This window comes from Ovis canadensis, chromosome Y, assembly GCF_042477335.2.
Source record: "Ovis canadensis isolate MfBH-ARS-UI-01 breed Bighorn chromosome Y, ARS-UI_OviCan_v2, whole genome shotgun sequence".
Lineage (NCBI taxonomy): Eukaryota > Metazoa > Chordata > Mammalia > Artiodactyla > Bovidae > Ovis > Ovis canadensis.
Window position 1 is genome coordinate 14,083,397 of NC_091271.1, and position 72,089 is coordinate 14,155,485.

The following is a 72,089-nucleotide window of genomic DNA, read 5'->3' on the forward strand; positions in this document are numbered from 1 at the left end:
CTGCCCTTGGCGGGTGGGAGATCTGAAGTAGGTGTCCGATCTCCACATGGGAGCAACTGTCTGAATCAAGAAAGAAACATTTAAGGCTGAGAGTATAACAGCTGATCTGTGGCATCCTAAATGGAAAGAGAATCAGACAGTCCTTTCCACAGACATACACACCCCAGAGAGGTCCCCATAGAAGGTTTAGGGTGCAGCAGCAAATGGTTCATAGAGATTGTGGAGAAATCCTTGGCTGTGGTCTGCTGTCTACTGGTTTGAGACAAATTGATGGAATGTGCAAATGAGGAAATTGTGTGAGATGCCTGTGTAGGTATGCCAGGCAGCCATGGAAGGAGGGTGACACTGCTGAGTCACATATAGGGGGTGGAGCCATCACCATAGCCTCTCTCTCTCCACACGCTTGCATCACAGCTGAACAATAGAGATGCTTGCCATTCAAGCAATTGAATCACTGAAATACAGGGTAAGACTCCACCCAAGGTGCTCCTTTCAGTGCCTGATACTCTGAACTGCAGAGTAGGACCTCAGCCTGGGAGGCCCCTCTATGTGTCTGACATGCTGAACAACAGTGAAGGACCCCAAATAAGGGAGACCTCGAAATGCCTGAATGCATGGAACTATGGAGAAAGACCAAAGAGGTCTTCAGATTGCCAGCTACAAAAGGATCAAAGAAAGATTCTGATAGGGCCATAACTTCTTCTGTGAAGGCAGTGCAAGAACATGCACACTTGGCACTGCCAGGGTTCTCACAAGCCAAGCAGCTGTGTCATCTTCATGCTTTACTCTCACTTGGACAGAAATGCCAAAGGTAAAAAGACTCTCATTTCTTTGTTCTCAGGGTCGCTGCGGTACTGTCAGACTCTTTTCTACCCTATAGACAGTGGCCTGCCAGGATTCTCTATCATGGAGGCTGTTCTCCATGCAAGAATACTGGATAATGATTGCTATACCCTTCTAGAGCACTATATTACCTGCTGCCCTAATCGTCAAATCCCTGAGTACCTGGTGCTGCCAGAACCCCTGTGAGCCAAGCAGCTGCACCACTTCCACAGCTGGCCCTCATAGGGGCAAACCCAAGGCCTCCAGGGCAACCTCCGATGCAAACCCCAGTGGACAAACTACATGCAGAGATGGAAATAAAACCACAATATAAACCCAGGGGCAGTGTAGCAAAGGAAGAAGACCCAGAACCTTCCTACCTGCTGTACAAGCTGCAGATTAAACCCATAATATCAACTAGGCACATTCTGTGTCTATGGAATATAGAAAAGGTCAATGAGAGCTCCCACAAACAAACAAAACCACACTAGTTCTGTTAGCTGTGGACATTGGAGGCTAGAAAGCATAGGAGTGGGACCAGATTAGAATGTGAGCTGCCCCCGCAGCAGGTCCAGAAATCGGCACAACCATGGAGGGTATCCTAGGGAGATGAAGTAGACTCTGATTCCAAGTGAGGGAAAGGACTCTTATAGCAGTGACTCAATATAAACATATATTGTTCTTCTGTTTTGACCTGCTCTGTAGATTCTTTTGGATTTTTCCTTTCTTTCTTCCCGCCTGCCACCATTCCCACCCACGTTGTAGTTGTCTATTTTATTGGCACTGTGAAAATAAATGAGGCTTTTGAGGTTTTTGTTTTGTTTTGTTGTTGTTGTTTTTAATTTCCTCAGTCACATATTCCTTTTATAAACCTCTACTTGTACATTGGCCTTTTGCAGATCTGTAGAATTTTCCTTTTGTTTTTATTTTTAATCTTTTTCTATTTTTAATATTTAAAGCCTTTATTTTTTTTCTACATTTATTCCTTTGTTTGCTTTTTCTACTGTTCTTTTTCCCCTTGTAGTTAATCTTAAATGTATAGAAATCATCTTTATCTACCTCTAAGTTTGCCTATCTATTCTTTCTTTCCTTTCTTTACCCTCAACATATTTGTTAGTTTTATTTTAATTGCTTTATTCCCCAACTAGAACCTTTCTCTAGTTTTGTTTTCCAGTTTGTACTTTAGTTAGTTTTGTTCTTGTAGAGTAACTTTTAGTTTCCTTTGTTCGCTGGGTCAGTTTAATGTATTTTATTTTTCTTGTACTGTTTAGATCTTCCTTATGGGTGTATATGTATATTTGTATATTCAGTCACACTCTTTATTTTTATCTGCCTCTATGTTGGTCTTTTGCTGCTCTGTGGAGTTTTGTTTTGTTTTGTTTTGTTTATTTTTCCTTTGTATTTTCTTCTTCCATTTCCAGCCCTTTTTATACCTTTTTTTTTTAAGCCTATTATATTTTGTCTACATTTATTCCTTTCTCTACCTTTCCTACTCTTCTTTTCCCCTTTTGATTAATCTTTAATGAATATACATCTTCATCTACCTCTTTTACTTTTGCATAGCTCGTCTTTGTTTTCTTTATTTCCTTTCCTATCAATGTTTTGTTAGGTTTACTTTCATTGCTTTATTCCTCAGTTGGCATCATGCTGTAGGGTTTGTTTGTTTGTTTGTTTTTCTTCCTGTTTGTGTTTTAGTCACTATTCTTATGGTAGATATACTTTTTGGCTTTCTGCGTTTGACCTAGTGTACCCTATTTTTATTGGACACTTTAGACATTCCTGGTGGGTGTATATGCATATGTGTGTATTCAGTCACACTTTTTATTGTTGCTATAAATCTCTGCCTCTACGCTGTGCAGTTCTGTGGATTTTTTTTCCCCACTTTTTATCTTTTTTATAATGTTAAAATTTTCAACCTATTATATATTTCTACATTTCTTCCTTTGATTGCCTTTCTTACTATTCTTTACCCCTAGGTGTTAATTTCTAACATGTAGACGTCTTCTTCAATTCCTCCTATTTAATTCCGCATATCTATACTTTCTTTATCTTCTTTCCTTTCCTATCAACCTATTTGTTAGTTTTGTTTACATTGTTTTAATCTCCATTTGAGACCATGCTTTGGTTTTGTTTTCCATAGTTTTGTTCTTAACAGGTAAATATAATTTTGGATTTGCTTTATTTGTCTGCTGGATTATTGTATGTTATTTTTGCTGGACTCCTTTCACTTTGCTCACGGATGTATATGTGTATCTATATATTCCATTATCTTCATTATTACTAGTCTGATTTTGTAACAGCAATTTGTCTGGAGTTCATCTTTGGTTTCTTGTTTTTTGAATATTTCTCATGATCTCACGTAATGCCACAACAAACCTCATGTGGAATTTTCATTCCTGACCAGAGATCAAGCCCTAAGCACTCAAGATCCAAGACTACCAGAGAACTAACTCTAGGGAGTATCAAATAGTGTGAAGACACACAAAGGGAACAACTTGAATAGAAGACCAAGCATCACCAAACCAGGAGTGGTACACTGTGCAGTACAACTGATTCAAAAAGCAAACAAAATGAAAATAAAACCCTAATCATCAACAGACAGGATTGCCACCATACTCAGCCTTGTCCATCAGAGGAAAAACAAACAAACAAAAACTCACCACAAATCTCAGCTATACGCACCACACAAAAAACACTGGACTGACCTTAGCAGGGCAGAAACAAAAGGAAGAAAGAATTAAACCTTGAAGCCTGGGTAAACGGGACATGAAACAAAATAAGTTTAAAAAGGAGTAAAATAAGTTAGAAAAAAAAAAAAAATCCCTCCCAAGATCAGAGTCTTTTCCAATGAGTCAATTCCCTGCCTGAGGTGGCCAAAGTATTGGACTTTCAGCTTCAGCATTATTCCCTCCAAAGAAATCCCAGGGCTGATCTTCAGAATGGACTGGTTGGGTCTCCTGGTTAAAAAAAGCCATACTGCTAGCTGCTGCTAAGTCGCTTCAGTCGTGTCTGACTCTGTGCGACCGCATAAACGGCAGCCCACCAGGCTACCCCATCCCTGGGATTCTCCAGGCAAGAATACTGGAGTGTGTTGTCATTTCCTTCTCCAATGCATGAAAATGAAAAGTGAAAGTGAAGTCGCTCAGTTGTATCCGACTCTTACCAACCCCATGGATTTCAGCCTACCAGGCTCCTCCATCCCCATGGGATTTTCCAGGCAAGAGTAATGGAATGGGGTGTCATTGCCTTTTCGAGAAAATTCATACAAATACATGCAAATACTACATAAATTCATACAAATACTACACAAATGAAGGAACAAGCTTGAAACAAAGGAGTCCAAAGAAATGAAAAGGAAATAGGCAAACTAACTGAAGAAGAATTCAGCAAAATGATAGTAAAGATGATCAACAACTTTGAAAACAAAACACAGAAAGGGCAAGACTCAACGAAGAAACCCCTGGATGAGTTGAAGAATAAACTTACAGACAAACAACACAATTACTGAAATCAAGAACACTGTAAAATGAATCAATAGCAGAATATCTGCAGTAGAAGAATGAGTCAGTGAGCTGGAATTTAAAATTGTGGAAAAAACTGCTAAAGAGCAGAATAAACTGAAAAAAATGAAAAGAACAGAAGATATTCTCAAAGAGATCTGGTAATATTTTAAATGCATCAATATTTGAATTATAGGGGTCCCAGAAGTAGGTGAGAGGAAGAAAGGTTATGGAAATTTTTTTTGAAGAGACCAGAGCTGAAATTTTCCCCAGTGAGAAAAGGAAATAGTAAAACAAGCCCAAGAGGCATAATGAGCCCCATACAAGATAAACCTAGAGAAATATGGCAGTTCAGTTCAGTTCATTCACTCGGTCATGTCCAACTCTTTGCAATCCCATGAATCGCAGCACATCAGGCCTCCCTGACCATCACCAACTCCCGGAGTTCACTCAGACTCACGTCCATAGAGTCACTGATGCTATCCAGCCATCTGATCCTCTGTCATCCCCTTCTCATCCTGCCTCCCAATCCCTCCCAGCATCACAGTCTTTATCAATGAGTCAACTCTTCACATCAGATGGCAAAAGTACTGGAGTTTCAGCTTCAGAATCATTCCTTCCAAAGAATTCCCAGGGCTGATCTCCTTCAGAATGGACTGCTTGGATCTCCTTGACATCCAAGGGACTCTCAAGAGTCTTCTCCAACACCACAATTCAAAAGCATCAATTCTTCGGCACTCAGCCTTCTTCACAGTCCAACTCTCACATCCATACATGACTACTGGCAAAAACATAGCCTTGACTAGATGGGCATTTTTTGACAAAGTATGCTATCTAAGTTGGTCATAACTTTTCTTCCAAGGAGTAAGCATCTTTTAATTTCATGGCTGCAGTCACCATCTGAAGTGATTTTGGAACCCCCAAAAATAAAGTCTGACACTGTTTCCACTGTTTCCCAATCTATTTTCCATGAAGTGAAATATGGCAAGACACACACTAATAAAAAAAGCAAATGTTAAACACAAAGAAAGAATACTAAAAGCAATAAGGGGGAAGCAACATGGCATATACAAGGGAAACTCCATACCCTTAAGAGCTGTTCTTTCAGTAGAAACTCTGAATAACAGAGGGAATGGCAAAATATATTTAAATGACTGAAAGTGAAAAATGTACCATTAAGGTTACTGTACCTAAGTGTCTCTTTCAAAATTGATGATGAAATCAGAAGCTGTTCAGACAGGCAAAAATTTAAGACAATTCAGTACCACAAAAGCAGCTTTAGAACAAATGTTAAAGGGACTTATATAGTCAAGAAATACAAAACAAGAAAAAAGACCTACACAACCAACAACAATCATATAATAAAATGACAAGTCAGTTCACTTTAGTCAGCTCGAGGATCACAGCTCAGTCACTCAGTCATGTCAGACTCTGTTCGACCACATGAACCACAGCACGAGAGGTCTCCCTGTCCATCACCAACTCCTGGAATTTACCCAAACTCATGTCCGTTGAGTCAGTAATGCCATCCAACCATATCATCCTCTATTGTTCCCTTCTCCTCCCGCCTTCAATCTTTCCCAGCTCTGGGGACTTTTCTGATGAGTATGCTCTTCACATCATGTGGCCAAACTATTAGACTTCCAGCTTCAACATCAATCCTTCCAATGAACAACCAGGACTCATCTACTTTAGGATGGACTGGTTGGATCTCTTTGCAGTCCAAGGGACTCACAAGAGTCTTTTTCAACACCACAGTTCAAAAGCATCAATGCTTCAGTGCTCAGCTTTCATTACACTTTAACTATCAGATGCATAAATGACTACTGGAAAAATCATAGCCTTGACCTTTGTTGCCAAAATAATGTTCTCTGCTTTTTAATATCCTGTCAAGTTTGGTCATAACTTTCCTTCCAAGGAGTAAACATCTTTTAATTTCATGGCTGCAGTCACCATCTGCAATTATTTTGGAACCCAAAAAATAAAGTCAGCTTCTGTTTCCACTGTTTCTTCACTTATTTGCCATGAACGGACTGGACCAGATGACATGATCTTAGTTTTCTGAATGTTGAGCTTTAAGCCAAATTTTTCACTCTCCTCTTTCACTCTCATTAAGAGGCTCTTTAGTTCTTCTTCACTTTCTGCCATAGCATAATGTCATGTACATATCTGAGGTTATTGATAGTTCTAGCAATCTTGATTCCAGCTTGTGCTTCATCCAGCCTACATTTCTTATGATGTTCACTACATACAAGTTAAATAACCAGGGTAAAAATATACGGTCCTATGCACTCCTTTTCCTATTTGGAACCAATCTGTTGTTCCATGTCCAGTTCTAACTGGCCTTCTGACCTGCATTCAGATTTCTCAAGAGGCAGGTTAGATAGCCTGGTATTTCCATCTCTTTCAGAATTTTTCAAAGCTTATGTGACCCACACTGTCAAAGACTCTGTGGGAGAGGGAGAGGGTAGGATGATTTGGGAGCATGGCTTTGAAACATGCATAGTATCATCTATAAAATGAGTCACCAGGCCAGGTTCAATGCATGATAATGGATGCTTGGGGCTGGTTTACTGGGATGACCCAGAGGGATACTATGGGGAGGGAGGAAGGAGGGGGGTTCAGGATGGGAACACTTGTATACCTGTGGTGGATACATGTTGATGTATGGTAAAATCAATACAATATTGTAATTAACCTCCAATTAAAATAAATTTATATTAAAAAAAAAAGGTTTTGACATAGTCAATAAAGCAGAAATAGATTTTTTTTTTCCTAGAACCCTCTTGCCTTTTTGATATTCCAGTGATGTTGGCAATTTGATCTCTGGTTCTTCTGACTTTTCTAAAACCAGCTTGAACATCTGGAAGTTCACAGTTTATGTACTATTGAAACCTGACTTGGAGAATTTTGAGCATTACTTTGCTAGCGTTTGAGATATATACAACTATGTGGTAGTTTAAGCTTTGTTTGGCATTGCCTTTCTCTGCAATTGGAACGAAAACTGACCTTTTCCATTCTTGCGGCCAAGGCTGTTTCTATAATTTTCTGGACTAATTAGTGCAGCATTTTCACAGCATCATCTTTTAGAATTTGAAATAGCTTAACTGGAATTCCATCACCTCCATTAGCTTTGTTCATAGTGATACTTCCTAAAGCTCACTTGACTTTACATTCCAGGATGTCTGTCTCTAGATGAGTGATCACACCATCATGACTATCTGGGTTGTGAAGATCTGTTTTGTGCAGTTCTTCTGTGTACTCTTGACACTTCTTCTTTATACCTTCTGTTTCTTTTAGGTCCATACGATGTGTGTCCTTTGTTGTGCCCATCTTTGCATGACATATTCCCTGGCATCACTAATTTTCTTGAAGAGATCTCTAGTCTTTCCCATTCTATTGTGTTCCTATTTCTTTTCATTGTTCGCTGAGGAAGGCTTTCTTATCTCTCCTTCCTAGTCTTTGAAACTCTGCATTCAAATGGGCATATCTTTCCTTTTCTCCTTTCCTGTTCACTTCTCTTCTTTTTAGAGCTATTTGTAAGGACTTCTCAGATAGCTATTTTGATTTTTTCTATTTATTTTTCTTTGAGATGGTCTTACTCCATGTCTCTTGTAAAATGTCATGAACCTCCGTCCATAGTTATCTGGCACTCTGTCTATCAGATCTAGTCCCTTAAATCTATTTCTCACTTCTACTGGATAATCATAAGGGGTTTTATTAGGTTATACCTGAATGGTCTAGTGGTTTTCTCATTTTCTTAACTTCCAGTCTGAATTTGGCAATAAGGAATTCATGATCTGAGCCACAGTCAGCTCCTGGTCTTGCTTTTCCTTACTGTATAGAGCATCTCCATCTTTGGCTGTAAAGGACATAATCAATCTGATTTTGGTGTTGGCCATCTGGTGATGTCCATGTGTAGAGTCTTCCCTTGTGTTGTTGGAAAAGGGTGTTTGCTATGACCAGTGTGTTCTCTTGGCAAAATTTTATTAGCCTTTGCCCTCCTTCATTCTCTATTCCTAGGCCAAATTTGCCTGATACTCCAGGTGTATCTTGACTTCCTACTTTTTCATTCCAGTTCCCTATAATGAAGAGGGTATCTTCCTTGGGTATTAGTTCTAGAAGTTCTTGTAGGTTTTCATAGAACCTTTCAATCAGCTTCTTCAGCATTTCTGGTTTAGGCACAGACTTGGGTTATCGTGATATTGAATGGCTTGCCTTGGTGTCCCCTGCACATCTTTTTCCTGGATTGTACCTTCCGCTCACCTGACAAGGGTGTTCAGAAAATGCCCCCTGAGCGTTGCACTCCAGACAGCATATCCTCAACAGGTTGCCCTGTGTTCTTCAGGGTGCTGTGCTGTCCCTGAGGATCAGGACTCTGCAAAGCTCTGTAGCCCTGGATATTCACCGTTCCTGGAGAGCAGACACGTACTTTGGGCTTTGTCTTCCACTGGGGATTCTGTGGGCTCTGGACTGAGAATTGAACAGTCCTGTCATGTTCCCTGTCAAGTCTTGCTTGGCCTCTGAATTGCTAGCACTGATCTCCTGATCCAAATGTTCTTCCCTTTGCATTTCAAAAAAAAAAAAAAGAAAAGAAAAAGAAAACTGCAGTATTTTATTTATGTATTTGATGCTTTTGAACTGTGTTATTGAAGAAGACTGTTAAGAATCCTTTGGACTATAAGGAGGTAAAACAAGTCCATCTTAAAGGGAATCAACCCTGAATGTTCATTGGAAGGACTGAAATTCCAATACTTTGGCTACGTGATGGGAAGAGCTGATTGATTGGAAAAGACCCCGATGCTGATAAAGATTGAAAGCAGAAGGAGAAGAGGGTGACAGGGGATGAGATTGTTGTATACCATCACCGAAGTAGTGGATATGAGTGTGAGCAAAGTCCAGGAGTTGGTGAAGGACAGGGAGCATGTTGTGCTGTAGTCCATGGGGCTGCAAAGAGTTGGACACGACTCAGTGACTGAAAAGCAATTAACATATTTGTTTTGGGTTGTGCTGGGTCTTCCTTGTTGGACAAGGGGTTTCTCTAGTCACAGAGAGTACAGGCTACCTAGCAGTTGTGATAGGCTTCCCTGGTAGCTCAAACAGTAAAGAATCTGCCTGCAACTTAGGAGACTCGATTCCATCCCTGAGTTGGGAAGATCCCCTAGAGGAGGTTATGGCAATCCATTCCAGTATTCTTGTCTGGAGAATCCCACGGTCAGAGGAGCTCGGCAAGCTATAATCCATGGGGTCACAAAGAGTCAGTCATGACTGAGTGACTAACACTGTTACTTTCCAGTTGTGGTGCACAGGGTTCTCATTGTTGTAGCTTTTGTTGTTGCAGAGCATGGGCTCCAGGGTATTAAGGCTTCCATACTTTCAGCGCATAGGCTCAGTGGTTGTGGCTCCCAGGCTCTAGGCCACAGGAGCAATAGTTGTGGCTCATGAGACCAATTACTCTGTAGCATGTGAGATCCTCCCAGATCAGGGCTTGAACCTGTCTCCCATGCATTGGCAAACAATTTCTATCCATTGGACTACCAGGGAAGACAACAAATTCTGTTTCTTAAAAGATCTCCTTAAACAGTTTCTTTCCTGTTTCTCTGTGGATTTCTGGTTGCTAACTGCAGCCTCTGGTACCTAAAGGTGTTTCAGACATCTCATTGCTCTGCTCTGTTCATCAGCCTGGCTCTGTTCCCTTGTCCAGGCCACTTCTGCCTTTCTTGGTCTTGGAACCACATATGATGTTGTCCTCACCTTGATGATGAGTAGAGGAGGGTGTTAGAGACTTCAGAGCACACCCTCATGTTCTTATGTGCAGGACTAAATACTTACTTGCGCATCTGAATCAGAAATGTATGAGGTGGATTTGGGGGTTTCTTCTTTGTTTTTTGTTTGTTTGTTTGTTTGTTTTTGCTTTTTTTTAACATGTGGAGGTGGTTACCACATTTCTTGTTTCTCAAGATACAATTTGTCAAGCACAAGGAAAGTACATTTCCTCTCTAGTTGAAGTTTTATTGGCTGCTTTGAGGATTTGTACACAGCTGAGTTTGTTCAACCTTCTTAATATATGTACTAAAGATCTAAAACAAAAACCACATAGTGATATTTCAGTGACTTTTACAGACTAAAATATGGAAACTACTTTTCCTTAAGGGGATACCAAATATTGATAGGCTGTGCCATCATAGGTCCCATTAACTCATTGTTTGCTATCATAAGTACTGCACGTTTGATTTTCACTTTTTCATGGAATGTTCAAGGCACATTATGGGAAAATGGAATGTCATGATGAGAGACAAAAAAGAGCCAAGATAAAAGAGTGCTTTTCTTTGGAAAGTGATTCTAATAAAAGACCAGGGAGTTGAGGAGATTTTAACTGTTCAAGACAAATGTCATGCACAGTTGTGACTCAAATTGCCATTGAGTATGTTTTGTATTGTTTGGTTAAAAAATGAAACCCCACTCCTCACCCCCCACCCCTGCTACAAAATGGTCAGCTGACACTCAGGACATGTGTGCTGTGCTAAAGTTGCTTCAGTCGTGTATGACTCTGTGTGAACCTCTGGACCATAGCCCACTAGGCTCTTCTGTCCATGGGATTGTCCAGTCAAAAATACTGAAATGGGGTACTGTGCCCTCCTCCAAGGCATCTTCCCAATTCAGGGATCAAACCCATGTCTCTATATCTCCTACACTGGCAGGCAGGTTCCTTACCACTAGTGTCCACCTGGGAAGCCCAGGTCAGCCATATCAAATTCATTACACTTTTCTTTCCTGGTTGTACTGAAAAATAATCAGTGAACAGTTCCATCTCTTTAAGAAAATAAAAAAAAAAAGAGTACACTTCAAAATTGGCATATCATGGGACTTCCTTCTTAAAAAATATTTCTAGAGCTACTGGTCCTTGAAAGAAAAGCTATGACAAACCTAGACAGTGTACTAAAAAGCAGAGATGTTACTTTGCCCACAAAGGTATATCTATAAAAGCTATGGTTTTTCCTGTAGTCATGTGGATGTGAGAGTTGGACCATGAAGAAGACTGAGCCCCTAAGAAGTCCGTAAGCTGAAACACTCTTGTCACGCCCAGGAATTTTTTTTTTTTTTTTTATTGCCTTGGAGCTGCACGTTTACTCCTTCTCTGAAAGAAACAGTGATGGGGGAGATCCCCCCGTAAAGTCTGAGGTATAGGTGAGAGCATAAAACAGACTCTGGTTTGGGGGTAGATGCTTGGGAACAGGGGGTTTCCTGAAGCTTGATCACACCTTTGCATATGCCAAGCCTCCTTCCTCATGACCGTTGCCATGGGCAGAGTTCCTCACGCTGGCCCCCGACACCAGTGCTGAAGCTGAAACTCAAATACTTTGGCCTCATGATGTGAATAACTGACTCACTGGAAAAGACCTGGATGTTGGAAAAGATTGAAGCCATGAAGAGAAAGGGTGACAGAGGATGACACTGTTGGATGGCATCACTGACTCAATAGGCATGAGTTTGAGCAATCTCCAGGAATTGGTGATGGACAGAGAGGCCTGGCGTGCTGCAAGTCCATGGGGTTGCAAAGAGTTGGACATAACTGACTGAGTGAACTGAGAACTCCTGGAAAGCTTGAATTCCACAGATCAGGGATAAGATACTCCCTGGGATTGTACAAGGAGACAGGCCAATGATGAGAGTACATGCAAGTCTGGACACATTTTGTGGAGGTTTTTTATTTTGATTTTTCAACAGGCTTTTCTGTTACCAGAGGTGTGCTATCTAACTGCTTTGCAATTGCATACTTTTCCTGGATGACTCACCTCTCTCTTCAGAGACAAGGGAACTCAGAAGTGCGACTGGGGAGGTGACATCAATGAACGTCCTGGCTTGCAGAAACCAGTGCTATCTTATGCTCTACTCTGGATGGCTTCCTAGTCATAGCTGACAAGTCATGAGTGTGACTCGTGGCCTTTGAAATCATATTCTGCACATAAATATTCCTCCTCCTTCTGTTCTGATCTCTGGTGGTTGCAATTTTCCACATCATTCAAAGCTCCACATCTGACCTCTACTGCACACCCGTTTCCTGTGGTGACCCTTTGATATCCACTGAGCATGTCCCTTGACCTGCATTCTCAGCTGACTGAGTCCTTGCTTATGTTCGTATTCCCTGCCTTGTGTTGGTTTGAGCCACTGCCGATCTGTGGTCTGTTCTGGGTGAGAGAGATGCTTTTTCCTGTCTATCTAAAGGATGTTCTCCTGGGTTCCCTTACCCTGCCACCCGGGTGCCCTTTCCCAATAAAATATCTTGCTTTACCAGCACATGTGTCTCCTCAGACAATTCATTTCTGAGTGTTAGACAAGAGCCAAGTTTCAGGCTCTGGAAGGGGTCCTCCTTCCTGCAACAAGTGGCGGCTCTCATAGGACTCTTCTTCACTGCAACTGACATCCTGACCACTCGGGGTACTCAGAGGCCAGCTTGCCTGTCAATGGACCAGACCCAGCAGCTGCAACTGGGACCCTTTTGTCCCTGGTCTCCTCCTGGCATGGACAACTGGCTAGAGTGCTCCCAACTGATAAGGAACAAGAGACTTTATTGACATCTATCCCCTTCTCTCCCTCTTTCCTCTCCTTAACCCTTCCTATCCTTGCCGGTTTTTCTAATCCCCCTGTCCTGGATGCAGCAATCTGGTCAAAGGGTCCTCAGCCTGAGATGAGGATTGGAGACTGATCTCTTCTTGGCAAAGAACTTGAATTCTGGTTCTGGTCTGATCTGATTTCTGGTCAGGCTAAGTTCCAGTCTTCCCTTCTCTGGATGCCCAGGGAAAAGTCCCATAAGGCCTGGGTATCTGTAGGTGGCAGGAGACGTCTGTACCGCCACCTGTTTCATCCCCCGTCTCCCGCTTCCTCCCCATTCTTATTTCAACGTGGCTTCCTTTCCTCCCTTGATATCTTTGATGTTAGTACTTGGATCTGAAGTTCTATGTCTCTATAGTAGGTTTTCTGAGACACTGTATTCTTGTATTTAAGGGCTTCCCTGGTGGTGCAGAGGTTAAAGCGTCTGCCTGCAATGTGGGAGACTTGGGTTTGATTCCTGGGTTGGAAAGATCCCTTGGAGAAGGGAATGGCAACCCACTCCAGTATTATTGCCTGGAGAATCCTGTGGACAGAGGAGCTTGGTGGGCTACAGTCCACGGGTAGCAAAGAGTCAGACACAACTGAGAGCCTTCACTTTCACTTTCTTAAAGGATGAAGTTGCTAGATGCATTTGCTCACATGATACAGGGTCATTCCTCTGTTTCCATTTCGGGCCTTCTGAGAGACACCCACCCCCCACCTCACCGCTGCCTCCAGGATATCCCTCAGGCTTCTGAAACTCAAGGTCAAATTCCTAATATTCCTCTTTCTGGACTTATCCGTAACAGCTCCCCTGCCAGGGCGCTGCACTCACCAAGACTGACATTCTTCAGACAGGGCCTGGGTCTGCAACCCCTCCCATTGAATGTCCACCCCTATTTCTGCTGGTCCTCTCAAGTTGCGGTCCAGGGAAGGTCTTTCATCTCCAGTCCCAAGCCTTTCCCCTCTCATACCCCCTGCCCTGACCCAGTCAATTCCCAAGTAGGGCTTGACTACCACGAGAATTGAGAGTCCCCGGGCCTTCGTGGATGAACATCTTTCATCATCTGTAACATCCATTGAATGAAATACAAAAGCTTGCTTCCAAAAAAGACTTCAAATTTCTGTCTTTTTTTTTTTTTTGCCTCTTCCCTCCCTGTTGCTGTTTCAAGAATAAATCTTTCCATAAGGACAGCAAGAGAGTCTGCTCATTTTTGGACCTCAATGAGGACCTCAAGAGGAGTTTTGCAAGCAGAATTCCAGTGAATAATCCAAACCAAAATATTCAACTTGGCAAGTGAGCTTGGGGCTTTCCTTCTGACTGGTGCTCATGGACAGGCATTGTGGGTGGGTGTGGATTCCTTTATCCTTTCCTTGTCTTTTTGTACAGAATTATTATTATTACTTTTTTTTTTTTTCTGAACTAGAGCAAGGGATGCTGAGAACTTTGCCTGGGGTATATAGGACAGGATTGATCCATTTGTGGCTCTTGAAGACAGTACCTTCTGCAACTGGCAATGCCCAGCACTCTGTTGACTGTTAAACAGAGGATGGCTATGAAAGCACTGTATGTGTCTGAAATGCATGCTGCATTCAAGGCACAACTCATCACATGTAAGATATGATACACTATACACAGCTGGCAGGCAGAGCCATATTCCTGTGTGCCTATGTCCAGCCTCAGGTCTGTGCTTTACCAGGTTCAAGCCTAATGAACGCTTCTCCATGGGAGAATTTTGATGGGGTCAAGAATACAGACCAGAGGTCTTCCAAGCTGCCTCATTTGCAACTCTCTTCACCATGAATGAGAAAAATTTTGGATAAATATTTTGTTTTGGTGAGGAAGCCGAGGAGATAAAAGATCCCCAGCTACTCTGTCTCTCAAACCTGGAACCATTTTTGCTGGGAGTGTAGGTGGAGTATGGTTAGGGTGAGGCACATGGGCTGCCTTGAAATGCAGTCTTTGTGGCTGAAGAAGGAGCTGGGAAGTCTTTGCAGATGAAGGGAAACAACACAAAATGCTCTGGGCTTCAGGGTGAAGCCAGACCTTTGTTCAAATGTTTTTAATTTATTTGGCCAAGCAAGATCTTCATTGAAGATCTTCTGTCTTCATTGTAGCATTTAGAATATTTAGTTATGGCACATGGGATCTAGTTCCCTGACCAGGGATTGAACCCCTCACCCTGCATTAGGGAGCACAGAGTCTTCGCCACTGGACCACCAGGCAAGTCCCTTAGCCAAATATTAATGACAGCACTTTAAGGGAGTCTTTCATGCAAGGGTTTGTGGGGATAAGAAAGAAAATTCCACCAGTTCATGGCCAAGTCATTATAGGTGATGGGTTGCTGTAGGAAGTGGCGCCTTCAGAATCTGTCCTAAAATCCTGCAGTTCCTCCATCATCATAGTTTCACCTAAAGGCTTTCTTGTGATGTTCAGATTCAAAAGCCCTGTGCCTGTCTGGTTGTTGTCTCTTTTGGGACACACTCCTTTCTCCTCCGTGATGTTGAAGCTGAAACTCCAATATTTTGGCCACCTGATATGGAGAGCTGATTAATTTGAAAAGACTCTGATGCTGGGAAAGATTGAGGGCAGGAGGAGAAGGGGATGACAGAGGATGAAATGGTTGGATGGCATCACCAATGCAATGGACATGGATTTGGTTGGACTCTGGGAATTGGAGGTAGACAGTGAGGAATGGAGTGCTGCAATTCATGGGGTTGCAAAGAGTCAGACACGACTGAGAGACTAAACTGAACCTGCTCCTTCATCCTGTTTATCCAGGCAGCCCAAGTGTTATGTCCTCTGCTGTTCATGGGTCTGTTTTCTGTGTGGGCAGCCTTCATCACTGCCTCTCCAGTCTTTAAGTTACTTCCCCGGTTGCTCACTCCATTTTCCCCTCCTCCGTGACTCCCACCTCCCACCCACCTCAGCTAACTGATCAACAACTTTCCGATAGGAAACAGCCCCTGGGTCTCCCAGTTGGGGCATGACAAAATCTTAGCTCTCCACAATTTATCAATCATCTTGTTTTTTTCTGGGTGAGTGTGTAATCTTGGCCAGATGGAAGCTTATTATGTTGAGATCTGTCATTATGTTGGGATGAAAATTGTCTAGAATTTGAAACTGGTTGTTAGCTAAATGAATTGCTTCATAGTTCTGTGAGGAGTAGTCATTTTGTTTGTGGTATCAACTCACAATAAATAATTAGCTCTGTTACCCTAAGGAGTTGTTCTCAGGTCCAGGTGGAGAAACAAGTCCAAGTACTGTGTGGTTTCATCCATGAGCCTGTCAGTGGCTTCATTTCCAGCTCTGTGACTCCCAGAGGAGGAATGTTTCCTTGCTTTAGTGCTGGTAAGGTTTGGAATTGATTTTCAGGTCAGCCCTGGTATATAGCGGGAGCAAAACAAACATCCAAAACTGTACATAAGCATTCATCTTCTTTTGCTATTTTTCCTAGCAGTTTGTAAAAAGAATGCCTTTTTGGTGTAGAACAGGGTTAGCAATTTTTATTTATGTTTTAATTTTTTAAAATTTTTTTTTAGTACCAAGCCAAGTAGTTAATATTTTTGGCTTTATGGGCCCCAAACTGTTCCATTCTCTCCAGTAGCACTGTATACATAAATGGGTGTACTTGTATTCCAGTAAAATTTTAAATACCGCCCCCCTCCAAAAAAAAAAAAAGACAGGTGACTGGATTTTTTGCAGGGGAGGGTAGGATACACCATCTAGCATGTGGGATTTTCCTGACCAGGGATGGGAACCAGGCCTCCTACATTGGGAATATGGAGTTGTGTTTTTGTTTGTTTGTTTGTTTTATTTTGTTTTATTTTTAATTCCATTGTCTTCACGTAAAAAAAAAAAAAAGTAAGTTTATTTACTTTAACTGGAGGCTAATTACTTTACAACTTTGTATTGGTTTTGCCATACATCCACATGAATCCACCACGGGTCACTGGACCACCAGGAAGTCCTAGCTGGCCGGATTTGATTCATAGGTCATAGGGCTTTTCTGATAGTTTAGCTGGTAAAGAATCCACCTGCACTTCAGGAGACCCTTCTTCGATTCCTGGGTTGGGAAGATCTGCTGGAGAAGGGATTGCCTACCCACTCCAGTATTCTTGGGGTTCCCTAGTGGATCAGAGTGTAAAGAAACTGCCTTCAATTCAGGGGGCCTGGGTTCAATCCCTGAGTTTGGAAGATCCCCTGGAGGGAGAAAATGGCTACCCACTCCAGTATTTTTGCCTGGAGATCTCCATGGATAGAGGAGCCTGGCAGACTGCAGTCCATGGGGTCACAAAGAGTCAGAGATGACTGAAAAACTAAGCACATCAAACAGTTTTCAGGGCACTGGTACTGAAAGTAGGTTGGTTAATTGATGCTTACTAAATGCTTAGTTGGATTATTACTATATAGGAAAAGTTGGGTTTAGGACTTACAGATTGAAAATTCTCAGCATAAAAGTTGTAAAATCCTTTCCAGAAGTCAGTCAATACACTTGTATACATACTGTGTATAACTCTTGAGTAGGGAGTGCTTTACATACATCAGTTCAATCCCCTGGTCATTGAGATAGATCCCAATTCCCAGAGCTAAGACTCTATGCCATGAAGAAGACTATAGATGGCACGTGCTGCAACTGATATCCAGCACAGTGAAATATATATATATATATACATTTTTTTCTTTAAGAAAAGCAGTCTAACAGGTCCTGAAAATGTTTACTCTAGTTACCATATGACCCTGCCTTTCTATTCGTAGTTTTACACCCAAGGGAAATGAGGACGTATATTCACACACAAGCATGTGTATAAAAGTATTCATGGGTCCTGATAAATGTATGGATGTGAGAGTTGGACTCTAAAGAAAGCTGAGTACTGAAGATTGATGCTTTTGACCTGCAAATATTTTGTGTTGGAGAAGGCTCTTAAGAGTCCTTTGAACTGCAAGGAGATCTAATCAGTCCATCCTAAAGGAACTCAGTCCTGAATATTCATTGGAAAGACTAATATTGAAACAGAAACTCCAATACTTTGACCACCTGATGCAAAGAACTGACTCACTGGAAAAGAACCTGATGCTAAAAAAAGACTGAAGTTGGGAGGAGAAGGGGATACCACAGGATAAAGTGATTGGAAGTCATCACTGACTCAATGGACATGAGTTTGTGTAAGCTCTGGGCATTGATGTTGGACAAGTAGGCCTGGCGTGCTGCAGTCCATGGTGTTGCAAAGAGTCAGACATGACTGAGTGACCGAACTGAACTGGCTCAATAGCCAAACAGTAGAAACAATGTAAATATATCCATCACTGATAAACAGATAAATCAAATGTGGTCGATTGGTATAATGGAATATCATTCAGCCATAAGAAGGAATGGAGTCCCCAAACAGAGGTCAATAGGGATGCACCAGGAAAACACATCTTGAGTGAAAGAAGCCAGACACAAAAGGCTATCTGTTGTATGACTCTGTGTATATCAAGTATCCACAGTGGTACATCCAAGACACACACATGGTTTCCAGGGCCTGGGAGAGCTGGAGAGTGACTGCTGACAGGAATGAGGTTTCTTCTAGGCTTAGGAAGCCTGTTCTCAGCTGGGTGGGTGGTGAAAGTTGGACTGCTCTGAGTACAACTAACGGTCCATTCATTCATTTATATGTACATGGAGGGGATTGATGTTTATTTGAGTTATAGCTAAATAAAGCTGTTACATATATATTTTTTTAAATAAAGAAAACATTAAAAGAAAGCTGTTACAGAAAAAGTCCTAGGTGCAGGACTTAAAATATATATATTTGGCTCTTGTGGGTCTTTGCTGGTGTGTGTAGGCTTTCTCCAAGTGTAGCCAACAAGGGCCCCTGTCCACTTGAAGCATGTGGGCTTCTCATTGTGATGGTTTCTCTCATTGTGGAACATGGGCTTTAGAGCACACAGGCTTCAGTAGTGCAGTACATGGGCTCAGTAGTTGCAGCACCCGGACTCTGGAGCCCAGGCTTAGTGGTTGTCATGCACAAGCTTTCTTGCACTGTGGCTTGTGGGCTCTTCCCTGACCAGGGATCTAACCCATGTCTACTGTGTTGGCAGGCAGATTTTTAACCATGGGACCCCCAGGAAAGCTCTAGGTGCAGGACTGATGGGTGAGAAATAACTAGTCAATAATTTTAAAACAGTCGTATTTTTTTTCTTGTTTCTTTCTTTTTCCTTTTTTTTTTTTTTTTGTGGGAAGGAGATCCAGAAAGTGAAGGGGTCTGTCTGGATCCCCTGTTCTGGTATATTTTTGAGTGTTCATGTATTCTGCTGTCCCTTCTGTAAGTGTTAGGCCTTGCAGATACAGACCAGATGAGAGCTACAGACCAGAAGAGGGGTGCATCCCTGGTCTCCTACAGGGAATCATGGCCCAAGATGGATACCTTCACTTCTGGGTTATCCTGAAGCCAGTCTGAGAACCGGGAGGTGGCACAGAGCTGTCACCGACACGTCCTCCTGTCTGCATCCTGGGGACTGGTTTGCTGTTTGGGGGTGAGGGGAGGCTCATGCACCCTCTTTCTGAGTTGCAGGTCAAAGAAGGGAGCAAAGCTGCAGCCATGGACAAACTGCTGTCCAGATACACAATTATGGTCATCAATGACATTGGTCTGTCTGGGTTTAGAAAGAAAGCCATCTGCTTGGTGAAGGGGTCGCATAATATCCTGAAGCTAGTGGTGAAAAGATAAGACCTGAGTGTCAAGCCTTGTTTACAGACAGAGATGAGCAGGCCAGCAAAGCATGCAGACTGTTGGCTGCCCTGTGTCAACTGTGGCATTCCTAGTGTCAACATGCGTGTGTCTGGGCATATGTGTGTGACTGCGTACACTTAGGAATTACAAAAGTGATTCATCTCTTGGTTAAGGATGAATCCAACATCACAAATTTAAAAGATTACTTTTTATTACTAGTTTTATGTTGAAGTATAGTTAACTTAGTTAAAGCTCCAATCCTTTGGCCACCTGATGCAAACTGCTGACTCATTGGAAAATACCCGGATGCTGGGAAAGACTGAAGGTGGGAGGAGAAGGGGACAATAGTGGATGAGATGGTTGCATGGCATCACCAACTCAATGGACATGAGTTTGAGCAAACTCTGGTAGGTTATGAAGGACCAAGACGCCTGACATGCTGCAATCCATGGGACTGCAAAGAGTCAGACACAACTTATCAGCTGAACAATAACATAGTTAACTTAAAAGTTAATGTTGTGTTGGTTTCAGGTATACAGCAAAGTGATTCAGTTATGTATTTATATCCACTTTTTTTTTAATAATTCTTTTCCTGTGCTTGTTTGGTGGCTCAGAAAATAAAGTGTCTGCCTGCCATGCAGGAGACGTGGATTCAATCCCTGGATCATGAAGATTCCCTGGAGAAGGAAATGGCAACTCACCTCAGTATTCTTGCCTGGAAAATTCCATGGATGAAGGAGCCTGGTAGGCTTCAGGCCATGGGGTTGCACAGAGTTGGACATGACAGAGTGACTTCACTTTTTCCTGGCTTGTCACAGAATATTGAGTAGAGTTCCTGGTGCTGTAAGGTCAGTTTTGAAAATATTTCTTCTTTCATTGCTGCTGAGTGTTAATTTTTTATTTATGAAGTCATTTTAATTTCTTAAATCTTATCCCTGGCAATAGCTGATGCTCTGAATGAAGCAAAATATCATGGGCCATTTTTAACACGAGGTGTCAGGCTACCAGATTTTCAGGTCTGATGCTAATGTGGAATGATGTACACAGACATCCATGTCCAGGCTCTGGGGTGGGCAAGCATACTTGACTCAAAAGCTAATTGTGAATAGGATTTTGGGGTAATTTGAGGGGATCAGAGAGAGAAATTGGGGATGTGATGCCTTTACACACAAGAACTAGAATTGTCCTACTGGACAGCTTGAAGGTGTTGGTGATTGTTTTTGGCCATGCTGGCTACATAACTTGCTTGCTTCACTAGTTGCTCAGCTGAAAAAGAATCTGCCCGAGATACAGTGGACCCCTGTTTTATTCCTGGGTTGGGAAGATCTGCTGGAGAAGGGATAGGCTACCCACTCCAGTATTCTTGGGCTTCCATTGTGGCTTAGCTGGTGAAGAATCTGCCTGCAATGCAGGAGTGAAGTTAGGCTAAGTGAAGTCGCTCAGTCATGTCCAAATCTTTGTGACCCCATGGGCTGTAGCCTACTAGGTCCCTCTGTCCATGGGATTTTCCAGGCAAAAATACTGAAGTGGATTTCCATTTCCTTCTCCAGCAGATCTTCCCAACCCAGGGATTGAACCTGGGTCTCCTGCATTGTAGACAGACGCTTTACCTGCTGAGCCACAAGGGAAGTCCATGCAATGCAGGAGACCTGGATTCAATTCCTGGGTTGGGAAGATTCCCATGGAGATGAGATAGGCTACCCATTGCAGTATCTGTGGGCTTCCCTTGTGGCTCATCTGGGAAATAACCCCGCTGCAATGTGGGACATCCGGCTTTGATCCCTGGGTTGGGAAGATCCCCTAGAGAAGGGAGCCCACTTCAGTGTTCTTGCCTGGAGCATTCCATGGAATTCTTGGAAGATCTTGGTTCCCTGACCAGAGATCAAACTCAAGGCCCCAAAGTGATGCCGCCAGAGTCTTAAGTACCTCACAGCCAAGAAATGCCCATGACTGCTTTTATATACAGAAATTATCCTAGACTTGGTATTTCACAGGTGACTTATTCAGAGTGCAGTGTTGACCTGCTCTTTTTAACATAATTAGTCCAGTCTTTTCCAAGATTGGCTGTAAATTGTAATAAGTTGAGCCCATGTACTCCAGTGTTTAGTATGGACTTGAAGACATATCCCAAAATAGATCTGTCTATCCAACTATCTGTCTATCTATCTATCTATCTATTTATCTATCTATGAAAGTGAAAATTGAAAGCGAAGTCGCTCAGTTGTGTCTGATTCTTTGCGATCCCATGTAGCTTAACAGGCTCCTCCATCCATGGGATTTTCCAGGCGAGAGTACTGGAGTGGGTTGCCATTTGCTTTTCCAGAGGATCTTTCCGATCCAGGGATTGAACCCAGGTCTCCCACATTGTAGGCAGACGCTTTATCATCTGAGCCACTAGGGAAGTATATATATATATATATATATATACATATATATATATATATATATATGTATATATATATGTGTGTGTGTGTATATATATATGTGTGTATATATATATACTATATTTATATATAGTATATATATAGTGTATATATATATATATACTATATTTATATATAACTATATTTATATAGCATCCAAAATAGCATCCAAAAAGGAGGTTCAGAATGGGAAAAAGGAAAATGTTTCATTCTTTGCCACATTAATGGAGGAGTATCATTGCTCCATGAAATAGGTGATTGTTCTCGTAAATGAGAAAATTAATGACCCCACATGACCACTTCTGAGCCCTTTGGGGTCGAGGAAACCTGAGAGATACTGTCGTGGTGTATCATTTCTTTGTGGTCACCTTAACAATCTGTGCACTTTTAAAGAGGAGAAGCTCTTGGAGTTTTGTGTGTTATGTTCGCAGGAGTCAGCAGCAGGTTTGAAGCCCAAAGGGTTCTAAGCAGTGCCCCAAAGGGTTAGCTTACTGCACAGTGGTCAAAATAACCACTCTTAAGGAGTGGCTGCCTGAATGCCAGCTACAGTTTTCTCCAAATGTGACTTTTTATTCTCCATTTGTCAGTACTGAGAGCGACATGTGGACATGGGAAAACATTCACTTTTCTTGATGTTGTTAAGTATTTATAATTTTTTTTTATTTATTTGGGTGTACTGGGTCTGAGTTGCAGCCCCTGGGATCTAGTTCCCTAACCTGGGATACATCCCACGGTGCCCTGCATTCAGATCACAGATTCTTAGCCACTGAACTACCAGACAAGTCTCAATATTCATTTTCAAAAGGGAATTGCATGAAATCCATCAATCTTCCTCCCACCTTATCTGCATCCCCTCCCTTGGCTGTGTCAGTACTATGCTCTTTGGTTTCCTTCAGACAGGTGCTTGTGTGTTTAAACATGAAAATGCAGTTTCTTCCACGTTCAGCGCCCTAAGGTCTGACTCATGACTTGTCTTAGAGACCCCACAATGCTCTGTGGTCTGGATGGTCTACTGGGTGTATAATAGATCCTCTATACAGGGATGTTTTTATGGTGCTTCGAGAGTATTTGTGTAGCAGACAGTGCTGCACTGTGACACCTTTGTACCCAAGTTTGCATGTGTGTGCATGTGTGTGTGCGTGTGTGTGTGTGTGTGTGTGTGTGTGTGTGTGTAGCTCATCATAATCCATTACTTGCCCAGGAAGTTTCGAGGCAGAACGTAAGTGCCTCATGAAGTTTGTTTTTGCTCCTTTTGTGGATGGGATAGGTGACAGATGCTTTTGTTGTTTGAAATAGACATTTCTGTCTATGGGAGTGAGGTGGGACATCCTTCCATGTCTTCAGAGGCTTGTTCTGAATTAGAGGAACATATGTAAGCATCTGAAAACAAGAAGATCTGAGTTATGTTCAGAGCACAAGCCATGAGAACTACTGGTTGGAGAAGTGAGATGAGGCCCTAGGGCCTGCTTGCTGGTGGGGGAAAGCAGGTATCTGCTCAGATTTGGACACTGAAGGGTGGAGAGGAGCCCACAATGTAGACTCTCACTTTTACTCATACTTGGGTTCCTTTTTAGTGACAGGTCTGCAGAATGATTATCTAGTTTGGAAGGGCTTAGTGACCTAAGTAACATGGAGAAAGAAATGACAACCAACTCTAGTATTCCTGCCTGGAAAATCTCATGGACAGAGGAGCCTGGTGAGCTTTGGGGTCACAAAGATTCAGAGACAACTGAGTGACTGAGTTTAGGAATCTAAGTAATATTTATCACACATTAGAAAACCAAAACAAGTGGTTGGTTTAGATGCTTTAAACACACACATACACACACACACTTTGAATAACAAAAAAACTATTTTTTAAAATTTTAACTAGTTTTATATTAAATTTTAATGCTGTGTGTAGGTATTATTTGGGCTTCCCGGGAGGCTCAGTGGTAAAGAATCTGCCTGCCATTGCATAAGGTAGAGGTTTGATCTCTTAGTTCGGAAGATCCCCTGGAGGAGGAAACGGCAACCCACTCTAGTATTCTTGCTTGGAGAATCTCATGGGCAGAGGAGACCAGCAGGCTACAGAACACTGGGTCACAGAGAGTCTGACAGGAGTGAGTGACAGAGCATGCACACAGGGAGGTGTTATTTTGCCAATTAGAAATCTCTGAAATGATTTTTGCTTAGAAGGGTGTTGTGATTCCTGGGGTTGCCAAGAGTCATACACGACTGAGCGACAGAACTGAACTGATGATGGAATTTTATAAACTGGTGAATTTTACAAACTAGGGAAATAGTTAATATTAGGATCATTGCTGTCACCTGACACATGGTGAATTCCTGCTTTAAATCATGATGATTCACATAGAAAATACTTTTAAAACTCCATACTAAGTTATATTTTTAATTAAAAAAAATGTATTTGTTTGGCTGTGCCAGGTGTTAGTTTCAGCATGTGGGACCTAGTCCTCTGACCAGGGATTGAACCTGGGCTCCCTGCTTAGGGAGCATGGAGTCTTAGCCACTAGGACTCCTTAACCACTGGGAATGCCCAGGAAGTCCTGTGAGTGCTTTTAAAATCGTGTTCTTAAATTAATAATGTGTATCCTTCTCTGCTTGGTCACTCAGTCATGTCTGACTCTTTGCCACCCCATGTACTGTAGCCCACCAGGCTCCTCTGTCCATGGGATTCTCTAGGAAAGAATACTGCAGTGGGTTGCCATTCCTTTCTCCAGAGGATCTTCCCAACCCAAAGGTTGAGCCTGTGTGATTGAACCTGTGACCCAGAGGTCCTATGTCTCCTGTATTGGCAGGTGGGTTCCTTACCGCTGCACCACCTGCAAAGCTTACATTCTTCTCTGTTTAATTTCACCATTCTCATCTGTCTCCATCCCTCAGTTCAGTTCAGACACTGCGTCTTGTCTGACTCTTTGAGACACCATGAACCGCAGGATGCCAGGCCTCTCTGTAGACCAACTCCCTGAGTTTACCGGACTCATGTCCATTAAGTCGGTGATGCCATCTAACCATCTCATCTTCTGTCACCCCCTTCTTCTCTTGCCTTCAAATCTTTCCCAACATCAGGGTCTTTTCAAACGAGTCAGCTGTTCACAACAGGTGGCCAAATTATTGAAGGTTCAGCTTCAGCATCAGTCCTTCCAATGAACACTCAGGACTGATCATCTTTAGGATGGGCTAATTGGATCTCCTTGCAGTCCAAGGGACTCTCAAGACTCTTCTCCAACACCAGGGTTCAAAAGCTTCAATTCTTCTGTGCTCAGCTTTCTTTATAGTCCAATTCTCACATCCATAAGAGATGTTTTTCCATAGCCTTGACTAGACAGACCTTTGTTAACAAAGTAATATCTATGCTTTTTAATATAATATACTGCCTAGTTTGGTCATCATTTTCCTTCCAAGAATAAGGATAAAAACAATCTGAATTGTATCTCTGAAAAGAACAATTTTCTACTGTTTTTAGAACTCCACAACAGATCGAGTACTCTCTCCCTCTCTCCCTCTCTCCCTCTCTCCCTCTCTCCCTCTCTCCCTCTCTCCCTCTCTCCCTCTCTCCCTCTCTCCCTCTCTCTCTCTCTCTCTCTCTCTCTCAGTTATTAGCTTATAAAGGCCCTCTGCAGTTAATTAATTGACTGGGCCAACAACACAGAAGTAATGCAATGTTGGAGGTTGACCAGATGGTAGAGGTACTTCTTTTAATACTTAAGGACCTAACCACTGCAGGCACCCTAAGAAAAGGTGATTTTTCTGAATAAAACTAAAGAGCTTAGGGTCCTGATGGTTAGAGTGGCTAGTGCAGGTTGGGTTGTTCTGGGAAGTTCTGCAGAAAGGCATGTGTGAACCTCAAGGTGAAACAGGCTTTGTGAACAATGTGGGCATTTTTTTCTGGTTGGTTGATTTGGTCTTTTTGGTCTTTTGTTTCATTTAGAGGGAAGTAAGTAGTGCCAGGTCTTCATTGTTGCACAGGCTTGTCTCTAGTTGCTGTGAGCTGGTGGGATGTGGTTTGTTCTATTTGTGGTACATGGGCTTCTCATTGTAGTGGCTTCTCTTGTTTCTGAGCATGGGCTCAGTAGTGGTCACACATGGGCTTAGTTTCCAGGTGGATATTCCCAGACCAGGGATCGAAACCATGTCCCCTGGATTGGCAGGCAGATTCTTCATCACTGGACCACCAGGGCAGTCCCAAAGTGGGAATTGTAGTGGACATACTTCCCTCCCACTGGTGACATCCGCTGTGTTTGTCCTCCTCATCCTTGCCGAGAGCAGAGCGCCCAGGGGCCAGTGAGGATGGTCGTGGGCTGGCTTCACAAAGTGGGAGTTTCTGGTTTCTTGGGCCCCAGGCCCCATGTATCTTGTCATCATTTAGAACAGGGTGATGCCTTGGGGGCCAGGAATCCATCTCACTGTCTGTCCTCCAGTCAAGCTTTTTTCCCAGTTAGGTGAGAGCTGGCACTGCCTCTCAGGGTTGTCTTGTCTGGTAACAAAGAAAGGTCACAGGAGCCCTGGGGGTGCACTCACATCCTCCTCCGAGACACCCAGGCTTATCCTGGCACATTCTGGGGAGTCAGAGGACCCATGGAGCAGGGAGAGCCGCTGGACTTCCTTCTGGGTGCCTTGTTCTCTTATTTGTTGGCCAGGGAACTGCTGCATACAGGGAAGTTCAGGCGGATTTGGAAGCCTCTTCTCCAGTCTGTCTCTGGTAGACCTGTCACCTGTGCTATCTTCCCCACCCTGCACATTCTGATGGGCAGGTGTGGGAGGGATATGGGCACTGGTATTTCTCTGAGGGCCACCAGTATTTCCCTGAGGGCCACTGCAGTCATGCCATTAGCTTAAGCAAATGTGCTTGGAAAAGGTTAACACCCCAAGTTGGGTCACTTGCAGAGTTTTCCTGATTAACAAGGTTGTTTGTAAGCCTCTCTCTGTTGGAAATCCACTGAGGAAGGGGGAGTTCTTGCCAGTGCTGGGTTCAGGCTGTGTCTGCTGGGTGTTGTCAAACATGAACTAAAATCCCTGCCTGCATAGTGCCAGAACCTCATCCACCATCCTCAATTCCCTTTTAGGACTCCATGGAATTTCATTCACCGTTCAGAAAATGTCTTCTGAGTATCATGCCATAAACCATACTGTGAGGCTTGGAATAGCTCTTTTGATCCTTCTGCCACATTTATCTCGTAAATATGAGTTTTGTTTACAATGCACTTCACCTGCCACTTTATCCTTCCTCTCACTCTGAGCCATCCGCCCACTGCTGTGAGCCGTTTTTCCAGGACCACACTGTCCACAAGGCAGATTCTTTGTTATTCTCCCTCTTTGCTGGAAGTCTTAAGACTTTTATCCACTAAGCTCACATTCATGAGCAGATTAACACCCAGGGAGGCAGGTTTTGCTGGAGGCAGTGAGGGTTAGCCAGACATGGTGGCATGGTGACACTTTTAAAGCAGGCAGGTGTCTGCTCCAGTGACAGCATGCCCGCCAAAGCAGTTTCCCTGCCACATGTGCGTGTTTCTCCACAGCCCTGAGCTGCAGAGAGTCCCTGGCACCCACGGAGCCAGCAGCGTTTCCGGCCTCCCCTCTGCCACTGGCTCTTTGGAACTGTCCTAGAGTAGGCAGCTGTGTGTGTGGACCCAGCAGTGATGAAAGCAGATGCTCCTGAACCTGCAAGCAGAGAGGGGTGGCTAGGACTGGTAAGTTTTGTCTCCTCCTTGCTCCTTCTCCCCTCCCCCTCTCTCCTTTTCCCTTCCCTTCTGCCCCTCCCCTCCCTTCTTCCATGCCCCCTCGCCTCCTTGAAAGCTCTTCCTGGGAAAGAAACTCTGTACGTTCAAGGATGTCTGTCTTACTGGAGAAGCTTTACTCCTCCCCATCTTTCCCGTCTGCTCCCCTTCTGTTTCTCCCCCTCTTCTCCTCTCCGCCCACTTCTCTCTTCCCCTCGCATCTCCCCGCCTCTATCCCTCCTCTCTCTTCTTCCTGTCCCCTTCGCCCTCCTTCTCTCCATTCCTCTTTCTCCCCCACCCTCCTTCTCCCCTTTCCCTCCTCTTCTGCTTTCTCCCTTGCCCTTCTTCTCTCTCCCCTTCTCCCATTCCTCTCCCTCTCCTCTCCTTTCTAACCCACCTCTCCTTTCTTCCCCTCTCCCTTCTCCCCTCCCTCCCCTTCCTGCCTTTCCTCCTTCTCCTCTCCCATCCCCCTTCCTTCTCTTTCTCCCCCTCCCTTCTCTCTTCCCCCTTCTCCCTCTGGCCTCCCTTCTTCCCACCCCCCTCCACTCCTCCAGAATTCTTCCTGGGACACAAACTCTGTGTTCAAGGGGATGCATTTCCTTCTGGAGTTGCTTCTCTCTCCCCGCCACTCCCCGCCCACCCGCCCCCACGCCCACCCCCCCCACGCCCACGCCCACACACCCCCCCCCCCCCCGCCCCGCACCCTGCTTCTCCCTTCCCCTACTCTCTCTCCCTTGCCCATCTCTCTTTCCCTCTTCCATCTCCCCCCTTCTTCCTCCCCATTCCTGTTTCACCTTCCCTCTCCTTCCCCCTATCCCTCAACTTCTGGCTCCCTCCCTCCCATTCCCCACTTCTCCCCTCCTTCTCCCTTTCTCCTCTCTCCTCCCTTCTACTACTCCTTTCTTCTCACTTTCCCCTCCTGGAGAGCTCTTCCTCAGGAAGAAACTCAGCATGTTCCAGGGTGTCTGTCTTACTGGGGATGCTTCTGCAGAGTGGTCTGAGACCCTTCATTCACATTTCAGGGGAAATGTTGCTGTTTTGACCATTTGGGGGCTTATGGCTGCTGGCTACTATGCTTATTTTCTTATCAAAATAGAAACCACCATTTATATTGGACACATGCTGACTTGCTTGGGCTGTTTTCTGTCATTGTTTTTATTACATAAAACGGGAGAGGAAAAAGAAACACCACATAGATCAGACTTGTTTCTATTAAATAAAATCAGGAGGGGGAAAAACATACACACACATGGAACATAACTGCTTTATTTAGGGAAAGGGTGCTTCTTTTCAGATGTATATTTAGGATATGGTTTAAGCAAATGAATCAGGTGAATCATGTGAGATGTTTCCTATTCTTAGCCAAGAAGAGAATGGTAAACAGTTAAGATTTAGTTTCCATTGAAAGGCGTGCAGAATGATGTTGATGAAATGTGGTGTGAGAAAAGATGATGGTATATTAAGGCACTCAGAGAATGTTGCACATATTTTTGTTTGCACACCCTTAAGACTCACAGACTCTGTAGCTTATATTTAGTTATGTTATATTTAGTTTTGTTCATTTATATTTAGTTATGTTAATAGTTGCACCTTTTTTGTTTTTATTTTTAACATATTTAGTCATGTTAATGGTTGCTCCTTTGAATGTCTGTGGTATCTTTATCAAAATATTCATTATAGGGTTGAAATGTAACCAGAAAGTTTGGTTGGTACCTTTACAAAAACATCGAGTTGACTGAAACCACATGTTCAACAATTGGATATATGCACCAAGATTTCTGGTAGTTTGGACAAAGCATTTTTAGTGTTGCTGTGGCTGGGTTGGGCTTTGCTGGTGTCTCAGGGGGTAAAGAATCCACCTGCCAATCCAGGGTTCCATCCCTGAATCAGGGAAAATACCTTGGAGATAGAAGTGCAACCCACTCCAGTATTCTTGCTGGAGAGTCCCACAGACAGAGACTGGTGGGCTACAGTCACTGGGGTTGCAAAAGAGTTGGACATGACTAACCCACTAAACAGCAACAGCAACAGTGCTGGATGAGATAATTGCCCCCCACCCCCCACTTTCATAAGTTAACAGAAAAACAGCCCATTCTGTCCGGAGCTGCATTAGGCATTACTGACAAAATAGAAGCATGGCCTAAACCCCCTCCCTTTGTTCTGTAGGCACAGATCCAGAATTAAGGAGTTAGGCTTTGTGATTCTGACTTGTTTTTTTCCTTTCCTCAGCTGAGTTGACACAAGAGAGTATTAAGGTGCTTATTGTTTTTGAGAGGAGCATGAGAAGGCATAAAGCCTTCTGCAGCTGTGCTCAAAGAATAATTCATAAAGTTAATCACTGACATTTGTTCAAGGACTTTTACAAAAGAGTGTTCCAGGGTGAGCACAGAGGCCACAGCTTGAGACCATGGGAAGGATTCCTATCTGAAGCCTATTTGTGAGAAAAGTATTTACGGCAAAGGAGTTTGCTAAATTTAGGGCTTTGGAATAATTAAAATAGTTAGAAGCTAAAGATTTAAGGATTGCTGTAATGTTAGCATATTCTACTATAGCTTATAGAAATTAGACACTTTAGAGATATTATTAGCTAGAAGTCCTTTCAAAGAAACAGTGAGCTTAGGATACTAGGGGCAAACAGGACTTAGAAAGATAAGAATTAAAATGAGGAATGTGGTATGCAGTTCAGACATTAGCATGAGTTACAATGTATTCACAAGGACACATGAGAAAAAGTAGATAACAGAATCACTGAGGAAGGAACTCCTTTTGAGGGTCAACAATGATTTTTGAAAAAAAAAAAATCTGGGTCAATGGGAACTAAAAATATCAAACCTCTGACCCAATGCTTTTGTAAAAGAATACAAGAGAATCATAAGCTTGAAATAAACAGGCAGTCCAAAAAAACGGTTGCCTCAGCTTCTCGTTGACACTGCCCATCCATTCAGGTTGAATTCCTGGCTGCTGGAGCTGGACTCTGGCACCAGTCATTGGCTCTTCCCATGCTGCCTGTGTTCATTATGTGGCTTATCTATGTGGTCTTTCCTGTGAATACACCTGGGGAACAGGAGTGTCCAAGACAACTATGAGCTTGTCTTGGCTAGGGGACAGATAAGGGGTGCCAAAGCTTCATGGAGTGGAACCCTGAAGCTTTTATATCATGCAAATGCTGCTACTCAGCCATGGCATTTGCCTAAAATGCTTTGATGTCTGATGTCAGTTTCTGCCATTGAGGTCACTGGGGAATTTTTATCTGTGCCTCTTTCTCCTTGTGTATAAAGGCAGGAATTACTGGCCTCTTATACCTTTCACCAATAATGATGTGTTGTCAGATCACTGCATGCAGGGAGGGAGCCGAGAACACTCCACCACTAAACAGTATGTCGGAAGCACTCCAGCTAGGCGACCAACATCATACCATTGCTTCCTGCCCTTGGGGCGCTGGCAGCTGACGAGGTGATGGGCAGGGACAAGGAAAACTCTGAAAAGTGGTGGCCCTGATGTGAGGAGGGAGGGCTGGAAGTGAACGTCTGAACTGAGCTGACCTCTTAAGACTGAGCCGTCCTCTTAAGACTGAGCCAGGCTGGAGACACAGATGTGGACCTATGTCATTGATGCCAGGGTCTCCTAAAGAGGCTGGATGAGGAGATATTTGGGGTGGGGATAGGGGTTAGCCTGGAGCTAGAGCTGTGCATCTAGCCCAGATCCTGCCTTACCTCTGAATAGCCAGGAGGCCTTCTGCCATCACAGGCAGCCCACACAGGGAGTACACAACAGCGCCTCAGGGACCTGGGTGTCACTCCCTGGCTGCTGGGAACACCTAAGGGTTGCAGAGTGAGGGCCTGATTGCAGAGCTGAGTTGCAGGGACCTTGGAATGGTGGGAGGCAGAGACAGCTGTGGAGACAGAGAGGCTTGACCAGGACAGGAAGGCAGCTGCAGCTCAGGACAAGGCTTCATTCAGTATCTGTTATTCAATGGCAGTTTTTCCAACTACTGGTGACTCCATGGACTGTAGCACATCAGGCCTCCCTGCTCATCACTATCTCAGGGAGTTTGCTCATACTCATGTACATCGAGTTGCTGATGCCATCCAACTATCTCATCCTCTGTCACCCCCTTCTCCTCCCACCTTCAATCTCTCCCAGCATCTGGGTCTTTTCCAATTAGTCAGTTCCCATCAGGTGGCCAGAGTATTGGAGCTTCAGCTTCAGCATCAATTCTTCCGATTCAGGGTTGATATCCTTTAGGATGGGCTGGTTGGATCTCCTTGCAGTGCCAGCGACTCTCAAGACTCTTCTCCTAGTGTCTGTAGGGTGGTGCTTTTGCTGATTTCAAAAAACTTAATAAAAAGGGTATTGGCAGTTTTGCTCTCCTCCAGCCCAGGCACACTGTCCACATCACACAGACCTCGGTCACCCTGCTTCCCAAAGCTCTAGGGGCTCCCTGCCTGGAGCTCATCTCAGTAGTACCCAGTACTCAGACCTGTCTGTCTCCAGTACTATGTGGGAAGCATTTGCAGGACTTTCCAGGCTCTCCTTTTATCTGCAAGGCCCTCCCCACTGCCATCCACTCTGACTCTTGCTTTTAAGATGCCCTGAAGCATCACTGTCAATTTTATTTCCCAAGAACTCTTCCCATGGCCAGTGTCACCTGCAGAACACACACCCTGTAGTTCTCCTGTCATGGTGTCCAGCCAGGCCCTGCCTTCCTCACTGGCCTCCCAGCCTGCAGACCCAGTATTGTCAGGCCCACCATGCTTGTCAGGACCACATGAAGGCTGTGCTTAATTTCTGAGGCACTGGCTCTTTTGCTGCATTTGGAAAATAACCCAGCACTCACATTATTTTTATTTATTTTTGAGAGAAGAATTAAATGACATTGTGAACATTTCATTCAAGTGCTTACTTTAATAATTCCTTTCTAAAAAATGAATTTTCAATACCTAGATCCATTCTTAATTTTCAGTGGTATCCTAGCATTTTTAATATTTGTGATCTAAACCTCTTCCTTAAAAAAATACACTACCTTCCATGTAAAATTACTTTTAATAACAAATTATACTGGGATTCCCTTGTGGCTCAGAGGGCAGAGAGTCTACCCATAGTGTGGGAGACCTGAGATTGATCCCTGGGTTGGTGAGATCCCTGGAGAAGGAAATGCCAACCCACTCCAGTATTCTTGCCTGGAAATCCCATTGACAGTGGAGCCCAGTGGGCTACAGTTTCTTTTTCAAACTGAGATTAATTTTGGTGTGCACTCTGAGCTTCCCTGGTGGCTCAGATGGTAAAGCGTCTGCCTACAATGCGGGATACCTGGGTTCGATCCCTGGGTTGGAAAGGTCTCCTGGAGAAGGAAATGGCAACCCACTCCATTACTCTTGCCTGGAAAATCCCACAGACAGAGAAGCCTGACAGACTATAGTCTATGGAGTTGCAAAGAGTTGGACATGACTGAGCAACTTCACTTTCTTTCACTTTGTGGAAAAGGTTTCAGGGAACCCTCCTTCAGACAGATAATTTGATTTGGAAACTAGACAAGCTAGTGTTTTACTAGTCAACACCATAGCTTTTCAGCATTTACATGGAAGGAATACTAGGCCATATTAAAAGTGACACTTCAGGTACTTTCCTGGTGGTTCAGTGGTTAAGACTCTCTGCTTCCAATGCAGAAGGCCTAGGTTTGATCCCAGATCAGGAACTAGGATCATGTATGTCACACAGCCAAAAGACATTTTAGAAGAGTGACAGGGGCATGGAGAAATGCTCACCTAACCCAGAAGGCTGCAGAGAGAAAGACCCCACGAAATCTTGAACTATCTGAAACAGGGGGAAAAAGATGCAGAGAGATGTTACTCATGGTCATCTTTAGGTTATGGGTTACTATCCTTTGTTGTCTTACCTGACTTCTAGTTTTTAAATGTGCCATATTTTCTACAATACACATATTTTCTGTAAGATGTCGAAGCTGCAGTAAACATTGGAGTAGAAAGTATGTATCTTCTATTTCTTGGGGTGACCAGCCACACTGTTAGTCTCCCAGTGGGCATGGCTTAGACTCAGCCCCATTCTGTTTGCAGAGCTGCTGGATTCAGAGCTCCCCACACCAGGCGCATCAGCACCTCCCTGTAACAGCCAGATCTGTGCTCTTTTCTCCCAAGCATCACTGCCTGCCTGGCTTTGCATATCTCTGGGGTGACTTATCCCATCCTCCTCTCCCCCAGGAAGGGGCACACATCTTTGCTGGTCTTCTGCAGCCAAGTTGGCTTGTGTCTGGTTGTGGCCCACAGTGAGGGAGGGTGGCATTCCTTCAGTAGCACTCAGGTCCACTCCCGTCTAATGTCTTCTGGGGGCTCTTCCTCCCCAACGGCTCAAGGGCACTTTACTTAGGTGTCGGTCTTCCCTACCTATACATATGAGGCAGTTAACCCCGAACAGGTATCCCTTGTCCACTCATAGTGGGGTATCTTACTCACCTGATTTGGCACATCCTGTGGCCCATGGCTGGTTGCTCAACTGCAAAGCATCTCTGGGCAATGTGGGAGACCTGGGTTTGATCCCTGGGATCAGGAAGATCCCCTGGAGAAGGGAAATGGCAACCGACTCTTGCCTGGAGAAAACCCCATGAACGGAGGAGCATGGTAAGCTTACAGTCCACGGCATCACATAGAGCTGGACATGACTGAGTGACTTCACTAGTTCACTTGTGGCCTGTGCACCCTGCAGCCGTGTCTCAAAGGTCCCACGCTGGCAGTCTCCTGGTGGTTGAAAGCCACTCAAATATTTGCTGGAGAAGGAAACAGAAACCCACTCCAGTATTCTTGCCTAGAGAATCTCATGGACTGTAGCCTGCCTGCCAAGATCCTTTGTCCATGGATTCGCAACAGTCAGACACAACTTAGTGACTACACCACCACCACCACCGCCGCCGAGTGTTTATATTGTATAGAAGAATCACAAGTCTGAGATGAGTATCTTATATCGTCCCTCCTGTGTCTATTCCACCTGAGAACTCTAAAGTGGTGCCAGAAAGTTTGGTCCCCTGTGCTTTTCTGCCCAATCTGGTCCCAATAACTGTGATGTCAGAGACCAGCTCTCAGCCAAATGCCCTCCTATCTCTCATCCAGACAACTCCAGGGGCCACTTCCCCAGCTGTGCAGTGCTTGCAGTTGCCTTGCAACTCAGGAGATGCCCGTACAACCCCTGGTCATGGAAACAGGATCCCATATTTTGTGCAGCAAGAAAGCTTGAACACCACAATTAGATGCAAGGAAAGATGCCACCAGACGCAATAAAGATCCTGGCATGCCACAACTAAGATCCAATGCAGCCAAATAAATAAATATTTTTTAAAAATACATTATTTTTAAAAAGAAAAAGGGGAAAAAACAAAAACAAAAACAAAAACATACTGTTGTTTAGCCACCAGTGGGGCTGACAAACTACCTGAAAAGTAAAAGTCGCTGGGCAATGTCTGACTCTTTGTGGCCTAATGGACAGTCCAGGGAAAATTCTCCAATCCAGAATACTTGAATGGGTAGCCTTTCCCTTCTCCAGGACATCTTCCCAACCCAGGGATCAAAGCCAGGTCTCCTGAATTGCAGGCATATTCTTTACCAGATGAGCCACAAGAGAGGCTCAAGAATACTGGAGTGGATGGGTAGCTAATCCCTTCTCCAGGGAATCGTCTTGACCCAAAAATTTAACCAGGATCTCCTTCACTGCAGGTGGATTCTTTATCAGCTGTTCTATCAGGGAACCTCTCTTGATTCCCAAATATGTTTATTATATTTGAGGAAAGTCTGATGATCTGACAAGAGCACACACGTTTTAGGAAAATGTCACTGTCCCCAGTAGCCCCAGTTCCTCACTTAGAGCTTGTGGGTACAACAGTTTCCACTGTGCTTTCATTTGTTTTTAAAAGCCATAATTAGTACTGTGAACATTGGCTGTGTCTTCTCAAAGTAGAAACATGTATCTGTGTATAGACCTTGTTGTTCAGTCACTAAGTTGGGTTTGATTCTTTGTGATCCCATGCACCCCAAGCTTCTGTGTCCATGTGATTCCCAGGCAAGAATATGGGAGTGGGTTGCCATTTCCTTCTCCAAAGGATCTTCCCAACCTAATGATGGAAGCTGCATCTCCTGACTCTCCTTTCATTGGCAGGTTGCCTCTTGACCACTGAGCCATCTGTGAAACCCACGTGTAGACATTCTTGGCTGAATTGTGCTTCACAGATCCTGGTGTTTTGTTTTGTTTTTAACAGATTAAAAAATGTGGCAGCCCTCTCAAGCTGTTTGTGCTATTAGTTAGTCTGTTAGTGACATTCTTCCAACAGTACTTGCTCACTTTGTCTCTTCGTGTCTCAAGTTTTGGTAATTCTCACAGTATTTCTTTCTTTCTTTTTTTTTTTTTTTTTAGTATCACATTTGTTATGGTATCTGTGGTCAGTGATCCTTGGCTTTACTCAAATTACTACTAAGACTCAGAAGGCCCAGATGATGGTAAGCATTTTTTTAATTTAAATTAATATCTGTACATTGTTTTCTTAGACATATTATTGCACACTCAGTAGATTCAAATGTAGTGTAACACAATTTTATATACACTGGGAAACCAAAGCATTCCTATGTCTAGCTTTATTACAATATTTGCTTCATTGTGAGGGTCTGGAACCCAGAATAACTTAGAATAACTCTGTGGTCTGCCTATATTAACTTTTAAAATAGGATGAAAAACATTTACTCCTCTCGCTATGGAGATCCTCCCAGTAAACTAGCTGGTTTCCCACTCTTTCTAGTTACAGAGTTGCAGTGAGTTGCCACACAGTGTGAGGCCTTTGCTTTTCTGAGCCTCTCTTTCCTTTGCCTGCAGTCTGTCTAGTTTTCTCCCTTCACTGATTACCTGTGAAGGAAGATGAATGACATTCTGGATACTATAGCATAGAAAAAGCCTTCTGAAAATGAAATTCACATAGCCAGAAGCTTCCTTATGAGGATTTTGAGAAGCTTTATGAGGTACAATCTTGGTTTTACAATCACTTTACTCCTGAGGTGCAATAGATTCATCTATTCTCTGCTTCAATTCATGGACAGTCAAGTCAACACTTTCTGCATTTGTGGCACCCATAGGGTTTTTTGTTTGTTTGTTTTTTTCCTCATTAATTATCTGAGTAATTGGAAGGTTTGTGTTATAAATACTTTCTTGGTTTTCATTAATATTCATTATTGCATTAAGAATCTTTACCGTTCTTGCCTGTTGGAAGAATGACATGCATCAGGTACTTAGAGGCGCAGTTGTGCCCTTTAGCTCCAATTTGAAGTTGTCCATAGCAAAGTTAGACCTGTCCTAAATTGCAGGAGGAGGACAGGCATATATGCACCATCTCCTCACCCAGCAGCTTGCACTGGATTCTCTGTGACATTCATAATGACAGCTGCAAAGATTTGCAACATCTGGGCACATGTGGTCAAACCATAATAAGCCATCATGCATGGTGGTGAACATAGTGGGGGAAGGGAAAGCTCCTGCCAAATTAAAAAGTCCTGGTAGGAATGGACTGGAGCCTGCTGGCCTAGAGCATGATGATTCCCACCATGGGGGACCTTGGATGACTTAAGTCACTCTGACAGGCTCAGGGCAATATGTGTTCACTGGTCCCCATTAGGGCTTCCCTGGTGTCTCAGATGGCAAAGAATAAAGAATCTTCCTGCAATGCAACAGACCAGGGTTCAATCCTGGGTTGGGACGATCACCTGGAGAAGGGAATGAGAACCCAGTCCAGTATCCTTACCTGGAGAATCCCATGGACAGAGAGGAGCCTGGCTACAGTCAGGCTCCAGTCCAATGGGTTGTAAAGAGTGAGCTAAGAATAAGTGACTAACACACACAAATACCCACCCCAATCCCATGGAAAGAGGAGCCTGGGTTTGCGAAGATTTGGCTATGACTGAATGACAAACACACACACACACACACACACACACACACACACACACACACACACACAGAGTCCCCACTGAACTCTGACAGGCTCAGAGTAACACGTGTCCAGTGGTCCCAGTTAGCACTTCCTTGGTGGCTCAGATGATGAAGAATCTGACTGTAATGCAAGATAACTCTATTCGAGCCCTGAGTCAGAAATATCCCCCAGAGAAGGGAATGGCAACCCACTGCAGTATTCTTGCCTGGAGAATCCCATGGACAGATGAGCCTGGAGGGCTACAGTCCATGGGGTTGCAAAGAGTCAGATACAGCTGAGTGACTAACAGACACACACACACACACACACACACACACCAATCCCATGGACAGAAGACCCTGGCAGGCTACAGTCCATGGGTTTCCAATATCACTGAGTGACTAACACAGATACACACACACACACATATGACTGAGTGATGAGCACGCGCGCGCGCGCGCACACACACACACGCACGCACGCACACACGCATGCACGCACTCCCTGTTGACTCCAGGACAGCCATGTTCAAGATGTATGTATCTTCTTACCTAGAAGAAATTTGGCGGACTTCCCTGGCAGTCTAGTGGTTACAGCCCAGCTTCCAGTGCAAGGGCTGTGGGGTTTATCCCCAGTCAGGAAACCAGGATTCCGTATGCTGAAAAAAAATTAAAAACAATTTTAAAACATATTAAAAAAAATCATTTTGGCAGCCTCAGGGCTTGTTTGCCCCTGGGAGCTAGTGATTGTCATGCTGTGCTCAGGTCAGTTCTCCAGTAAGGAAGCTGTACCAGAAATGCTTGTGTCCAGATGTTAACAGGAAGCACCTGACAGTGATGCCATGAATCACACAAATGATTTCCACCTCTCAGTCCTTTTTTGGCAGGAAATGATCCTTGGTGTGAAGTTTCTGAGTCACCTGCATCTTTTTATTTTATTTTCCCCCCAGAAGGAAAGAGCTGAACTGGGAGCCACACTCCTGGCACACCACTAAGTTCTCTGATAGCCAGTCTGAGCCAGCTGCACCTGTTGGCCTGCCTAGGGACCTGCCCCTCTCTGCTGGGCCAGTATCAGTCTGGGTAGGTGCACCTTCTGCCTTCTTCCACCCCTGGGGGGGCCAGGGAGCTGCTTTCACTTTCTGCCACAATGCTGACAGCCCTGCCCTATCATTACCGTGTGTTTCTTTCTTTACCTTCATTTTGCAGTGTAGTTCATTTATGCTACTCTTCATTTCAGCTGTGCAGCACAGCAATTCCCAATTTTTCTAGATGCTACGCCCATTTAAAGGCCTTGAGGGTAGCTCAGCTGGGAAAGTATCTGTCTTGCAATGAAGGAGACCCTGGTTTGATTCCTGGGTCCAGAAGATCCCCTGGGGAAGGGACAGGCTACCCACTCCAGTGTTCTTGGACTGCAGGAGACCCCAGTTCGATTTCTGAATTGAGAAGATTCTCTGGGGAACGGACAGACTACCCACTCCAATGTTCTTGGTCTTCCCTGGTGGCTCAGCTGGTAAAGAATCCATCTGCAAGGTGGGAGTCCTGGGTTCAACCCCTGGCTTGGGAAGATCCCCTGGAAGAGGGCATGGCAACCCCCTCTCCTATTCTGGTCTGGAGAATCCCCATGGGAATCCTGGCAGGTACTGTCCATGCGGCTGCAGAGTGGGACACAACTTGAGTGACTAAGCACAGCACACACATACTCCATTTAAAGTTATCGTAAACTACTGGCTGTGTTCCCTGTGCCATATAATATATCCTTGTAGCATATATATTTTATCACTTGTGCTTTAGTGCCCTACCTCTATCCTGCCTCTCCCCTCTACCCTCCCCCAATCAGTAACCATTGCTTCTTTCTGTATTGTCAGGGGACTTTAAGGGATCGAATATGTTTCATTTCTTTGTGTGCCATTACTCAAGGACTCTATTCCTCATCAGTTCCTGGAAAACAGGAATGAGCAGAGCTGCAAACAGTTCTCAGGACTGAGATTATAGGAAAGAGCACCTGCTTGGATTCCCTTCAGTAACTCCCTCCAGTGATCTTTTACTTAAAGGATTATCAATTTTGCTGCAACTGCTGGAATTTCTTTCTTTTTAATGGCTGAGTAATCTGTGAAGAAAGCTGAGCACTGAAGAATTGGTTTTGAAACTGTGGTGCTGGAGAAGACTCTTGTGAGTCCCTTGGACTTCAAGGAGATCCAGCCTGTCCATCCTAAAGGAGACCAGTCCTGGGTGTTCATTGGAAGGACTGATGCTGAGGCTGAAACTCTAATACTTTGACCACTTTTTGCGAAGAGTTTATTCATTGGAAAAGACCCTGATGCTCAGAGAGATTGGGGGCAGGGGAAGGGGACGACTGAGTATGAGATGGCTGGATGGCATCACTGACTTGATGGACGTGAGTCTGAGTGAACTCCGGGAGATGGTGATGGACAGGGAGGCCTGGTGTACTGCGCTTCATGGGGTTGCAAAGAGTCAGACACGACTGAGTGACTGAACTAACTAACTAATGATTTATGAGATGTCAATGGGTTTGGAGTAACTTTGGGGCTGTGTTCCTGTGTTGCTCGAGAATTTTTGTGGTATGTCTTCCTCTGAAACTTGTTGGCCCTTGGGTGGTGCTTGGTTTCAGTTTAGATATGGAGGTGTTTGATGAGCTCCTGTCGATTAATGTTCCCTGGATTCAGTTATCTGGTGTTCTCAGGATTTGAACTTAAGCCTTCTGCTTCTGGTTTTCAGTCTTATTTTTACAGTAGTCTCAAGACTTCTCCTTCTATACAGCACCATTGATAAAACATCTAGGTTAAAGATGAAAGGTTTCTCCACAGTGAGGGACACCCAGAGAGTTTCACGGAGTTACATGAAGAACAGAAGAGGGAGGTGGGAGTTCGAGGTGACCTGAATGAGATGAGGTGGAATCAAAAGAGGAAAGAGCAAGCTAGCCTGTAATCACTTCCTTATGTGTGCTCCACAGTCTGGATAACTCAGAGATGTTTACGGAGTTATACAAAGAAGAGAAGAGGGAGGAAGGAGACAGAGGTGGCCAGGAGGATAAAGATTCCCCAGGGGGGGGAATCAAAAGGAGAGAGACAGATCCAGCCAGCAATCAGTTCCCTAAGTGTTCTGCACTGTCTGTAACACACAGATATTCAGAGTTGGGTAGAGAAGAGAAGGGGGAGGGATGAGATGGAGGTGATCTGATGGAGAAAAAGGAGAGTCCAAAGGGGGAGAGAGCAGTCAGCCAGTAATATCACTTCCAAATAAAAACGAGTACTGAAGACTGGGTTCTTAAAAGTAAAAATTGATAACAAATGCCAAAATGCAGAGATTGTTTACTCCTTTAATTTTCATTTTTATACCCTACTATTACTTTCAAAAAAATAAAAAGACTCTATTTTTTAAAGCAAACTTCATATATATTGTAGTTTTGAAAATCCAACCTGCAGTCTAGACTTTTGTTTCTGACATCTTCAAACAGGTCACTGTACTGGCCATCTTTTCATCTTCCTAATATCATCTTCATCTTCTTCTCAGGATCTAGATACCTCCCTCTATACCTCATGGAGACAATTTTACCAGCATCATGAACTTTTATCACTCTTATTATAGTATGAAACAGGTATATATGCTAAAATAGAAAATAAAGCTTCATTAATACCCATGCACTCTTTCAGAAAAGAGACATTCAACCTTCCTGTATATTCTGTAGAAAGGACAAGTAGCTTGCTGGGAATGACTACAAGAGATCCACATTCTTGCTATGGAAACAACTGTGAAAAACAATGGAATATTTAGCCTCTTTCACTGTGACAAAAATATGCACAACAGCATGACAAAGACAGGAAGCATAATCATATATCTTTTGGAGAGCAGCTTTTCCTTCTCTGATTTTACAACAGATCTCTTCAAGTCACAAATTAGCCTGCTTCTAGATAAGAAAGAAATATATGTGGATTTCAAGCTTGGAATTTCCTCTCAATTTCGGAGATTTCCACTGTGCTACTTAGTGCTTTCAGTTCAGTTCAGTTCAGTTCAGTTCAGTCGCTCAGTCGTGTCCGACGCTTTGCAACCCCATGAATCGCAGCACGCCAGGGCTCCCTGTCCATCATCAACTTCCGGACTTCACTCAGATTCACATCCATCGAGTCAGTGACGCCATCCAGCCATCTCATCCTCGGTCGTCCCCTTCTCCTGCCCCCAATCCCTTCCAGCATCAAAGTCTTTTTCAGTGAGTCAACTCTTTGCATGAGGTGGCCAAAGAACTGGAGTTTCAGCTTTAGTATCATTTCTTCCAAAGAAATCCCAGGGCTGATCTCCTTCAGAATGTCCTGCTTGGATCTCCTTGCAGTCCAAGGGACTCTCAATAGCCTTCTCCAACACCACAGGTCAAAACCATCAATTCTTTGGCACTCTGCCTTTTTCACAGTCTAAATCTCACATCCATACATGACTACTGGAAAAACCATAGCCTTGACTAGACGGATCTTTGTTGGCAAAGTAATGTTTCTACTTTTGAATATGCTACCTAGGTTGATCAAAGCTTTTCTTCCAAGGAGTAAGCATCTTTTAATTTCATGGCTGCAGTCACTACCTGTAGTGATTTTGGAGCCCAAGTGCTTTAGACAGGGAAAAGTTAAGTTATAGAATATTATTCTCAAATAGGAAAAGAAATGTCAGAATGGACCAAACTCCTTAAGACAAGATAAATTAAAATTCCTTATTTCAGAAGAAGAAAGAGTTTCCAAAACATGAGTGGGGAAAAAGAAAAAACATGCTCCACATTATACATATATATATACATATATACATACATATATATATATATATATATATATATATATGGAAAAGAAAGAGTCAATAGTCTATAAAAAAAGGTTCAGTAGTAATTTATAAAAAGGTTTAGCCCTTCAGTTAGAACCACATGAAATCCAATCATTAAAAACAAGAAAAAAAATAAAAAAGAATTGATGCTTTTGAAGTGTGGTGTTGGAGAAGATTCTTGAGAGTCCCCTGGACTGCAAGGAGATCCAACCAGTTCATTCTGAAGGAGATCAGTCTTGGGTGTTCTTTGGAAGGAATGATGCTAAAGCTGAAACTCCAGTACTTTGGCCACCTCATGCGAAGAGTTGACTCACCGAGAAAGATTGATGCTGGGAGGGATCGGTGGCCAGGAGGAGAAGGCGACAACAGAGGATGAGATGGCTGGATGGCAACATTGACTGGATGGATGTGAGTCTGAGTGAACGGTGGGAGTTGGTGATGGACAGGGATGCCTGGAATGCTGCAATTCATGGGGTTGCAAAGAGTCGGACATGACTGAGCAACTGAACTGTAGTGAACTTAACTATTGACAGATTTTCTGGTTTCCTTGTGCCCATTCACCTTGCAGAAAAAGCAAAACACAGTCAAGGACATCTTTGAAATAGTTTGCTATTAGGGCCACCCTAAAACAATTAAAGCTGATAATGCCCCTACTTATACATCCTCCCAATGATAATAGTTTTTACACTTATAGACTTATAGACATATATATGACCAAAATTCCTCATAACCCTATAGGTCAAGCTATTGTGAAATGAGCTAATAGTTTAATAAAATTATTCTTAAATAAACTAGAAAAAAGGAAGAAGAGGAAAAGAAAAAGAAGAGGAAGAGGAAGAAGAAGAAGAAAGAAGAAGAAGAAGGAGGAGGAGGAGGACGAGGACGAGGACGAGGAGGAGGAGGGGAGGAGGGGAGGAGGAGGAGGAGGAGGAGGAGGAGGAAGGAATTAGTTCCCTCAAGAGAAAGGCTGTATGTTTCCTTATTTACCACTAATCATTTAACACTTTCACAAAGCTTTTCACATTCTATGGCACATTGAAATTTTTTACCTCCAAATTTTGTGAGCAAGCTCTGGTTTTGTATAAGCAACACTTATCTCCTGTTTGGGTTTCCCTCCTATATCAGTCAGTAAAGAATTTGCCTGCAATGCAGGAGACCTGGATTTGGTTCCTGGCTTGGGAACATCCCTTGGAGATGGAAATGGCAATCCACTCCAGTATACTTGCCTGAAGAATACCATGGCAGAAGAGCCTAACAGGCTACAGTCCATGGGATCACAAGAGTCAGAATCAACTTAGTGACTAAACCATCACCTATCTGACAGGGTCCAGTGAAATTACTAACATGGGGAAGATGATATATCACTGTTTTATCTCCATCATGTCCTGTCTGGATACTTGCTCATCGTGTTAAACTTTACTAAGTGCTGGCTCTAGAGACTCAAGAAACCACTACCCAACTTTCAACTGACCACCGATCCAGTACTACCTCCAGGCATGTTTCCTCTAATAAGGCCTCAGATCTCCTCAACAGTCACTGATTTCACTTGAGGTAATATTAAATGCTTTATGTCAAGATTGAAAAGCTGTTGTTAATACTGGCACTAGCATTACACCTGAAAATATATTGCTTTCCCTTTTTACGACTCTAACTGCAAACTCTGCTGGTAAGGTAAAACTATGTAAGCCTTTCTTCTTTTTTCTCCTTTTCCTTCGTACCATCCAACCTTACAGTTTCAACCTTACTTATTGGGCTCATTTATTGAACCTTCCCTTATTTTCCATTATCACTTGGGAAGATCCTGAAATTACTATTTCCACTAATGATTCTGCCACCATGGAAGGTGAAATGCTCCCACCATGGAACGTGAAAGGATCCCACAACTTCTTGACATGCCTACACATTCTACAGGACCCTTGGGCAATTAATGGGACTCATCTGCCTTTCTGTATTACCAATCCCACAGGTGGAAAAATATGTCCTTATACAGGCCCACGATGGTATATGGACAACATAATATGGCCTCCAAAATCTGAACATCTACTTGTTACTATTAAACAGCAGAATTTGTTTTTATTGCTGGTTTTCTCAGTGATCTGACTCTGGTCATATCCTATCATAAACCTATTCTTTTATGTGCTTATTTTTGGGTGGACATGGGTGTGTTTGATGGTTTCAATTGGTATGTCTGTCATTCTAATAATTTCTCTACACCACTCTTTTTCTCCTACAACTATACTATAGAAAATTGGGGACCTCAAAGATTATTGATACAGGAAAGTAATAAGGCTTGGCAGGGAACAGATTCTATGCTTAATGATTCCATCTTACATTTACAAAACATACTTATTAAATGAATAAAGGCTCTCCAACAACATTCCTCTGATACCATGCTCAAACACTCTCTGAGACCTGGCTGAATCCTAAAAACTGGTTCTCTAAACTTAACTTGAAACCATGGTTTTCCCTATGCATATTGCTCATGATTATTTTTTGTATTTTATTTTTAATCTGAACATTAATCACTTTGTTTTCACACCTTACTCACACTGTAGCTATGCTTACACTGTTTCTCAAACAAGGACAGAGTCAACAAGCTCCATAATAAAACAAGAAGAGGGGAACTGTGGTAATATTCATGTTGTCAGTTTCTCAAGGTCCTGATTTCTAGAGAATGTTCTTACCCTTTCTTCATGTGCTCTTTCTCAGGAACTTAAGGCAGATACCTTGGCTGACACTTCAGCCTCAGCAGATACTGTCCTGCAGAGAAAAATTTTCCTTATCTTCAAAGTTTTACTATTGCTTTGCTGAGCCCTGTTACTGAATTCCAGATAAATTCTTAATAAATATCCACTTAGCATTTTCTCAAGGAGTTGCTCTTTCATGAGCTCTTTTAGTTCAGCATAACACCAGTGATACTGCCACATTCTCCAGCACCACAGTTCAAAAGCATCAATTCTTTAGCACTCAGCTTTTTTTATGGTCTACATCTCACACTTGCACATGACTACTGGAAAAAAGAGTTTAGATGGACCTTTGTCAGCAGTGATCTCTCTGCTTTCAATGGAAGATTACTGTTATTCAGTTGTTCAGTTATGACCAACTCTTTGCAACCCCATGGACTGCCACATGCCAGACTTCCCTGTCCTTCAAACTCATGTTTGTCATCCAACCATCTCATCCTCTGTTGCTCCCTTCTCTTCCTGCCTTCAATCTTTCCATGCATTAGGGTCTTTTCTAATAAGTTTGTTCTCCCCATCAGATGGCCAACATACTGGAACTTTAGCTTCACCATCAGTCCTTACAATGCATATTCAGGATTGATATCCTTTAGGATTGATTGGTTTGATTTCTTTGCAGAGCAAGGGACTCTCAAGAGCCTCCTTCAGCACCTCAGTTCAAAAGTATCAATTCTTCAGCATTCAGCTTTCTGAAACAAGAAGGCAAGTGCCAATTTGTAACTCTCTTCTGGAATCTTCTTCTTCACCCCACCATCTGCCCTGAGACCTCCCACCACCCATGGAAGCTGGATGAAGCCAGCAGAGCTTACCTTCCTATCATTAGCAGAATCCTGCCCCTGTTTAGGTGTGGCTGTGCCCATCCCAGACATCTCTGGCCTATGCCCTGCTGAACATGGGCCCACAGAAACTCTCTATCCTCTGGGGTAGGCTCCCACCTTACTTCATGGATTGAGGAGGTTTTGCTTCTGTCCCAGAGTTTGTTGATGTTCCTCTCACAGAGGCAGAAGGCCTTGCCAACCCAGGGTATAAAACTGCCTCATGCAAGGACTGAGAAAGGCCCCAACCTCATCCCCGAAACCAATACAATACTGTAAAGTAGTTAACCTCCAATTAAAATAAATAAATTTATATTTTAAAAAATCCATACAAGATGAGTGGCCCTCATTCATAGATCAAGAGTGAAAAGCCCATTTGTTCTCTGAGAAGATGTCTGTGTGTGATAAAGCAAACAGAAACTTGTTTTAATATTTGCCTTTCTCCAGAACTGACATGAGTTTCTCTGATGGCTCAAATGGTAAAGAATCTGCCTGCAACACAGGAGACACAGGTTTGATCCCTGTGTCAGGAATATCCCCTGATCTAGCCTTGGTCTAGTCAAGGCTAAGGTTTTTCCAGCGGTCATGTATGGATGTGAGAGTTGGACTATAAAGAAAGCTGAAAAAAAAAAAAAAAAAAAAAAAAAGCTGAGTGCTGAAGAATTGATGCTTTTGAACTGTGGTGTTTGAGAACTCTTGAGAGTCCCTTGGACTGTAAGGAGGTCCAACCAGTCCATCCTAAAGGAGATCAGTCCTGGGTGTTTATTGGAAGGACTGATGCTGTATCTGAAACTCCAGACTTTGGCTACCTCATGCAGAGAGTTGACTCATTGGAAAAGACTCTGATGTTGGGAGGGATTGGGGGCAGGAGGAGAAGTGGATGACAGAGGATGAGATGGCTGGATGACATCATGGACTCAATGGATATGAGTTTGAGTGAACTTCAGGAGTTGGTGATGGACAAAGAGGCCTGGTGTCCTGCTATTTATGGGGTCGCAAAGAGTCTGACTGAGTGATTGAACCGACTGAGACAAAAGACAAAGTTTGCAATTGTTATAAACAGAAAATAAAAACATATTTAAACAAGAGATATTTAGCAGGTAGCTCAGAAATTTAAAAAAAAAAATCTACCTGCAATCTAGGAGATGAGTATTTGACCCCCGTAGTCAAAGAGTCAGATAAGACTCAACTACCAGACAACAAAACTATATACTATTGACAGAGCTTCCCTGGTGGCTTAGGCAGTAAGGAATCCATCTGCAATGTGAGAGACTTGGGTTGAATTCCTGGTTTGGGAAGATCCCATGGAGGTGGGCATGGAGACCCACTCCAGTATTCCTGCCTAGAGAATTCCCATGGGCAGAAGAACCTAGAACCTACTGGGCAGAAGAACCTAGAACCTACTGGGCAAAGAGTTGGGCACGACTGAGCAACTAAACTACAATAAATTTATATTTATACTACTGAGAAGCAGGAAACTAATTCCTAAGAACTTGAAACTACCTCCTAAAAGAGAGCAAATGCAAATAAAAAATTTAAAGAGGGACAAAAAGATCTTAGTACCTACCACCACCCCACCCCCACCCCCGCCCCCACCCATCCAAAAGAAATTTTATACAAAAAACGAGGTGCATGTGAGCTGCCTGGATGATTTATCAATGTTAAAAGCTAAGTCACTTCAGTCGTGTCCGACTCTGTGCGACCCACAGATGGCAGCCCATCATGCTCCTCTGTCCCTGGGATTCTCCATGCAAAAACACTAGAGTGGGCTGCCATTTCCCTCTCCAATGCGTGAAAAGTGAAAAGTGAAAGTGAAGTCGCTCAGTAGTGTCTGACCCTCAGCGACCCCATGGACTGCAGCCAAGAGGCTCTTCCGTCCACGGGATTTTCCAGGCAAAAGTACCGGAGTGGGGTGCCATTGCCTTCTCCCAATGCTAAAAGGATAAGGTGAAATAAGGCAGTCCGGGGGCCAAAGGTCATGTAATTCCGACTCCATATAAAATATATTTATCGGTTATTTTTCCAATTACAGAAGTTGTTCAAGCTCACCCTAAAACGCCAGCTTGAAAGTAGTTGCACGCCTCCAGTTCTTTTGGTCGGTTGCCCGATATCCTCAGCCAGCGCCCACACTCCAGCTTCTGAGCTCCTTCCAGCCCACCCATGCGCCCCGGGAAACCCGGGTAAGAGAGAAGACAGGCACGCCGTGATGACGCCAGGCGTCGCCGTGACGCACGACACAGGCGACCGTTATTGGGTGCTCTTCCGGAGAGCGAGTTTAGCAGCTCCGGTGAGTTGAGCTGGCCTCTCCGGGTCAGGTTATCTGCTTCAGCAGGCCCCAGGCCCCCGAGTTCGCGCAGCTCCTGGGCCTGGGCACCACCTTACCCCTTACCGTAGGATTGTAAGGTCAGTGACCCCCGCCTGGCCTCTGCCTCCTCACCAGACCCCACGCCCGCAACCCCTGGCAGGTAGGTCGCCGCCTCTCTCCTGACCCCAGGATCACAGTCTCGAAAAACCACCTGCCCGGCCACTTCCTCCGTAAAGCCAGGCCGCACAACCCCAGCCAGGCCGGCGATCTCCTCCTCAAATCCCAAGCCTGCGACTCAGTGGGTAGCTTGCCTACTCCCTAGACCCAGGGACTCCATCGCCGGGACCCCGGTTCTTCCCTGGGCCCCGCGATCCCCACAGAACCTCTGCCTCTCCCCGAACCCCATGTCCACGACCCCGCCAGGGCGAGCAGCCTTCTTCCTTCACCCCGGTCTCTACCGTCCGGGACCCTCGCCTCTTCTTCCGGGCCGTGACCCTGGCCAGGTCTGTGCCTCCCCAGGCCCCAGGACCCAAGCGGCTGGTACTCTACAGGCCAGCTTCCCGCTTCTCCGGGGGCCCTTGATCCCTTTTGAATGGTTCCCTTAGGGGCTGGTCGCTGATTTAGTGTGGGATTCATTCAGGCCGGACTTGGGTTCTGACTGCAGGAGCTTGTGCCCGAGGAAGGAGGGATAAAGGTTGTAAGGCCAGAGAGGAGATAAAGCGAGCAAGCCCTGGCATTCAAGCAGAGAAAGATTTATTATATAGGAAGAAAGTGACTGGATTGAAGAGAGACCAGTGCTCGCCCTTTACAGCTAACTCTTCTTATACTGTATAGATGGGAAATTGTGCCCGAAAGGGTGGGGGCCTTAGTTTAACCTGCAGCAGGGGTCTTGTCCTCATTTAGTCGGAGTGGTCTCACAGTCCAGTGGTCTCATAGTCTTGAGAAGCTGGCACCAGCAGGGAAAAACAGGATATCTCCTAAAGGAAAAATTGGATCCCCACCTAGACATTGTGGCCACTGTGGCATCATCTCTTGTATGTCAGATCATCACAATGGGCGGTTTTCTATCTATATGGTATAAACCCTTGTGAACCCTAACATTCCAGCTTTTTTGATATAAAATAAAGGCCAAAGGTCTGTCTTCTATATCTGCTTTGCATTGGTTTGGGGCTTCATTGTGGGATAAGATAAGAAAAGGCTGGAATGTGGGTTAGGGGAAGTCTGTGTGGCCTCAAAGCTTTTGATACTTAGTGCGAGTTAGAAGTAGCTCATGATCAGGCTGACTGGTGAAGGCCCATAGGTGATCCTGGAGAAACTTTGAAAAAAGATGAATTAGAGGCTGAAAGTCAGAATAAGGGTTAATACGAAAAGGGGGCTAAGCAAAAGTAGGGCTCATGACCTCCAATCCAAATTGCTTAACCAGTTTTCCCATGAATTACTGAGATGTTGATGCCCTTGAGGCCCTATTTGTCAGATTCCTTTCTGCTTTCTTTACAACACCTGATTTATTGGCGCAGAAACAGCAGACTTCTAAAAAAGACATAGGCCTTTTTTTTTTTTTTTCTGCTGTAAGAAGTTCCGACCATCTTCCGTTTTGAAGGACCACAGCTGCCAAGGGCTCTAGTTGGCCCTGGAAAGTGATAAGGCCAGTGGCTACTTCTAGGCCCTCAGTAAGATCCTAGTGATGTTGATAGTAGTTTAAAGAGGTTGTGAGTTCTACACTCCCTGTTCCAATTCCCACAGCTATTCCTAATTGAATAATTGAATTTCTCTTTCAGTTATGGACTAATGCAATATGGAGGGTTTGACTGTTAGGAGCAATTGAGGTATTCCACGTAAGATAAGGATTATTTAAGGGACCTGAGGAGATATAGGATAAATGAATTGTCAAGTCTTCTAATGTGAATTGGAGGCTCAGAAGAATTAGGAATGAGGGTGGCAAGGGTGAGAGTAGAGCAGGGTACAGAAGAGAACTCGGGACATTCTAGGAGGGTGACATGAATTTGGGTTCAAGAAGGTGATAGAAGGGTTGTGACCTTGTGTGAGAAGGTCACACAAGGCCATGTGGTGAGTAAATGACCATGGGCTCCCCTTGCTTTCTTGAGTGAGAAATGTAGCTGTGGCCAGAGCACACATGCCGGCTGGCCATCCCCTGTATGGTGGTATCCAGTTGTTTTGACAGACAAGCAGTGGGAGCGAAGAAAGGGCCTTGCATCTGTCCTAAGACTCCTAGGGCAATTTTATGTCTTTCAGTAGTATAGAATATAAAAGGGTAAGAGAGATCAGGCAATGTTAAAATTGGGTCCAAGAAAATAGGTTGTTTTAGAGCATTAAAAGTTGAACAGATGCTGGACTCTGGTTCAAGAGGTTCCAAAAGATCCCCCCTGGGTAGCTTGGTATAGGGGTTATGGCAGAAGAGCAAAATTGGGGTTCCAGAAGCATAGATATACAGCCAATCCAGAAAGGACAGAATTTCCATTTTTGATGTAGTGAGTGGTAAGGCAGATATAAGGAGCTTTCTATCTATAGGTACATGTCTTTTTGTTGGTGCCCAGGAGAATGCCAAGATAGATGAACTCAGGAAGGGAAAGTTGGACCTTAATAGAGATACTTGATAGCCCTGATTGGCTAGGAAGTTAAATTGTATTGTATGTCACTAATAGGGTATGAGTTTGATGCTACAAAGGAGAAGATAATCTATGTATTGGAGGATAGAGCCTGGGGCAAAATTGAAGGAGGTTAAGTCTGAGGCCAGGACTTAGCCAAAGAAATGAGGGCTATCACAAAATCCTTTGGGAAGGACAGTGAATTATTGGATATAATGACTATCTGGATCTGTTCAGGTAAAAATGAAAAGATCTTGAGAGCCTGGGTATAACCAGGACAGTGAAATAGGTAGTCGAAGGAGAAATAAGGGCAAGAAAAGTATTAATAAGTCACAAGTCTTTAACCAGGCAGTAGGTACCATTTGGCCTTTTTTAAAAGGTAGGATAGGCATGTTATAAGAATAGTGAGTAGGGTGCAAGAGACCCTGACACAGCAGCTCAGAGGTAATGGGTTTTAACCTCTGTTGATGTATTTGGGAAATAGGGTATTGAGGTTCATAGGAAACTTTGTTGGGTCTTTTAGACAAATATAAACAGGACTATGGTGGGAGGTGAGGACATAGTAGGTTTGAAAAGCAGGCCAAGTCAGGAGAAGGGTTTGGAACAGTAAGGAAAGCCTTAAATTGCAGAGTCGATACCTTACAAAGATTGGAGTGAGGCATTTTAGGAGTATGAAGAAAGAATGAGAGAATGGAGTATTTTGAAATGTGCAAGGCAGAGGTTAGATAATCTGTGGTGTAGACACTAAATCATCAACCCCCACAACAGAGATCTGAGAGGCTTTGATTTTTCCAGTATAAGCATGCATGGCAGAATAAGTGGCCCCCTGTGTCGATAAGAAGAGATCAGTTTACCTGACACTGTGACAGTTACCCGGGGCTTTGTAAAGATGATGAGAGTTGGGGCCTGGGGCCCTGGACAACTTTAGTCTTCAGCAGGAAGTACGAGGAGTCTACCAAAGGTGAATCAAAGGATGCCTGCTCAGGACCAGGTGGAGGTGTCCATATCCCTGGAAGGGGAATAGGGCATGTCCATTTATGCCACAATTAGGACATGGGCCTGGAGGGGCTCTGGGCTTATGAGGAGGCCTAGCACCATTCTTTACCACACTTGGAACAGGCCCTAGATGATTTCTTTTATTTTTCAGAGGATTGAGGTTTGGAGCTTTGTAAGGTAATGGCCGGGAGATAATATTTAACTTGATTTCTCTGAGCCTTTTCTAGTTTTGCCTTTTCTTCCCAGAAATTTTTAAAGGTCAAATTTAAAAGATCTCCTTGAGAGGTTTGAGGGCCTTCTACCTTTTGTTTGTTTGTTTTTGTTTTTTGTTTTTCCAAATGTCTGGGGATAATTAGGAAATAAAACGGGTATTAAGAATAGTAGTACTTCCTATTGAAAGTTGGAACTATCAATTTTGTATATTTTTTTGTAGGGCTTCTGTTAATGTAACTAGAAATTGCACTGGGTTTTTGTGTAGTCTTTGAGTTATTTCTCTGAGTTTATCAAAATTAGTAGCTTTGTGTCCTGCTTTTTGGAAGCCTGCAATAAGTCAAGTTACCATATGGTTACAGGCTGTTTGTCCCCAGATGCCCAGCCTGGTAGTCCCGACTGGGTCCCTTGGAATGCCACTGAGCTTACAGGCTTAGTGTCATCAGTTTGATGTATTCCCCCAGCATGAGGCTGAGGGGATTGCCAGACTAGTTCTTTTTCTTCTGGAAGAAGAGTAGAAGACAGTATAATGTAAATATCATGCCAGATCAAGTAATAAGACAGAGTGAGGTATTTAAATTCTTTTAAATAAGTGTCAGGGTTAGAGGAAAAGGAGCCAAGATGCTTTTCAATTTGAGATAAATCAGAGGGAGAATGAGATGTGTACCTGAACAATGCCTTCTCTACCAGCCACCTCTCCTAAGGGATGGAAGGAGGGGTGGGATTCAGGGTCCTGTTTCTTTTTAGCTTTTAGTATGTGAGTATAAGGAGGGGATTTAGGCAGGTCAAGATAGAGACAAGAAACTTGTAGTGGAGTGGAGCTGAAGCCCAAAGTCATGGGAGTATAGTATTAGGGAAATGTGGCCCTGAATGGACTAAACATATTTGAGAAGAAGAACAGGGGAGAACAGAGAGAGAACAGAGAATAAAAGAACAAAGAAAGCCTGAACATAAGGGATCTCTGACCACTTGCCTTTGCTGCAGCAGAAGTTATTGGGGTCCCATAAAGTACTAAAATCAAGACTTCTACTTTCTGGCCACTGGGAACTATTATCCAGTCGATATTGTGGCCATACAGTGTTGGAGTAATAAGGGAGTCTCTTTGGCTTTATTTCTCCTTGCAAACCCCAGGGGCTTAGGTTTTAGAGGAGTCAGTCTAAAGGGGTAGATTTTGTAGATTGGGACTGAAAATTTCCCATTATAGTTGAATATGGAGGGAGGACAAAAATGGCGAGTGAAAATTGAGGAGGAAGGTCTGAGTGAAAAAGTGTCTCTGCTCTCACGGCCTTCTCAGCCAGCGACAAGGATCGACCTTGAAACAGGAGTCCCTTATTTCAAAGTTAGAATTGGACATGAAGCAAAGGGCCCAAGGGTCATGGGAATCCTCCACCTAGTGCTAGGGCTTCAAAAACTGGACAAGAGTAAGAGGATCTGAGAGAGCATGGATTCACTCACACCTGCAGCTGATGAAATTAGAGCTTGTGGATGTCCATCCAGCAAGGCAACTGGAGAATCCTGTTCTGGGCTCATCCCAGTTTCTTGGCGAGGTCCAAGGGAGGGAACCTCCAAAAGTGGGCTTGGGAGAGCAGCCTTCCTAGCTGCAGTGGGTCTTCCCTCCTGGAATTTGGGATTTTGCATCAGAAATATAAGGTGAGCTTAGAGAAAAACAGATTGAGCCAGGCATTCAGGCAGAGAAAGATTTAATATATGAAGAGAAAAAGGAAGTGACTGGCTTTAAAGAGAAACCAGTGCTTGCCCTTCATATTCAATCCTTCTTATACCCTATCAATGGGAAATTGTGCCTTGAAGGGAGGGGGGTCTTTAGTTTATCTTTAGTCTGCAGCAGGGGTCGTCTGATCATGTAGTCAGAGGGTTTTCATGGTTGGGTGGTCATGTAGTTTTGAGAAACTGGCATCAGTAAGGAAAAACCAGGTATTGCCTTATGGAAGAACAGAATGCCCACCAGGGCAATGTGGCCACTGTGATTCCATCCCTCGTTTGTCAGGTCACCACAATGGGCTGTTTTTTAACTATACGCTCTGAACCCCTTGTGAACCCTAACGGGTGTCCCTCGCGAAGGAGGGGCTGAGCCCTGGAAATGATGCTGGCAAGGTCATGTAGCCAGTCCTGAAGAAGAAGGTAGATGAGCTCTTTTGGTGCTAGCTCACCAAGTCCAGCATTTAGGCAATGCTCTGGGACTGCTTGAGAAGCATCCAGATAGAGAAGGGATTTTCTAGGCAAGAATTTTGGAGTGGGTTGCCATTTCCTTCTCTCAGGGGTCTTCCTAACCGAAGGATTAAACCCACTCCATTATTCTTGCCTGGAGTATTCCATGGACAGATGAGCCTGGCAGATTATAGTCCATGGGGTCACAAAGAGTCAGACACAACTGAAGCAGCTTAGCACACATCCACAGCCTGCATACCATCAACACCATCACGCATAGCAGGAGAATAGACTTTCACCATCACTTAGTTTGCTGGTTTCCCAGCCATGGTACCAGTCACAAAGCGGAGAGTGAGGGGTGGATATCAGTCCAGAGGGAAAATGTCTTGCTCCACATGATTGGTGGGTGTCTGACACATTCTCATGGATCCGCAAGAGACATTTTCCACAAACCGAACCTCCAAGAAGGGTGAGAGGTATACCCGGAGACAGGTAGGGGAACCATCCAGACACACTGAAGGAGGCTTACTTGGCCCTGATGGAACATGGGATACATCCCTGTGTCTGCCCCTCTGCATTATCCAACTGACCTGCAAAACTTCAGTGTGAGAACAATGGTCTGCAACCTTTCTGGCAGCAGGGACTGGTTTTGTATAGACAGTTTTTCCTCAGAAAGGTTTGAGGGATATGCAGTAGTTTTGACATGATTCAGATTCACAGGTGCGTGCTAATTCGATTCAGTCATGTCTGAATCTTTGGGACTCTATGGACCATACTCTATCAGACTTTTCTGTCCTTAGGATTTTCTAGGCAAGAATTTTGGAGTGGGTTGCCATTTCCTTCTCTCAGGGGTCTTCCTAACCCAAGGATTAAACCTGGGTCTCATGGTACCTGCATTGGCAGGCAGGATCTTTACCAGTCACGCCACCTGGAGAGTTTAAATGTACTAGAGGTGGTTGTAAACAGATATGAGACTTCTCTCATTCACCTCCTACTGTGTGACCCCATTACTAAGAGTCTGAAGACCAGTGCTAGTCACTGGCCTGGGGGTTGAGTACCCAGGCTCTCGAAATCCTATCTGAAACACCACTAAACTGAGAAGCTGGGTATGTGAAGAGGGCCAGAGCTAGGAGAGTCAAACCTAGTAATGACAGTCTCCCATGCACCCCCACAATTCCCCCTACCCCCACTCTCCAGTGCCCCTAGTCACTAGAGTCTCTCAGGTCTCTCATGCTGAACTGTTTACTTAGTCATTGAGTGTGTTTTGATGACACACCCAGATGGGCATGACTGGAAGATGTCCATGAGAATCCCTTGGATAGAGGAGCCTGATGGGCTATAGTTCCGGGGGTTGCAAAGAGTTGTACATGACTGAGAGAGTCAACAAAAATATTAGGGCTCTTTTTGTAGAATCTGCATACAGCTCCTTTGTGAGGTATATATTTTCACATATTTCTTCCAAGTCTTTGTCCCATTTTGAAATTTAACATGTCTTTTGAACACAAAGAGCTTTTTTTCTTCTTTTTATTCTTTCACTTTTATTCTTTAATGGTTCATATTTCTTGCATCCAGTCTGCAAAATATGTGCCTCTCCCAGTTTGTCAGGGTTTCTTCTATTTTCCTCCTAAAAGGGCCCTAATTTTCACTTTTGTGTGTTGAATTCTGATCCGCTTCTCATAAATTTCTTTTGAGTGGTGTAAGATATCCAGCTTTTTTTAAATCTCCTTTCCCACTGAGCTGCAGTGTGAATTACACTGTTGGAAATCAGTCAGTCTTGTGTGTGTGTGTATCCATTTCCTGACTTTATGACTTGTGTATGAAATCTCACTCTGTGGCACTTTGTGGATGAATATGTGTAAAGCATTTGTATTTGAAACAATACAATTGATTAAGACTATTAATTTTCTTCTTTCCACTTGGTGCTGCTCTGCATTAATCTATTTCCCAGTGTTCACCCCACTAACCAGTTCTCACAAACCCAGTAAGAAGCTGCATAAGAAAAATGGGTTGTTCTGGAGTAATACAGATGGAAACAAAATTCTAAAACTCTTAGCAATCTAGAAATACACTCTGCAAAGACATAAGAAAACAAAATAGCCCTATAATTGAATAAGTATCAAACTATAATGTAATGCATCTGATAAGCAAACTTGCATGGAATGTATGTATCCCTATGGTGATTCGTGTTGAGGTTTGACAGAAAACAACAAATTTCTGTAAAGCAATTATCCTTCAACTCAAAAATTCAAAAAAAAAAATCAGAGATCTAAACTATGGTTTATATATGCATCTAGCAATATATTGAGTGTGCTAGCAATCTACTGACTATGCTAAAGCCTTTGACCCTGTGGATTACAGCAACGTATGGCAATACTTTTTTTTTTTAGTTGGATGTTAATTTCTTTGCAATATTATTGTAATTTTTGTCATATATTGTCATGCATCAGCCATGGGTGTACCTGTTTCCCCCTATTCTGGAGTCCCCTCCCACTTCCTTCCCCACCACATCCCTCTGGGTTGTCCCAGACCACCAGCTTTGAGTGCCCTGCTTCATGCATCAAATTTGCACTGGCCGTCTATTTTACATATGGTAATATGCATGTTTTAATCCTATTCTCGCAAATCATCCCACCCTTGCTTTTTCTCTCATAATCCGAAAGTCTTCACATCTGTGTCTCTTTTCTTGTCTTCCATATAGGGTTGTTGTTAGTGTTTTTCTAAATTCTGTATGTGTGTGTTAGCATATTCATTAGAACTGACTCAAATGTGTCCTTTTTTATAGTTGGGTAGTAATATTCCATTATGTATATGCACCACTGCCGGGAACCAGTGTGAGGAATCCCGCCCGTGACAAGGTCATGAGGAAGGAAGCTGACATACGCAAGGTGTGCTCAGACTTCAGGGGACCCTCTGGAAATTCCTAAGCATGTACCCCAACAAAAATCTGCTGGGTTTTGTGCTCTGCTTCTCCACTCTTCTGACATTCTCTGGATAAAGTCAATTCAGGGCTTTAGTCTTCTGCATTTGAAAGAGTGTTTCAATCCAAAAACCCCTCTGCCTGAAGGACACAGCTGCCCAGGTGATTGTTTGAGGCCTCCTGACCACAGGAGGCACAGGAAGCTTAAAACATCCTAGGAATGTAGGGGCTTCCAAAGAGTCAAAATCTTTAGAATAGGGCTGATTAAAAGTTTCATTTGTCGAGTCAATACTTCCTGCCAAATTTTCATATCCTTTATTTTTAGATATAGTTGGTATATAGAAAAACAAGTAGTAGACCTGGTATTAGCAACATTAGATCTTTGAGTTAAGTACCTTCTTTGTTATAATCCATTGCACCTTTGTTCTATAGAGATATAAGTTTAGCGCTTTAAGGAGATGCAGATTAAAGAAAAACAGTTAGGGGAAAGAAGATTAACATTCATTAAGAAAGAGAGCCAAAAAAGTGTTAACAAGCCTCCTGGCCAGAAGATAATGTAAATCACCTGAGACCTTTTGTATACAAAAAATATACAGAGTCTGGGCTGTGGACGCTACATAATTTTGTATTACCCATTGATCTCTATGTATAATCAAAAGTATAAAAGGGCTTGAAGGACAATAGAAGGAAAGCCAGTCAGTGGACTGGTTTTCCCCGTGTCTCCTCTTTACTCTAATTTCAGGCTGAATTCCCATCTGGGGCATGGAGGCTCACTCTGTCTACTTACTTGCCCTGGCTTTTAAGATCTTTTAAGAGAGAGAGCCCAAGGTGGGGCACTCTTCGATATTCAAATGGGCGCCGGCGGCCTAACGTAGATGGTGCAAGCTCCTTGTCTGGAAGTTTTATTGGTTTTCCACGTAACCCAAGTTAATCAGCCTCTTCTCTCCACTTAATTTTCTTACTACACTACTTCTTCCTGATCTAATCTTATATTAATAAATAAATGTTTTCCTCGCCGACTCCGCCCACCCTTCAAATTCCCTGGATCCACCTGGGCTGGACCTCGGCACACCACTGCTTCCTTATCCAGTCTTCTGCCAGTGGACATCTAGGTTGCTTCCATGTCCTATCTATTGTAAACAGTGCTACAGTGAATGTTGGGAAATATGTATCTTTCAGTTCTGATTTCCTAGATGTGTATGCTCACCAATGGGATTGCTGGGTCATATTACAATTCTATATCCAGTTTCTGAAGGAATTTCCACACTGTTGTTCATAATGGCTCTACTAATTTGCATTCCCACCAACAGTATAAGTGGATTCCTTTTGATTCATGCCTTCTGCAGTGTTTATTGTTTGTAGACTTTGATGGGAGCCATTCTGACCAGTGTGACATGGTACCTCATTGAGATTTTGATTTGTATGTCTTTGATAGTGAGTGATGTTGAGCATCTTTTGTGTTTTTGTTTACCATTGGTATGTCTTCTTTGGAGATATGACTGTTTAGTTCTTTGACCCACTTTTTGATTGGGTCATTTATTTTTTCTGTTGTTGAGCTGCTTGAGCTGCTTATATATTTAGAAGATTCATTCTTTGTCACTGGTTTCATTTGCTGTTAAATTCTCCCATTTGGAACACTGCCTTTTCACTTTGTTAGTTTCCTTTGTTGTGCAAAAACTTTCAAGTTTAATTAGATCCCATTTGTTTATTTTTGTTTTTATATCCATTATTGTGGGGGGTAGGATATAGAGGATCTTGCTGTGATATGTCACAGTGTCCTGCCTATATCTTACTCTAACTGTATTAAAGTTTTGGTCTTAAACATTCAGATCTTTAATCCTTTTGGGTTTTTGTGTATGGTGTTACAAGTGTTATAGTTTCATTCTTTTACAGGGTTTTGACCAGTTTTCACAACACCACTTGTTAGAAATATTGTCTTTTCTCCACTGTATGTTTTTGCTTCCTTTGTGAGAGATAAGTTGTCCATAGGTACATGGTTTTATCTCTGGGATTCTATTTTGTCCCATTGACCTATATTTCTGTCTTCATGCCAGTGCCATAGTCTCTGGAAGACTGTAGCTTTTGATATAGTCTGAAGTCAGGCAGATTGATTCCTCCATTTCCAGTCTTCTTTCTCAAGTTTCTTTGGCTGTTCGAGGTGTGTGTGTGTGAGTGTTTCCATACAAACTGTGAAGTCATTTGTTCTAATTCTGTGGAAAATACCATTGTTAACTTGATAGTGATTGCATTGAATCTACAATTTGTTTTGCATAGTATATTTATTTTCACTATAGTGATACTGTCAATACACAAGTATGATATATTTTCCATCTATTTGTGTCTTCTCTGATATCTTTCATCAATGTTTTCTAGTTTTCTATGTACAGATCTTTAGGTAAACTTATTCATTGAGGTAAATTTATACTTAAGTATTTTCTTCTTTGTGTTGCAATGGTGAGGGGGGTTGTTTCATTAATTTCTCTTTAAGTTTTCCCAATGTTCGTGTATTGGAATGCAAGGGATTTCTGAGTATTAATTCTGTATTCTGCAACTTTACTATATTCATTGATTAGCTCTAGTAATTTTCTTCTGTTGTCTTTGGGTTTTCTATGTAGCGGATCATGACATTTGCAAACAGTGAGAGTTTTAATTCTTTACTAGTCTGAATTCCTTTTTTTTTTTTATTTTTCTTCTCTGATTGTTGTGGCTAGGACTTCCAGAAGTATGTTGAATAGTTGTGGTGAGAGTGGGCATCCTTGTCTTGTTCTTAATTTTAGAGGAAATGCTTTCAGTTTTTCACCTTTGAGGATATTGTTTGTTTGGGGTTTGTCATTTATGGCTTTTTTATGTTGAGGTATGCACCTTTTATGCCTGCTTTCTGGAGAGTTTTCCTTATAACAGGTGCTGGATTTTATTAAAGGCTTTCTCTGCATCAATTAAGATAATCTTTTTTTTTTTCATCTTTCAATTTGTTAATATGGTGTATTACACTGATGCTTTGCAAACACTGATGTGTCCTTGCATCCCTGAGATAAAATCCACTTGTATCCCTGAGATTAAGTCATTACATATGATCTTGTTAATATGTTCTTGGATTCTGTTTGCTAGAATTTTGTGAGGATTTTTATGTCTGTTCATCAACGATATGATGAAATGGGGAAGTTCAGGCTCTTGCAGATTGAATGTAGGCTCACATAGCATGTGACAGGCTGAGCCTGATGGCTTGGGGACGTCATGTGTCCATGTCTCATTTGAAGAGCTGTGGTTACAGCATGAGTGTCCTAGGTGATTCTGATAGAGCCTAGATAGATGCCTGTGTTCAGTGATATGGGAGATGGCTTCAGAAGGCACATTGCCCTGACTTTATGGGATACCTGTCCATTTCCTCCGCCAGCTCTTCAGTATTATCCCCAGCCAGCAAAGGTGAATCAATCACCATTTTCAGAATCATCCTTCCCTGGGTCCTATCACCTCCCAGGCCTCCTGCTGCTCTTTGAATTTGGAGATTGCATGGGCCCTTTACTCCCACCCCTCCTTCTGGGAAGACCTATAAATTCTAACGGGTTTCTGTCCCATGTCCCATTGTGCTTCTGTGCTGTCTATAGGGACTTCAGTAAATTTCCACATCTACCACTTGGTCTCTCACCGCCACTCCACAAAAAAAAAAAAAAAAAGGATAAGACTCAAGGCTAGCTGGTGATAATACTGAAGAGCTGGCAGAGGAAATGGACAGGTATCCCATAAAGTCAGTGCAATGTGCCTTCTGAAGCCATCTACCATATCGCTGGACACAAGCATCTTCAGCTACTGTAATACCAGTGTCCTTTGTTTCTCTTTGTGTCCCTTTGACTTGCACATGTGAATGTACAGAGGTGTGCTTGTGTCACCTGTGTTTATGTGTGTTTCTGTGGATGTGCCTGTGTCTAGCCCAGTATAGATACAAAGATGAACATGACGGAACATGAGACATGGAAAAACCAAAGAGGAGGTACCCAGCAGCCACATATTGGGGGAGACGATTGATGTATCCTTGTGGTGCCTCTGTGCAGGATAAGGATGAGGAAAAAAAGGCCAGAGACAACTCTAGACATGGGGTCCGCAAATCTGGACCACTGCTATTGGACCCTTCATTCTGTATGGCAGAGTTGCCCTGAGAAGATGGTGGACTTTGCTAGTGCAGGACCCAGGATTGTTAAAAGGTCAAAGTCCTTCGGAAAAGGGCAGAGACTGGAAGGAGGAGGCAGAGAAAGAGAGCCTGCTGCCCTTGAGACTTGTTCCAAAAATGTGAAAAGGAGACAAGGGAAGGTCATAAGGCCAGTGCTGCCTTGGATGAGCTGTCAGCCAGCACACTCCTTCCTGGAGTGGCACATGCACCATGTGAAACCAATCACATGCTAAGATAGTCTCTCAATATGAAACACCAGACATCCGAGGAGAGATGTGTGTGGCATCTGCCCGGTCACGTCCAGCCTGCTGGGCAATGCGGAAACGTGAGGAAAGTGCAGGTGTGCTGTGTATGTGGGACTTCCATCATAGTTCAGATGGTAAAGAGACCACCTGCAAAGCTGGAGACCTGGGTTCAGTGCCTGGGTTGGGAAGATATCCTGAAGGAGAGCAGGTCTACCACAGCCTAACAAGGCAGTAGAGAGACTTGTCATATATAAATCAGTGAGGTCTGGGATAGAATCGAGCCTACTTGGTGCATTTGGGAGAGAAATGCTGCTTTCTGCACAGGAAGGCATGGTTGTGGTACCTGGGTGGGGAGGTTTCCCAGGATGCCATCTGTGTCTTGATAGCAGTAAAGTGTAGAGCCAATGGGATGGGAGGTCACCTTAGCTTTCTGATCTCATATTCAGTGTCTTGTTTCACCAGAGACTCTTTGGACCCATGTCCATCTTCACGACGTTATCCGAAGGCCTTCTTCAAAACAGGCCCGCTTCAGACATTGTGTGAAGACCTTTTTCAGACACAGGCGTCTCATGTTGTCTTCAGGGTTTTGCAGAATCCAGCATCTATTTGGCCTTTTTCTGCTCCAGGAGATAACTCTTGGGGAAAAAAGGAAAATAGTTGCAAACAACAAGCTACAGAGTTAGAAAGAGCAGCAGCACCTGGCTAGGATATTCACAGGTCAGAGGAGGTGCTGGGCCAGCCACTGAGGCAGTAAAATTTACAAGGAATTATCTTGGGAGGTGCAGGCTGAGAAAGGGTTGAAACAAAGATACTGAAACAAAAGCAACTGGCCATTTCTGTGTGATGAAGAAAGCACACAGACTTGAAATTGTTCCAATGTGATTTGCATTGTGAACCTGTCCAAGGGGATGAAAGACCACAGAACACACATGCACATCATTTAGCTGTCCACGGCAATCACTTCATACCCTGACCACCTCTTTGTAGGTTAGTCCCATTCCTGAGGAAATCCCAAGGCTCTGTAATCTTCCAGGATAAGTCGTAGGGATAGAAGTGCATATTGACTTCATCAACAAAGGAGTAAAAGAAAATAACTGGGATTAAAAAAAAAAAAAAAAAGGGGGAGTACTTACCAAAATCTGTTATACTATACTTAAGAGTTCTGCAGATTTCTGTTCCGGGGTGTGTGTGTGTGTGTGTGTGTGTGTGTGTGTGTGTGCTCTCAGAATGTTCCTGTGTGTGTACTGTCAGAACCTTCCTGTGTGTGTGTGTGATGTGTGTGTGCTGTCAAAACGTTTCTGTCCCAGTGTGTGTGTATGTGTGTGTGCTGTCAGAACGTTCCTGTCCCAGTGATGGAAGAATGGACAATGAATATGGGGTGAAAATGATAGAAAGTTTAAAAACTTTATGTTATATAGGTTTTGAAACTCACCAGAAAATTTTAAGCGGTGGAGTGATAGATTCTGATGTCTCTTTTGTAAAGAGTTGAATAAACAGACTTTTGAGGGCACTAGCTGCTTTAGGCCCTTGGAATGCTATATATCCTCATTGCCTGGAATTAGTAGGACGAGTGGATGAGATTGATGTTCAGTGTATTTCCTACTTCAGGCATGCATTGATTCTAGCATCAGGGCAGCAAATTAGTGGTATTTTCTCTTATTGTATGAATAGGATTAAAGACAGAATAGGGGGTAGGACGATGTGAGGTAACATGTTACAGCCATCTTGGAAATATAGCATCAGCAGTCATGGTTCCACATTGTTCTAGGAGCATGCTACAAAATATATTTATTTTCTTTAGTTGTAGATAAGCTGAATTTAACACCAGTGAACACCTGCATGACTTACTCATGGACACTGAAGCTTCTTGATAAACACCCAGCCTCTAAATCCCATCAGCAATGGTACTTCCTTCTTTAAATGTAGGTACAAAGTCTACCACTGTGCCTAGTACTTCCTGATCTTGTTAGAAATCATGTCCAGGAGGGATAAGTGGTAACATGATGCTAATCTACAATTAGTCCAGCCTGAATATGTATTCTGTGTCCATTTGGGACTTTGCAGTACTGACCACCAGAATCTCTTAAACAGAACATAAATACTAGACCTATTGCCTTTTTCCTGGGGAAAATCAGTGCCCCAGTTTATGGGTCTCTTACTGCCAACACCAAGGCAACACAAATTGTGCAGTATCATTACAGATACTAGAAAGTTCTGGGAGATGAGATCTAGAAGGAAAAAAGTGAAAAGGTAGACAATTGAGTAGGTCTGACACAGAGATTTATGTTCCTCTTCACCCTAATTCCATCTTTCTACCTATTCTTCCTGTCCTATCAAATGTGTTTAAAGAATGGCTTTTCTGTTGTCATTCGGTTTAGAAACAAAATGGACATCACTGAATTTTGAGGAAGGCCAGATTTCTAGAGTTTAACCCAATCATTTCTATGCCTTGACCCAAGTCCACAGTATTACAAACATACCAAATTCACAAATGGAACTTTGCAATGTCTGACTCTCTGTAGGAAAGGGCTTATTCAGTTTGCTTCATCTTAAAAGAGATTCAAGAAAATGCATGAATAAATCTTCTCTTCAGCTCTACAAATCTAACTTACTGGAGTAGGAAAAGGCAATGCACACCAGTTTTCTTGCCTGGGAAATTCCATGGACAAAAGAGCCTGGTTGACTGAACTCCTTGGGGTTCGAAAGAGTTGGACGCTACTGACCACACAAACACACACACATACAACTTAGGATCAGATTGAAAAAATCCTTTCTCTTCTCATAGGACTTGATGTGGTTCACACTGAAGGGCTATAGCTTTTTCAAACTTAACCTCTGCGGCTTTGCTAAAGACTGCAAGGTCTTTCTTTTCCTTAAAAACAAACAAACAAAAAAAGCTTCTTCCTATGGGGAGAGTGTGCTTTCTTACTCCGTTAAAGTTTTGGAACTTCTTTCCTCTCATTTGAAATAGGGATTTCTATCTTATTTTAGGCTTAGGGAATTATTCTTTTGGTATGACTTTCTTTCTTCCTTTTTTTTTTTGGGGGGGGGGTGGCTAATATTGGGTCAGTATCAATCCAGGTCAATGCTGAAGTCAGATTGACTATATTATTTACAGCCAAAGATGGAGAAGCTCTATACAGTCAGCAAAAACAAGACAGGGGAATGACTGTGGCTCAGAACATGAGCTCCTTATTGCAAAATTCAGACTTAATATTGAAGAAAGCAGGGAAAACTACTAGACTATTCAGGTGTCACCTAAATCAAATCCCTATGTGTATACAGTGACAGTGACAGATTAAAGAAATTAGATCTGGTAAAGTACTTGAACTCTGGATGGAAGTTCATGACATTGTACAGGAGGCAGTGTTCAAGACCATCTGAAACAAAAAGGAATGCAAGAAGGCAAAATGCATGTCTCAGGAGGGCTTTTAATTTCATGGCTGCAGTCACCATCTGCAGTGATTTTGGAGCCCCCCAAAATAATGTCTGACACTGTTTCTACTGTTTCCCCATCTATTTCCCATGAAGTGGTGGGACCAGATGCCATGATCTTTGTTTTCTGAATGTTGAGCTTTAAGCCAACGTTTTCACTCTCCTCTTTCAGTTATGACCAACCTAGATAGTATATTCAAAAGCAGAGACATTACTTTACTGACTAAGGTCTGTCTAGTCAAAGCTATTGTTTTTCCTGTGGTCATGTATGGATGTGAGAGTTGGACTGTGAAGAAGGCTGAGAGCCGAAGAATTGATGCATTTGAACTGTGATGTAGAAGAAGACTTTTGAGGGTCCCTTGGACTGCAAGGAGGTTCAACCAGTCCATTCTGAAGGAGATCAATGCTGTGATTTCTTTGGAAGGAATGATGCTAAAGCTGAATCTCCAGTACTTTGGACACCTCATGCGAAGAACTGACTCATTGGAAAATACTCTGATGATGGGAGAGATTGGAGGCAAGAGAAGAGGACGACCCAGGATGAGATGGCTGGATGGCATCACCGACTCGATGGACGTGATTCTCAGTGAACTCCGGGAGATGATGATGGTGGACACGGAGGCCTGGCGGGCTGCGATTCATGGGGTCGCAAAGGGTCGAACATGACTGAGCAACTGAACTGAACTGAACTGAACTGAAGGAGGGCTTACAAATAGCTGAGGAAAGAAGAGACGCTAAAGGCAAAGGAGGAAAGGAAAGATAAAGGAAAATAAAGTTAAAAGGAAAGACCCAACTGAATGAAGAGTCTCAAAGAATAGCAAGAAGACAAGAAACCCCTCCTCAGTGATCAATGCAAAGAAATAGAGGGAAACAATATAAGGGGAAAGACTAGGGATCTCTTGAAGAAAAATAGAGATACCAAGGAGTTTTATACAAAGATGGGCACAATAAAGGACAGAAGTGGTATGGACCTAACAGAAGCAGTAGAAGATATTAAGAAGCAGTGGCAAGAATACACAGAACTATGAAAAAAAGATCTTCATGACCCAGATCACCACGATGGTGTGACCACTCAGCTAGAGCCAGATATCCTGAACTGTGAAGTCAAGTGGGCCTTAGGAAGCAACATTACCAACAAAAAGCTAGTGCAGGTGATGTAATGCCAGTTGAGCTATTTCAAATCCTAAAATAAGTTGCTATAAAAGTGCTGCATTCAATATCCCAGCAAATTTAGAAAATTCAGCAGTGACCACAAGACCAGAAAAAGTCACCGTTCATTCTACTCCCAAAGAAATATTCAAACTATCACACAACTGCATTCATCTCACATGCCAGCAAAGTAATGCTCAAAATTCCCCTAGCCAGGCTTTAACGGTATTTGAATAGTGAACTTCCAGAACTTCAAGCTGGATTTAGAAAAGGAAGGAGAATTAGATATCAGATTGTCAACATTCCAGGAAACTCTTGAAGATGGCGGAGGAATAGGATGGGGGAACCACTTTCTCTTCAACAAATCCGTCAAAAGAACATTTGAACACTGTATGAATTCCACAAAACAACTTCTGAATGTTTGCAGAGGACATCAGTCACCCAGAAAAGCAGCCCATTGTCTTTGAAAGGAGATAGGGAAAAATATAAAAGATAAAGAGAGACAGAGGTAGGGATGGAGATCCATCCTGGGAAGGGTATCTTATAAAAGAGAGAAGTTTCCAAACACCAGGAAACACTCTCACTGGATAGTCTGTGATGAGCCTTGGAATCTCAAAGGGCAACAAACTGGGAGGAAAAATAAACCCACAGATTATGTGCCCAGCGATAACTCCCAGTGGAGAAACACGCAGAAGCCCACATGTGCTACTAGCAATGAGGGCTGGGGAGGGAGGCACCAGGTGCATTGCTTAGAGTAACGACTGGGCCTGAATGCCCTGAAAGCAATCTGAGGGAAATGAGTTGAGATAGCATACCAGACTGTGGGATATCTATCCCGCGAGAAGCCCTAACCTAACACACCACCAGGCCTACTCACAGAACAAAGAACTGACTAGATCTAGCCAACTGTGGACCACCCCATGCCCCACTAGAGACAGGCAGGTGAGGGTAGCCAGAGCCAGAAGGGGACAATCACAGCCCCAGAGAGGCATCATCTACCAAGCTGCAAACAGGGTTCATTGTTAACCAAAACTTCCTGGGATTATAGACAGTTGACATCTACCTGGAGGGTCACAGTCAGAGATCAGCTCCCCAGAGGCACATGGCAAAACTGAGAAGGTGCGCTGGTTGTACACCCAGGAAACCAAGCAGCAGAGACAGGGAAGGCAATACGTCTCAGTGACTGAGCTCTCCAATACCTGGTCACCTGAGCTGCTCAGACATGGAAAGGGCATGCAACACAGGCCCAACCAAGTCTGTGTCTTTGTGGAGTTCCCAGATACCTGGACCTGAGTGGTGTAGACCTAAGAAGTGCATACAACCCAGGCCTAGCCTCAGACAATTCCTGGCAGAGCAACCTACAGCCTAAGCAGTGTAGGCAGGGAAAGGATACACGCAGTGAGGGGGCAGGCAAACCAGTGTGGCCACTGCAAGCACATGACAGTGTTATTTGTTTGCAGTGTTCCTCCCTCCAGACAGCATGACTGAACAAGTGAGCCAGAAAATGTGTCCATCAACACCCCCTTGTGTCAGGGCAGAAATTAGACACAGAAGAGACCAGCAAGCAGAAGAAGTTAAAACAAACAGAGGCAACTGCTTTGGAAGTGACAGGTGCAATAGATTAAAACCCTGTAGGTAGCACTGACTACATAGAAAAGGGCCTATAGATTTTGAGAAGTATAAGCCAGAAAATGACCTGACCCCACACTGTCCACAACAACACCAGAGAAAGTCCTAGATAAGTTTTACTATCATTATTCTTTAAATTAATATATATATATTCCTTTATTACTCCTTTAATTTTTATTTTTATAACCTACTACTTTGCAAAAAAAGACCCTATTTTTTAAAGCAAACTTTTATATATATATAGTGACTTTGTTTTTTTTTTTTTCTTTAATATTTTTTTTTTTTAAATGCAACCTCTATATTTTTAATTTTCGCTTTTTGGTATCTGTTATCAGTTTTGTGCTTTTAAGAACCCAATCCTCAGTACCCGTTTTTACTTGGGAGCAGGATTACTGGCTTGACTATTCTCTCCCTCTTGGACTCTCCTTTTTCTCCACCAAGTTGCCTCTATCGCCTCCCTGCCCTCTCTTGTCTACCTGAAAGGTTGTTGCTGAATCATGCAAAGACGCTGAGATTCTTGGCCCCTAGAGGAGAAGAATTTCATCTGGGGCCAGAGACCAGGCTTGATCGCTCAGAGCTTTTGTGTAATAAAGTGTTATTAAAGTATAAAGGAGATAGAGAAAGCTTCTGACAAAGGCATCAGAAGGGGGACAGAAAGAGTACCCCCCTGCTAGTCTTCAGCTGGATGTTACATAGTCACTAGCAGTCTGTTAATAAAAGAAAGGAATGTCTTAAAACTCAGAATGGCACCAGGCCCTTCAACCATAACATGCATTTTGGGATAATCTTGGCACCAAATGGTTCATCCTGGACCATAAAATGATTAACTTGAATCTTGAAGAAGGGCAGATCACCATACAAATAGTTTTGTTTACATAGATTAGGGGAACAATATGTGAATATAACATACTGGTTGGTCAAGTAGATTCTGAACCATTTGACAGAACTGACTTGAAGACAGAGTATATGGTAAATGCATAATACTTAAGCATAGCTTCAGACAAATATTTCCATAAGAAAAATGCATTGGTTATCTCAAGGTTTGATAATAGTTAACTTTAGTTGAAACCAGGTGTCATTATGTCAACACAGTATTTTAAGAGAAACCTCCTTTTAAATTTTTATAGAGAAGGAATATATACAGTTTGTTTCCTCCTGCTACTTAAGAGAGAGAAAAATATCTGACACTTGCAGGCTATTTCCTCCATTTGGAGACCCATGGCCTTCCTGCCTGTTACCATCTCATACCCAAGTCTGTGAATCTCTTTGTTTGTTCTGGACTGCGGAGAACATTTTGGGAATGGATTACTGGCTGGATCTGTCTCCTTCTTATTTCCCCCTTTATGCTCCTGGCCTCCTCTCTCCTTTCTTCCTCTTCCCTTCTGTCTATAAATCTGTGAACATCTCTGAGAGTTCCAGACTTTGGATAGCACATAAGGAACTGATTACTGAGTAACTTGCTCTCTCCTCTTATGATTCCCCCTCTTCTCCTCCTGGTCACCCCCATCTCTCTCCTCCATCTTCTCTTCTCCATGTAACTGTGAACAACTCTGGGTGTCCCTCACTGTGGAGAAACTTTTCATCTTGAACCTACATATTTTGTTATTAGTGCTCTACAGATGAAGAAATATTGAGGCTATGGTAAGAATAAGACAGAAAACCAGAGGGAGGAAGCTTAAGTCCAAATCCTGAAAACACCAGAGAACTCCTGACTCCAGGCAACATTAATCGATAGGAGCTCATCAAACACTTCCATACCTGCACTGAAACCAAGCACCACCCAAGGGCGAACAAGTTCCAGAGCAAGACATAACACAAATTATCCAGCAACACAGGAACATAATGCTGAGCTTAAATACACAGGCTGCCCAAAGTCATGCCAAACACACTGAAATCTCAACTCATTACTGGGCACTTCATTGCACTCCAGAGAGAAGAAATCCAGCTCCACCCACCTGAACGCCGACACAATATTCCCTAACCAGGAAACCTTGACAAGCCATCCGTCCACCCCACCCACAGCAAGGAACCTCTGCAATAAAGGCAACTCAATAAACTGCCAGAATACGGGAAGGCCACCCTAAACACAACCATATAAACAAGATGAAGAGGAACAGAGATACCCAGCAGGTAAAGGAACAGGATAAATGCCCACCACACCAAACAAAGGAAGACATAGGAAATCTAACTGATAAAGAATTCCAAATAATGATAGTGAAAATCATCCAAAAATCTGAAATCAAAATGGAATCACAGATAAATAGCCTGGAGACAAGGATTGAGAAGATGCAAGAAAGGTTTAACAAGGACCTAGAAGAAAAAAAAAAAAAATTTTTATATATATATATATATATATATATATATATATATATATATATATATAATGAATAATGCAATAAATGTTATAAAAAAACACTTTGGAGGGAATAATGGAGGCAGAAGATAGGATAAATGAGTCAGAAGAAACAAGGGTAGAAATAAGTGAAACAGGGAAAAGAAAAATGAGTTAAATGAGGACAATCTCAGGGACTTCTGGACAATGTTGAATGCCCCAACATTCGAATCATTGGAGTCCAAGAAGAAGAAGACAAAAAGAGAGACCATGAGAAAATACTTAAGGCAATAATAGTTGAAAATTTCCCTGAAACGGGGAAGGAGATAAACATACAACTACAAGAAACCCAGAGTCCCAAAATGGATAAACACAAGGCAGAACACCCCAAGACATATTAATCAGCTTAACAAAGATCAAAGACAAAGAACAAATATTAAAAGCACCGAGGGAAAAACAACAACACAGAAAGGGATTCCCACAGGATAACAGCTGATCTTTCAATAGAAACACTTCAGGCCAGGAGGGAATGGCAAGACATACTTAAAGTGATGAAAGAAAATAACTTATAACCCATATTACTGTACCCAGCGAGGATCTCTTTCAAATATGAAGGATAAATTGAAAGCTTCACAGGCAAGCAAAAGCTGAGAGAATTCAGCACCACCAAACCTTCTCTCTAACAAATGCTAAAGGATCTTCTCTAGACAGGAAACAAAGAAAGGGTGTATAAACTCAAACCCAAAACAATAAATGACAACAGGATCATGCTTATCAATAATTACTTTAAATGTAAAGTGGGTTGAATGCCCCAACCAAAAGGCAAAGACTGGCTGAATGGATCCAAAAAAAGGACCCCTGTAAATGTTGTCTACGCCGACCCACCTCAAAACAAGGGACACATATACCCTGAAAGTGAAGGGCTGGAAAAGATATTTCATGTAAATGGAGACTGAAAGAAAGCAGGAGTGCAATACTCATATCAGATTTTTTAAAAAGGCTGTGAAAAGAGACAAAGAAGGACAATACATAATGATCAAAGGATCAATACAAGAAGATGATATAACACATATAAATATATATGTGCCAAACGGGAGCACCACAATATGTAAGACAAATACAATTATGAAAGGGGAAATTAATAATAACACAATAATAGTGGGAAACTTTCACACCCAATTTACACCTATGGATAGATCAACTAAACAGAAAATAAGGAAAAGTGCAATAGCCCAGTTAGACCTAATGGATATCTAAATGACATTTCACCCCAAAACAATGAATTTCACCTTTTTTTTCAAGTGCACATGGAACCTTCTCCAAGATAGATAATATCCTGGGCCATAAATCTGGCCTTGGTAAATTCAAAATAGTTGAAATCATCCCAAGCATTTTTTTCTGACCACAATGCAGTAAGATTAGATCTCAACTACAGGAGAAAAATTGTTAAAAATTCCAACATAGGGAGGCTGAACACCACGCTGCTGAATAACCAACAAATCACAGGAGAAATTTTTAAAAAAAAATCAAAATATACATAGAAATGAATGACAATGAAAACATAGCATCCCCAAACCTATGGGACAGTGTAAAAGCAGTATATACGTATACACAGGCATATATACACATAAGTACACGGATATACAGAGGCATAAATACACATGCTCATATGTGCAGATATGTCGGTACATATACCCAAATACATACAAATAAATGCGGACTTGTCAACGCATACAGATGCTCACGAGTGTACAAGTGTGATGTATACACACAGTTGTGGGTACATGTATGTGTGTACGCATACGTACATGCTTACAAAGACGCATCTATCT

The 72,089-nt window shown here is 43.1% G+C and overlaps 1 long non-coding RNA gene across 2 annotated transcripts; it reads left to right on the forward strand.

The window, feature by feature from the left end:
* Positions 1–27,646: 27,646 nt before the first annotated feature.
* LOC138431394 (uncharacterized) lies at positions 27,647–41,138 on the forward strand. Of its 2 annotated transcripts, XR_011253669.1 has the most exons (5): positions 27,647–27,747; positions 36,190–36,272; positions 38,679–38,808; positions 39,144–39,258; positions 39,594–41,138. It is a non-coding gene; the product is annotated as an uncharacterized lncRNA (long non-coding RNA). The 2 variants fall into 2 exon arrangements; XR_011253668.1 differs by having other exon boundaries at positions 39,144–41,138.
* Positions 41,139–72,089: the final 30,951 nt, after the last annotated feature.